Below are 70,946 nucleotides of genomic sequence, written 5' to 3'. Positions count from 1 at the left end.
TGACTACTTAATTATTTAGATTTTTTTTTTTCCTGAAATCTGATTATGTTGCTCAGTTATTTCTGTTGTCATTTTCAGTCTCAATTGGCAGCATCAGCTTTGCAAGAATCCTCGGCCCAACCCTGATATCAAAACACTTTTTACAGATCACACATGCAACCCTACCAATGGAGCCCGTGCTCCACCTCCCAACAACAGCCCCCTTGTGGGAACCATTCCCAAAGCTGGGGCATTTCCTGCCATTGGTATTCATAGTGTAAGAGAATTGGATTCATGCATTAACATAGCTCTCATTTCCTTAGAACATTGATTTACATCAATCTTTTACCATGCAGCCATTTCAACCAGTTGTTTCTCCATCAGCTAGTGCTATTGCGGGATGGATGTCTAGCCCTAACCCTCCTTTACCCCATGCTGCTGTGGCAGCAGGACCCCCTGGTCTTGTGCCGCCTCCTAATGCAGGTGAGCCTCTTCTAAATAGTCTTATTGCAGATGTATTGGGAAGATTTTTTTTCTCCTGTGTCTTGAGAAACAGCTTTAGAAGTCTGTTTAGACTTTAGATTAAAACTGCAGTCTTTGCAATGCCTACAGCTGCATTTTTGAAACACCCGAGGACTCCTACAAGTGCTCCTGGGATGGATTATCAGTCAGTTGATTCTGAGCACTTGATGAGGAGGGTGCGTACAGGACAATCTGATGAGGTATGAAAGAATTAAAAACCATTTTCAGAATTTAGAAATCAATTCTCTGTATTGTTGGATTTTATTCTTTTTGTGGGTGCTAAATGTTTGTTTATTAATCTTCACTTATTCATCGTGCTAAAACATGGCTTGTGTAGGTGTTGTTCTCTGGGGCAACACATCCCCCCAATATCTATTCACAAGATGATCTTCCCAAAACTGTTGTGCGGGCTCTTAACCAGGGCTCAAATGTCATGAGCATGGACTTCCATCCACAGCAGCAGACAATTCTCCTAGGTGATTGCTTGCATGAATTCTTTAGTGATTATGTTCCAAAATGTTAAGTATCATTTCATTTTTGTCACAATGCTTATTGTTTTAAATTGGTGAACCTAATCTTCTTTGTAATATTATCTTGTAGTCGGAACAAATGTTGGTGACATTGGGATATGGGAAGTTGGTTCTCGAGAGAGGCTTGCACATAAAACGTTTAAGGTTTGGGACATCTCATCTTGTTCAATGCCGTTACAGGTACTGTTTTGTTAATTGCATGGCATAACCCCTAGTGATTCCATAATCATGTCATAATGGCTGAATTAAGCCTTCTAGATGACTGCCATGATATCCTTATTAATAGTGGTTCCTGATTAAATTTCCAGACAGCATTGATGAAAGATGTCACAATTTCCGTCAATCGATGTATATGGGGCCCAAATGGATCAATACTTGGTATAGCTGAAATTTTGTCCACTTCTATATGGGTTTTTCATTGTTGAGTCTGCACCTTCTTACTGTCAACCAATTGCATGTTTCACCTAATGAGGTTTGCCTTTCTCATGGTCACATTCTGCTACATTGTTTCTTCTAGGTGTTGCATTTTCCAAGCATATTGTTCAGATATATACTTATGGTCCGACGGGCGAGTTGAGACAACATTTGGAGGTAATTCCCATATATGAGTATGTCATCCTTCAAGTAGAAGAGTAAGATATGGTTTGCTGACTCTTCAATATGGTGTTATAGATTGATGCTCATATTGGTGGAGTTAATGATATTGCTTTCTCTCATCCCAACAAGCAACTCTGCATAATCACATGCGGTGATGACAAGACAATTAAGGTGATGATCTTGAGGCCCAAAATTTGGTTAAGAAAAGGTTTGAGCATTTGTTGACATGGTTCACTATATAAATGCCAGGTTTGGGATGCAGTAGCTGGATGCAAGCAGTATGTATTTGAAGGTCACGAAGCACCTGTATATTCCGTTTGTCCTCATCACAAAGAGGCTATTCAGGTACCTTTTTAGCTGTTGTCTTCTATGTAGGGATGCTGTCCCTTCTTAAAGATTCTATTTTAGTGCAACAATACCAGAATACTAAATTGATGGATATTTAGTGGAAGATTGGACAGAGCTCATTTATCGATTATTGTGGAGTTTGTGGATTCATCTGACTTTAGCTTCATCTGCAGTTTATTTTCTCTACTGCTATTGATGGGAAAATTAAAGCATGGCTCTATGATTTCTTGGGATCAAGAGTTGATTATGATGCTCCTGGACTCTGGTGCACCACTATGGCATATAGTGCAGATGGATCTAGGTGAACCTTATTATACTTAAAATCTGCTTGTTAATATTTCAAATAAGTGGATACTGCAACTGTTGTTTTCATTATCCTTGACTGGTGCATCGATTATTGGAATGAGTCTTATGATCTAGTACAAATTTATAGTTGCCAAAATTTTCCTTGAATTCATGAGTACAATGGACTATACCTTCTTTTTGTATTCTATCTTATAATAATTTTTCTCTCATCTTTTTGTAGGCTCTTCTCTTGTGGAACAAGTAAGGAAGGGGACTCCCACTTAGTTGAGTGGAATGAGAGTGAAGGAGCTATCAAACGGACATACTCTGGTTTTAGGAAGCGCTCCTTAGGCGTTGTCCAGTTTGACACAACAAGGAACCGCTTCTTAGCTGCTGGTGATGAATTTCAGATTAAGTTTTGGGACATGGATAATACCAATATATTAACCACTACAGATGCAGATGGTGGATTGCCGGTTAGTATAAACCACTCAAGTCAAATTGTTTGATGGATCAAAGGTTATTTATTTCTGCTATTGTTATTCTTTGCAGGCAAGTCCTAGGCTGAGATTCAACAAAGAGGGCTCATTGCTAGCAGTAACAACAAGTGACAATGGAATCAAGATCTTGGCAAACACTGATGGGCAACGCCTAATTAGGATACTGGAGAGCAGGACATTTGAGGGGTCTCGAGGCCCTTCTGAGCAAATCAACACAAAAGTTTGTTTTCTCCCTTCTCGTTGAACTTTCTTTCCTTCTTTATTTTATTTTATATGATGATGGTAAAAATGTTGATGATATTCTGGAAGACCCAATAGCAGTTAGGACTATTCTATTTGAACTTGGGTTTTTACAAAGAGATGCATAATGCTGATGACAGCATGGCAAGGTTATCTGGGTTTATTGGAAGGAAATTCCTGGTTAGGATTCCTCCATTTGATTTTGGTTGGATTTTCTATATTGTTAAAGAGCATTCGTTTAGTAATGGGTACATTAAGTTGTTTGGGACCTCCCATTTTATCTTTTGTTTTTGTTTTTGGCAATGCTGAGTAGGATTTTCCAAAATATCAGTAAGAAAAGATTTGTTTAATGGTTGCGCTCCTCTTCCTCAATTTCATTTTTGGGTACAATTGGGTTTCTGTTTGCACAGTGCACTTGCACCCTCTAATTTCAATGTGCATTTGCTACCTGGTTATGCAGCTTCCAATTGTTAATGCACTGGGTTCTGTGACCAATGTTTCTTCCCCGCTTGTTGCCAACCTCGACCGAATCCCTCCACCGGTGTCTATGAGTAGCCTAGTAAGTGTTATCATGCTTTTTGCCTCACTAATATAAGTAAAACTATTCTGCCTTTCTTCTATATTCATGCCTACATAAAATATAAATTGACTTTGCAAGTCTGAGATACGAGGTTGAATGAAATAGCAGGTTACCATGGATAGCAACCGGACAGTGGATGTTAAACCCAGAATTGTGGATGATGTTGATAAGATAAAAAGCTGGAAACTGGCTGATATCGTTGACTCAGCTCAGCTCAAAGCTCTACGGTTGCCTGACCCCTTGACAACTGCAAAGGTATGTAATAGAATTGAACTTTCTCTTAGGAATAATGCTTTCAATTAAATAACGCCAAAAATAAGGATGAATGAAGACAATGGAATGAGATTCCCCTAGAAGCAGATGGTGAAAAGCCTTCCTTTTACTTAGATATCAGTCGTCTCTTCTGACATGGGCTTACAAAATGTTTAGCCTAGATTGAAAACGAGGATTTTTATCAAACACATAGGACAGTTTCAATGGCTAAGTCCTACTCTGTTCTCCAAAACCAATCCTTGCCTCAAGCTAAGGATCCTATATGTCACATTTGGAGTCTGGGGCCTTCTTGGGTGGTGGCCTTGAGGAAAAGGCAAATTATCCTCCCTAATGGATGTATCCTATGCTCGCATGATGAGGAAACGGTAGACCATCTATTCATTCACTGGGAGCTCACTCGGGTAAATTTTGGAGATTCTTTACTCTGGAAAAAATACTGGGTGATGCCCCAAAAGGTTGGGGATCTATTATCCCTGTGGCACTTTGCCCGGTCTGGAATGCCAGGGTTGCATGAATCCTCATGCTTACTGTTGTTTTATGGGTAACCTCACCGGAATTCAACAACAAAACTTCTTATGACAACGGCCGCATCCATATCAGGTCTTCCATCCACTCCAAGCTACTAATGTATTTATGGGGACTCAGATGGAAATCTTTGAAGGTAGCTTGGGGAATCTTTCTTCATTGTATTAGCTGAATGATTCCTCTTCATCCTTTCTGCCTGTATTTTCCCATGTTTTGTATTTAGGCCTGTTTCCATGTTTTTTACTGATCTTTCCAGCACCAAGAAATAACCTGTGTAATCCCTTTTGGCCATGATTGGGTCTGAGAGCTTTGGAGCAAATAACCGTAGCCTCTCTTAAGTCGCAAGGTCAATGCCTCAGCTGTAGTCATGTCTCCCTTTCACCCACGGGCCCAGAGGACGAGAAAGCAATTGAACCATTTTCATCTGTCCACTCCATGACGCTTGCTTGATCCCATGTTGCTAAGAGAAGATCAACCGAAGTTAACTTTTCAGCACCTGAAAGTGGGATGGAGACGTTTTTCAGTTTGGTGGGTTAAATTGTCCACTAGAGCTAAATTGGAAATAAGGTCCAAGGTAGTTAATACCCGAAACCTGCATGCATTTTATAAGATTAATTGTGATTTATTTCTGCCACTTCGATTAAGCATTCTTATTGTCAGAAATCTGACTATTTCTATCACTTCCATACTACTCAACACGAAGCCATCGGAAGCATCTTCAATAGGATCCTATCCTGCTTCATCGAACCACTGCCCTGACTCATAATAGTCTCACCATGCTTGCAATGGAACACACAGGAGATGCCAAACAAACTCAAGAAATAGCCACAAAAGCTTCAGATCTGCTAATGAATGTACGAGTGGGGCACCAGTTCCACTCCCTTGCATCAAATACAAATGGAATTTTTTATTTGGGTGGGGATGAATAGTGAATATTCATCTGCCACCCTCTCCAAAAGAAAGCCTCCAATTTGGGAGGGGTCAAAGTAGACAGCCAAATCACGAGGAGAGCCACCATCTATAGAAATGGCAAGGAGCTTTGAGCACCATGTCAATTTGCAAATAGGCTCATCCTTCTCATGGCTGCAATGAAGACACTTTCAAGCAGCAACAAGAAAATGAAATGTCCACTTCGTCATCCTTGAGATTTCTGCTAAAAGTAATAGCATATGTAATATCTTTTCAATAATGACCATTCTAAGTCAACCCATCATAGAGCCTCAGGGTTCTGGAAAGTGACGTTTGGATTGGAACATTATTTGGGAGGGAGACATACTTTTAATCCAGGGAATGGTTCTCGGAGGATTAGTGGAGCAGTGATAGGCCCATCTCTAGTCTTTACCCCCAACTGTATAGGGGGTCTTGGAAAGGAGGAAGAATTTCTCATTGTTTCTCCCAGGTGGCTAACCAAGTAGGTCTGTACTCCTTATTTCTGCAGATTTTTTTTTTTTTTTGTCAGTGACTATTTTTTGGTCAATGAGATGAAAGAGTTTTTAGTCTTCTGGTCTTGATGGAAGGACGAGGGCCATTGTTTGTGGAGAGGGACGTGGAGCTGAAAGTTGGTGAGATCAGAGTGCTTTTCCCTCAAATCATTTTATTTTGTTATCACTGCTGGCTCTAAACCTAGGGAGTTGGATCTGATCGGACACATTTGAAAATATTTGGGCCTGTCTCGTGTGAGCAATCTTGAATAGCTTGTTGGGAAGAACAAGGTAATAGCGATGGATTTGTTAAGTAAAAGAGAAGGTAATGATGATAGACCACCACCGAAGGAGCAGACAGATGATTATTCCAAATGTGTGCATTCTATGCCTACAAGATATAGAATTGGTGGGCCATTTATTCTTGCAATGCAGTTTCTCATCATCCATTTGTTGGAAATTCCTCGGTCTCTTCAAAATCATTTCGGTGATGCCTCGTTTGCTTGCTGACTTTTTCAAGCTATAGCATGAAAGCTTTAGAGGCCAAGAGAGTTCTGTGGACATCACCTTTGCTTGTTGGGCTTTTGATTTGGCTTGAATGTAATAATAAGATGACTCTTAACATGTTGGGCTCCTCAATTTTTTTTTGAAGGCATATTGAAAAGTGACTGAATGAGTTGTTGGTGTCTTTCAATGTTCTTGCAAGAGCTCCGTCACCCCAAGAATCTCACTTGATCACCTGTTTTCACTTTGAATCTCATTCCCCCCTCCTGAAGGGTCTTTTTCACCTTTTACATCTTTCCTAACTTTTGAACGTTCTTCTACAATTCTATCTCTTCCTTGAAGTTCCATTATGTTCCTAGGTCCACCCCATACTCTTCCCTGACTCTCCACCGCCATTAACCAAGAAGATTCCAATTCCTTTCCATAATTCCCCCTCCCCTCCCACATACATGCACAATACCATCTTCTCTCTCTCCCTCTCTCTCTCCCTCTCTCACGGTAAAGACGTATATTATATTAAAAACTAATAATGCAGAAGCTTACAAGGATGAACTGTACAAAGATCCCCGGATCTGGTTAAAACTCTTATCCTATTGGGAAAAAGCCTCTGTCTCTTCTCCTTTACTCTTTTGCACCTCACTCCACTTAATGAGATGATGGTCATGCTACTTTTTTCCCTCCCAAAGGGAGTTTCTCTGCCACGCCTTGTCTCTTAGCCATGCCTACCAGATTTCATAGTAGAATTGGACATTAGGATTCTGATTGAGCTATGAAATCAGCTAATTACATTGAACTGTTTGGAGCAGAAAATAGCTAGAGATCTTCTTGGTCTTTAAGGCTTGTTTGTTGCAAGGATTAAAATTGGCTTCCCCTATATCACATCATCTGAACCCCAAATATAGATTTTTTCTGATATGAGTTTGCATCAGATGATGATTAGTTCTTTTTGTTTGCATTATCAAACATTTTATCGTACAGATATGAATTCAACATCTTAGCTAGAATGTTGATTCTGAAAAGCCTGAATCCAATTTTGGAAATAAATTCCCCTTTCCGGAGATTTGTTGGTTGCTTAAGAGTGTTTTTTTTCTGATAGCCAATGACCATCTTTTTTGTACTTAATAAATACTTTTCTGCCTTTTGTTATCATCTAGCTCAGCTGGTTCAGCGTAGAGATACTTATGTCATGAGTTGCAGGTTATGCGACTGATATACACAAACTCTGGGCTGGCAGTATTAGCACTTGCTTCCAATGCCGTCCATAGGCTGTGGAAATGGCAGCGAACTGATAGGAATCCATCTGGGAAGGTTAGCTTTCACCATATTTACATTTCTAGAGAGATTTTTTTTCTAGAATATATGATTTATGATTGCTTTTTCCCCTGTTCTTTTCAGTCCACTGCATCCATCATTCCTCAGTTGTGGCAACCTCCCAGTGGAACTCCTATGACTAATGACACAAGTGAAACCAACTCTGGCGAAGATTCAGCTGCATGTATTGCTTTATCTAAGAATGATTCGTATGTCATGTCTGCTTCTGGTGGAAAGGTTTCTTTGTTCAACATGATGACATTTAAGGTACATAATGGTTCCAACCCACTTCTTAGCAATGTGATTATTTTTAATTGAGATTTTGAAACTCATGGAATGAAACATGTAACTTTCAGGTCATGACGACTTTCATGTCACCATCTCCTGCAGCAACCTTTCTGGCATTCCATCCACAAGATAATAATATCATTGCCATAGGGATGGAAGATTCTACCATTCAAATTTACAATGTCCGGATTGATGAGGTATCAACTTTGGTTTTCATATCTTGAATGCCATAATTTTATAAGGAACCCCTTCAAGGAAAAAAAAAATAAAATGTATAAAGCGAGGATATGGTACCTAAAATTTTCTGGTATTTGATGCATGTGCAATTTTTTTCAAGATCTCTTGTGCTTTCCCAAATTGTTCGACCAACATTAAGCAAGAACATTTCTCGCATTTACCAAACAGAAGCCACAAATCGTTTTCCTTTTTATTAGGTTCTGGGATATTTGATTTTCTATATTTTTTTTTTGATCAGTTCAAAGAACTGTATATGAACCGTAGAAAATAAAGGAAAAGAAAAAAGAAAAAAAAAAAAAGGAGGAGGAAAGAAGTTGCTAGTAGTGGCTAACATGAGCTGGTCTTTCCAGATAGCTCTGGAAGATGCATAATACTAATCACTAAAATTCGATAAATCATGACCTGTGGAATTGTAAGGGTGAGGGTCATGGATAGTTGGCCATGGAAAACCAAGGGTAGAAGAGTTGGAACTTAAAACTATTCTTTATGTTTTCTGCATGTGAAGATTTCACATTTATGATTTCCTCTGTTTGTCTCCTTTTTTTTGAAAGATATCTGGTTGTCTATTTGGATTGTCCACCTTAATGTTCGACTTCTTGTTATTCAATGTCGAAAGGTTAAGATCAAGCTTAAGGGTCACCAGAAGAGAATCACAGGCCTTGCATTCTCCCAGTCCTTGAATGTGCTGGTTTCTTCAGGCGCTGATGCACATGTAAGTAAAATGCGATGAATATGTTTTGATTATTTTTACTTGAAGGGAGTCACTATTTACTCACTCTGACTAATAAATGCGCACATCCTTCCTGCTTTTGGATTATACTCATACTCTTGTTTCTGACTTGGACTAAATTTCAGCTATGCGTGTGGAGCATCGATGGGTGGGAGAAGAAGAAATCAAGGTTTATACAAGCACCGGCAGGTCGCTCGTCTCCTCTAGTTGGGGAAACAAAAGTTCAGTTCCATAATGATCTAGTGCACCTGTTAGTGGTCCATGAAAGCCAACTTGCTGTCTACGATAGCAAACTCGAGTGCTTGCGTTTGGTGGGTTTTTACCTTTACAATTTTGAATGAAGTGGCAGTATTTCTTTCATATGGAATCAATTTACTTTTGTGGAAACACTTTCCCTTTCTTATGGATCCCTCTCACACTCTCTCTCTCCCCCTCTGTTTTATTCAGTGGTCTCCGAGAGACGCTCTCTCGGCACCCATCACAAGCGCTATCTATTCATGTGATGGTCTGCTGGTATACACTGGGTTCTGTGATGGTGCAGTTGGAGTCTTTGATGCAGACAGCTTGAGGCTTCGATGTCGGATAGCACCCTCTGCTTATATACCATCTTCTGTTGCTAGGTATGCAAACTGAAATGTTTTCCTTGTTTTATCAGTTAGACAAATGAAATGATGGTTAATGCTCACTGTTCTTTTAGATTTGCCAAAATGCAAAATTTACACTATTTGCTGAAACTTCATTTAAAAAAAAAGTTCAATATTTTGCTGATTGTTTGCATAGGTATTGATTTCTGTATGTTATTATTATTTGGTAATTCATTTGTCAGTTGCCTCTGCTTATATACCATCTTCAGTTGCTAGATATGCAAACTGAAATGTTTTCCTCGTTTTATCAGTTAGACAAATGAAATGATGGTTAATGCTCACTGTTCTTTTAGATTTGCCACAATGCAAAATTTACACTATTTGCTGAAACTTCATTTTTTTAAAAAAAAGTTCAATATTTTGCTGATTGTTTGCATAGGTTTTGATTTCTGTATGTTATTGTTATTTGTTAATTCATTTGTCGGTTGCCTCTGCTTATATACCCTCTGCTTATATACCATCTTCTGTTGCTAGGTATGCAAACTGAAATGTTTTCCTTGTTTTATCAGTTAGACAAATGAAATGATGGTTAATGCTCACTGTTCTTTTAGATTTGCCACAATGCAAAATTTACACTATTTGCTGAAACTTCATTTAAAAAAAAAAGTTCAATATTTTGCTGATTGTTTGCATAGGTATTGATTTCTGTATGTTATTATTATTTGGTAATTCATTTGTGAGTTGCCTAATGGTGCGTGCTTCTCTTGCTGTGAACATACGCTTTTTTCCCCTTACCGTGCCAATTAATTTTTGCATTCTGCTAATTGGAGTCCCATTTCCTTTTTCTTTCTTTCTTTTTCTTTTTGAACAAGCCTTTTCTTCTTCGGGCCTTGTCCTTCATTTATAGAATTTGAATAGTCAGGACAAGGCTGTGATGATGATGAATTCATCAAATCTTTTGGAATGTTGGATTTTGCAGCAACAGCAATGCCCACCCGTTGGTGATTGCAGCTCACCCATCTGAGCCCAACCAGATTGCCCTGGGCATGAGCGATGGTTCAGTATATGTCATCGAACCATCAGACGGAGAACTAAAGTGGGGGGGCCCTCCCCCTCCAGAGATTGGGACACCTCCTTCAAATCCCGCATTGAGTAACCAAGCATCAGAACCCCATCCGAGGTGATTTTGAAGGAACCATGACCTGGAAAGAAGTCAAGTGACCGGCCCTCTCAAGCCTTGCAGAGGCGGTTGCTTTTTTCATCTGACGCCATGCAGTGGAGGGCCATCATATATAATAACAATAATAATGATAATATATGATACATATTCCTGTTGTAAAGTTTTTCTTTTTTTCTCCTTACAGGGCAGGCTGAGATCAAATTTTCTTGTGTATGACATCACCTTCAGATATATAAAATGTTTTGCGTAGAGGGGTAAGAGGCGGTCCTCCCCCTCTTTTCCTTTAATCTCCCCCCTCGTAGGAGTTTCTCTCTCTCTCTCTCTCTCTCTCTCTCTCTACATATATATGTTGTTGGGCTTTGTGCAAGTTCGTTTTCTTATTATTACTTTGTCAGCTGAATGCTTATATTAACATTATGGTGTTTTCATGGCCAGGCATGCAGTTTTTCCCCCCCCACTTTTTCAAATTTTGGAGGGCAAAAATCATCACCATCTAAAGCCTTTTCGCTTTTCCTAATGAAAATCATCATTGTCTTTGTCATCATCATTATCATCATCTAAGCCTTTTTGCCTTTTCCTAACGAAAATCGTCATTGTTATCGTCATCATTATGATCATCATCTAAAGCCTTATACCAACTAATTGGGATTGGCTGCATGAGTCATATTCCACCATTCCACTCTATCAAGGACCATATCCTCGGCTAAACCATAGGTTGTCAAGGTTTTTTCTTACTATCTTTGCCCATGTTGCCTTCACTTTTGTCTGTTTAAAGGCTTTGACTTGAACCCACACACTCCTAACGATTGTGATTCTTGGTCTTAATCTTCCACATGGTCAAACCATCTAAAGCCCCGCTTTTGCTCGGGGTGTTACCTATTGGCACACCTATTGGCACTACCAAATTCATCGAATGAGTTTATTTCAAATTCTACCCTTTCTAATCTTGCAACTGAATCCATTTTAACATGTTCATCTTATAAACATTTTTTTTCCTGGACCTTGTGACATTTTACCTCAAAAGTATTGCTCATCTTATAATTGTTCTATGCTGTCTCTTTCAGTTTGATCAGTAATGCAAAGAAAAACAAAATAGTTTGAATACTAATTCAGCAGTTAGATCAAACTCTAATTCTATGATCAACCACCTTCTCAGTTGCTCTTATGAATTATCAACCTAAGATATTGAAAATGGTTGATGGTCGATTTGAAGGGACAAAATCAGGACATCAGATAATGCTGATATATTGCGTCTGCTTTATCATTATAAACGATGTACGACATGAACCCCACCTAGGTGGAATATTGTCCCAAGCATTGTAGTAACCCTTGCATTAGTGTCATTCCTGTACAAGCTTTGCTCGACTTGAAAGAAAATTGACGGTTGCTCAATGCTTATTGTTAACTAACGCATGGTAGGCCTGTTAACCTAGTGGAATTTTGACAGTCTCCGGTCAGATATTATCAAGTTTTTAAGAAAACTCTAATCTAAAACTAGAATTATCTCTAAATGATGTCACTAAAAACCATCAATGTCGATGTTGATCCCTCAAACCTAAAGGTCTCTCCGTAATTTATCCTAGATGAAGGAGATGAAGGAGAGGCTCGAGAGCTGAGAGCCTCGACACATTCTTCAAAACAGGATTGAGGAGAACACAGAGCCACCCATACAAGGGGATTCCACATGCTCCACATGCTCCACATGCCCACTGAATAACGAGGGGAAGAGAGGGACTCTCTCTCCCTCTCTCTCTCTCTCTCTCTCTCACAGACACTTTTCTTTCTGCAGGTGAAACCCAAGGATGGGGATTTTAAAGGCTAATAGAAACATCAGTTATGATACTCTATACCATAAAATCTTCTATATGCCGTGTTACATTATAGTCTAAGATCTTGCATTATGTTTTCTGTATTTGATCCAATCCTTCTATTGTTATGGCCATTTACCATTGACCTAATGCTTATGCAGATCAAGTGGTGGACCCTACATTTAAACCATCAAATCATCATCATGCACGATCAAAATCTTTTAAGTAGTTAAAAAAAAATAAATTAACGATTAAAAGCATTTGTAAAACTTTTTTAGTAATGGTCCAGTAAAAAAAAATTACTTGATGAATATCTAATTCCAAGATCCAATCTATAAGTTCCTAACAAGCTAGTGGATTCCTTATTAGATATGTGAGCCTCAACTAGACTTTGATGGATGTGCCCAACTATTCCTGCTTTTGTTGGCCACACAAGGATATAATAAATTGAGCCAAAGCACATGTAATCAAGTTCTTGAACTCCCACATATCTTCAATTGAATGATTAATTAAATATGTACATCCTTAACTCATTCATAAATCAAGAATGACGGGCCTTTTGCTCTATTTACTAGAACTCAATTTACTAATGCAAGTGTATAAAAGGTCCAAAACAATGAGCCTACTCCGATGGCTTTATGTGGGGTGGGGCAAAGATGGGGCAAAGACACACCAACTCATTGTTGTGCCTAATCGTGAAGACTTTCCATCATCATTAGTTTCCTAAAAGGATGGCCACATAACGGTAACCACAAGTCTATTTTAAACCTACGAAGTGGTCTTGGCACAATTGGATATTGAGATCTATGATCTACAACTCTTCCTTTAGTCAATGGAAATGTTGTCTATTCTCAGATTTTTAATGACAAGCAGAGAAAACCTTTTAGTCAATGGACATGATGTCTATTCTCAAGTTTTTAAGGACAATAAGAGAAAAACTCTTGCTGGGTAGTTGAACTAATTGCCTTTTTAATGTTTCCTTATCCATCTTTCAAGTGACATTTAGAGGACTAAAATCTGTTGCGTAGACTCAAAACTTAGCCACTGAGCAATGTGCCCCGATTGATACCTGACGTGACTTATTGAGTTTGCTTGAAAACTTGGCCAATTTGACACGATTCAGACTCGACTTGACTGAGTCATGGGCCCCCAGTCAGAAGGTTTGAAAATGCATTTGACCATAATCACATAACAAAAGGCATGACTCGACCTGTCCTTAAATTGTTTGGGTCCAAGTTGAGTCGTGAGTCGCTCAAGTGGGGTGGGGTTGTCAATTCCAGGCCTGTTTATTTGTCAGTACCGTGTCCAACAAGTAGCGGCTTCGGTGGGTCCCCGGATCCACCAAGGTTGGTGGAACCCATGACTGCGGAGCTCACAGTGATGCATGTACCTTAAATCCACACCATCCAACCATTTTGACAACTCATTTTAGGGCATGATCCAGAAAGCAAAGCTGACTCAAATCTTAGGTGGACCACACCCCACAGGAAACAGTCATGAATGAATCCCCACCATTAAAACTTCATAGATTCCACTGGGATGTTTATTTGCCATCCAACCTGTTGATAAGGTCACAAACACAGAGATGAAGAGACCACACAAATATCATCTTGATCCAAAGCTTTTGTGGCCCACAAGAAGTTTTTAATGGTCAATTACCACCTTTTCCTATACGATGGTCCATTTGAGATCATGCCCTAAAATGAGCTTTCAATACAGATGGATGGCATGGATATAATCACATACATCACAAGGGCCCCAAAGTTATGGGTCCCACCTACGAAGCTGTGTCCCCAACTCTAGGGGTGCAACTTCCGTGTGTCAGGTAGGGTTGGGTTGAGGGTCAACCTGAGCACAAACCAACGCCAAGAGGACCCAACAACCTGTAGCCTTACCAGACCTAAATTCCACTAGGCCCCCAACCCAAAATTACTCTATAGTTGACAAAAACCGCCCACAACACAATGCCACCAGAATCAAATAAATGTTTTTTTTTTATTTTTTTGGGTTAGCTTAGTAGTACACACTCCACTGTTAGCCACCCTCACTAGGGAATAGATACCATGACCTCATGTGTTGAAACCTGGTATCTTCTCTTAGTCTACCCCTTGAGATCAGATATGAATCAGGGTGTGAATCAAATAAATGTGATTACTCTCAACCTAACCTAACCTGACTTGAGTTTAATCCAAACCCAACCGTAGTTCAATTGGAAATTTTTAACCCGAATGCAACCCAAAGACATCGACAACCCCAACCCAACTTATAGCACTAGGTGCAAAGGTTAAAACTGAAACCGTAGGTGGGTTCTTATCCCTGCCTCGGTGGTAGACTCCCATGAGTTTAAACGCTAGCATTTTTTTGGGGTTCGAGACCCATAGGTGGTGAAATCCGGACGCGGATTTCCTGCGAAAGCCTTTCGCAGGAAGTTACTGCGCAAGAATGCTGTGTGGGGCCCACCATCATGTTTTTGGGAAATGTACTCCGTTCATCCGTTTGGTGACCTCATTTTAGGACAAGCTACAAAAAACGAGGTGGATCCAAGACTCAAGTGGGCCACACAAGAGGCAACAGTAGGGATTCAGTTAGAACCGTTGAAACATTCTTATGACCATAAAAGCTTTGTTTCAGGCTAATTTTTTTGTATTTTCACTTCATCCTTGTGTTAATAACCTTATAAACGGTTTGGATGGCATATAAACATCAAGGTGGAGCCCAGGAAGCTTTCAACGGTAGGTATTTCTTTCCCTCTCGTGTGGCCCACTTGAGTCTTGGATCCACCTAGTTTTTTTGTAGATTGTCCTAAAATGAGGTCACCAAACGGATGAACGGAGTACATTTCCCAAAAACATGATGGTGGGCCCCACACAGCATTCTTGCGCAGGAACTTCCTGCGAAAGGCTTTCGCAGGAAATCCGCGTCCGTGAAATCCTACCACGGCGTGAGTGCATGGGTGGGTGTGGGGTGGTGAAATCCCAGTTTTAAGAGGAATGATTCCTCAATGGTCTTGTGGTCCTTTTTGTAAGGGCAGAAATAAGTGGCAATCAATTATTCAGGCCGTTGATCTATAGGAGGTCACCACGTGTAAGTGTTGGATTTGCGATTGAATGGTCCTGATCGGGCCAGTAGGGACCAATGGAGGGGTTTAGTTCGATAGTTTGGTGATCCACTTGTAAAATAAGGTGCACCGAATCACTTCACGTCTCCTTCGGAAAGCCTTGTCATTCAAGCATCATGCGGTGGATTTGTGTGTGTGCGTGCTGCTGTCTTTCTTGTCTACTTTATGCAGGAATCGGATTGCGTACTGCGTCTTATCGTACTGAGTAAACTTTGTTGGGCCCATCGTGACTGCATGTAGTTTATCCACGCCCTCCATCCATTTTTTCAGATCATTTTAGTGGTTGATACCAAAATTTAAATATATCAAAAGCTCAAGTGGACCATACCATAGGAAACAGTGGAAGTATTGATTTCCACCATTGAAACATTCCTAAGGCCCACAGTGGTGTTTATTTGTTATCCAACCAGTTCATAAGATCATACAGACATGGATGAAGAGAAAAAGCAAATATAAAATTGATTTAAAACTTCTGTAGCCCCTAAGAACTTTTCAACGGTAGATATTCAATTCGCACTTTTTCATGGGATGTGTTCCACTTGAGTTTTTGATATACTTCATTTTTGGGCTGAACCCCTAAAATTATTTGCTTAAATGGATGGACGGAATAGATAAAATGTATGAATGACATAAGGCCCCACAGGGTTTACTCTATACGCTAAGGGTATTGAGTTACCCGGTACACTCAATCCGCTATCCTTGATGCACATGAAGATCTCTAAAATTACTCCGATCCTTCTTCTTTGAGTTAAAATTACATATTATGTCTACATAAGATCTTAATTTTAAATTTCAATCATCTAAACCCTTTTTAACCTCAAGCTTAGCAGAAATTATCAGAAAATCGGACTAGGAGGTATGAATACCTCCCTTCACTTCACATTTTAAGCATTAAGGAAATATCCACTCTCATTTCAAGCATCCACAATCAAGCCTCCTAACTCCCTTCGCTACCCCACAAGGAGAGTGAGAGTCTAACACTAACACTAGCCTTTTGATATAAGTTCAATCAAGGTCACTCAGTACATTCCTTGTGGCATTACCGTCCAGCCACATATTTTCAATTAAGTTACATTTAGCTATGGCATTTTGTATAGCACAATATTCATCTTATCACGCAACACATTTTGCCCAACACATTTTGCCCATCATGAAGGGTATAGATGGTATATAAACATCACGGCTGTAAAACCAAGGGAGGTTTAAATAGTAGCATTCCCACTTTTTTCATCCTGCGGCCCACATAACTTTTGATCTGCCTCATTGTTTTGTCCATTTCCTAGCCTGATCGGCAAAAACATGCTGCATGTATTTGCCGTAAACATTACCGTGGTCCCTCTTAGCTTGCTGTCTCGGAAAGTTCCAGCCAAAGGCGATGATCGGCATTCTGCATCCACTGGATACAGATGGAATTTTAGCCCAAATGGGGAGTCAGGTTCCACAATGACTCCTCTGCTACCGGCGTAGGTGTTGTTTAATGTACAAGTGTTTTATCCACGCCGTTCATTAATTTTGATATCTCATTGTATATCTTGTGCCCAAAATCGAGATAGATCAAAATCCAAGTGGACTACACCACAAGAAATAATGGTTATTGAATGCTTACAATTGAGAACTTCTTATGGCCTTTTGTAATGTTTAATTTCCATCTAACCTGCTCATTAGGTCACACAGACCTGAATGAAAGGAAAACACCAATACCGTGTCAGAACTTATTTTCTATTTATCACTGTTTGATTGCTATTTTAAAGGGTGAGGGGCATCTAATGTGTAGATATTAATGATCATTAAAAATACGCGATGTCTATATATATAAACATCATACTTTATAAGTAATCATATGATGGGCGTAACGTTTAGTCCAACCAGTTGAACTTAATAGTTTACTGGGAATGTAGCCACACATGTGACTTGTTACGCAATCTGAGTAGGAAATGGATTAGCGTGTAACCCGTGTAACACAGAACTTGGTGCTCCTAGGCCGTGGGGTCCACCCTACCTGTAAAGATATTTGAGTTTTCCCTTGACACAGATCTGTGTTACCTTATCAATAGGTTAGATGACAAATAAACATAACAGTGGGCCTTAGGAACTTTTAATGGTAGGCATTTAACGTCCACTGTTTCCTATAATGTGGTTCACTTGATATTTGGATCTGCTTCATTTTTAGAATCATGCACTAAAATGATATGTGAAAAAATAATGGACGGTATGGATATTCAATATATGCTTTAAGGTGGGTCCCATGGTCAAGGAATCACCCCTGTTAGGAATAACACCAAATACAGTCTCCACCGTTCTTTGTAAGGTAATTAAGAGGCATTAGCATATGGAAGCATTAACTTTCATTAATTAATAGGGATTGCTTTCATTAAATGCATGGCTAGTTGGATGAAAATAAAATGTCCAACCAGTTGTGTGTGAGCATTACTCATATATATATATATATATATATATATATATATATATATATATATATATATATATATATATATATATATATATATATATGCATGGAATTTGGCTCTTAATAGGTTAACACTCGGGTGTGAGCATTACTCATATATATATATATATATAATATATATATATATATATATATATATATATATATATATATATATATATAGTCAGAGTGTGTGCTTAACAGCTTTCTTTTCCATAACTTTGCTCCTTAATCAAAATTTTTGATTTTAGAATAAAAGAATCATCTTAGGATGGAAAATCTTCATATTTACGTCCTAAGTTTTATATAAGGTTTAGTTGGCTGTAGAAACGAAAAAATTAGCTAACGATGACTTTAGTAAAATAAAATCAACCAAATCGCAGTATAAAACACTCCAAAAAGGTAATAAGTAGAGAAAGCGGTTCTCAAGATTATTACAGCCCAAAATCCATCCGTCCACACCCAACAAATTAAAACACGCGGCAGGTACGGGTGCGTATTAGGTAAGGCTGGGTTAACAGCTTAGTGGGTCAGTCCCTAACCATAGGAACTACCTTGATGTATGAGTCGTATACCCATGCCGTTTATCCTTTTTGCCTGCTCATTTTTCGGCATGGCCCAAAAATTAAGCAGATTTATATCTTAAGTGGACCACACCACATGCAACAGTGTTCATTAACCATTAAAAACCTTTTTGTGTGCCACGAAAGTTTTGGATGAAGATGATATTTATTTATTTCCCTTCACACAGGTCTGTATGACCTTATCAACAAGTTGGATGGCCCTAGGAATTTTTTAATGGTGAGCATTCAATGACCACTGTTTCCCATGGTGTGGTCCACCTAAGATTTTTATTTCATCTTTGGGCTAGTGTCCTAAAATGAGCTGGCAAAATGAATGGACGGCATGGATATACGACACATACATCAACTCACCCGCTAAGCTGTTACCCCGGACTGACCTAATCCAAGCCCGCGTCCGCGGGAGCAACGAGAAAGTCGCCGTCTACTGTGCCTGCCGTTTGGACCGTTTTGACGCCATTTAAACGTATGTAATTGATAATCCTCAATTACTATTGCGAGAAACTCTACACCTGCATACGGATACTATATACCTGGATACATTTATCTCAAATTAAACCGTCCAAATCATTGGCCAGATTTTGGATGCAATATTGATCCAAAATTATATAGATGGGATGATCTTATCCTCAGATTAGTGGACATATATTCATTGAATTTTGACCGTTAAATATTTCAACTCTAATCCAAACGGCAATGAAACATACATTTTAAAATCATCTTCTATTGTAAGTTTTGGACCATGCCACATCTATCTTGTGGCTCACTATTCGAATGGTTTAGATTGAAATATGTCTATTTCACGTGTGCAGAACAGGTGGCACATGTGTGGTTCTCTGAACTTCCACCCTATCAGATGATTCTCAAACGGTGGACAATTTGTTTTTTGAAAACCTTTGGTAAATACACTGCAAAATGGTAATAATTATTTTACCGGGTAAGTATAGCATTGTTGTACTTTACGTTCACTTGCTTTAAAACCGAGGATACTGCCATATATCAAATATATATGGGGCTCACCATGATGTTGGTGTCTTATCCAAACTGTTCATCTACTATGTCAGCTCCACGAAAAAATGAGGCTAATAACGAGCTCAAGCAGACCATACCATAAGATTTAGGGAACTGAACATTTACTAATGTACTGGTTCTGCCGTATCCTTTAGTGTGGTCATTTGAGTATTGGATCGAGCTCCATTTTTTTGTCTTATGTCTCAAAATATTAAGCTAAAACTGGACAGAAGTGGAGAGGGGCCATGCACCATTAAAACATTCATAATCATTTTTTGGGCCCACCATGATGTGGATTGCAAATCCAGCCCATCCATTATGTGTGTCCCACTCGGATGAGGGTTCAGACCAAGTTTCAGCAGCATTCAAAACTCAGGTGAGCCCCACCAAGTGCTTTTACATATTTTTGGCATGTTTTCACATGATTTTAGATGGTATGGCCCACCTGAGTTCCTTATACGGTTGATTTTTGGGATATCCCATAATTTAAAGGGGACCCATCAAATGCACGGTATTGATGGTCGACATGCATCATGGTGGGGCCCACACAGCTCGACCTCACAGGAGCTCATGGTGAGGTCGAGCGCATAGTACCTTTTCCCATATATATATATATATATATATATATATATATATATATATATATATATATATATATATATATATATATATATATATATATATATCACGGTGGGGCAAGAAATTTAAACCAATATTTTTTTGCGCGGTTTTCAAAACAGAAATGCACTGCATTTTCAAACAGGCGGAGTAGTAATTGTTTACATGCGATTTGGAAAATCAAACACTGGGATACGGAAGAAACAGAAGAAGAATACGACGGTAGATCCATCCGTCCATGTTACACGATGCAGATTGCCGTATCAATCAGGACCATCCAAATAGTGGGGCACACTATGAATTGAAAGTAATTAAAGATACGTGTAGATTTAATGATCCTGTCCATCTGATCAGTTGCCTTCAAAGCAAACAACTGAAACAAAGATGGATGGCCCAGATGGTCAACATTAGCAACTACGTTTTCTGATTGGTTTTATATTCAAAACATGGGCCATTTATAATCGGGCCCATAACTTTGAAGGTCCCGATTAAGACACTACCCTGCTACTTATGCTGTAGAGAGATGTTTCCACTTTATCTGAAACGGATTGGCTACTCCCCCTGACACCAGCTCCGTGGCTAGTGGTCGGTGCTATGTGGGCCCCACCATGATGCATGTGTTTCATCCATTACGTTCATCCATTTTTAAAGATCATTGTATTGCTTGATACCAAAAATGAGAGGGATATAAATCTCAGGTTGAACACACCACATGAAAACAATAGTGATTGGATATCAACCATTAAAATCCTCCTAAGCCCACTATACTGTTTATGTGACATCCAATCTGTTGATTAGGTCATAAAGGCCCAGATGAATAGAAAAAACAAATATCAGCTTAATCCAAAACTTTTATGGCCCCCAAAATGTTTTTAATGGTTAACCCTCATTCAACACTGTTTCCTGTAATGTGGTACACTTGAGATTTTTATTTACCTCATTTTTAGATTTTATACTTTAAAATGATCTGTAAAAACAGATGGATGGCATGGATGAAACACATACATCATGGCGGGGCCCACATAGCACCGACCACCAGCCATTGGCTGGTGTCAGGGGGAGTAGCCAATCCCCTCAATCCGCTTCTTTGCCGATCATTTTGAATTTAGCACCAGCAATCAAAATTCAAATCCCTCAACGGTCATATTTTTCAACTTACGGCAACGTCTCTTTTTTCTCCATGTATATATATACACGCGTGGGCATTGCTTCTCTCTCCGTGCCACACCGAAAAATCTCCCTGCTCTACAGCACCAAAATCTCTCTCTCCCTCTCTCTAAGAAACAACGATTTTCCAACTCTCCAGCACCATGGATTTCAACAGCCTTCCAAGGAAAGATCTCCAGATCCTCTGCAAGAAGAACAACATCCGGGCAAACATGACCAATGCCGCCATGGCTGACGCGCTCCAAGCTCTCGACACGGTAAGCAATTTTTTTTTCTTTTAATTTTTTGGATCTCTTTTAATCCCATATCCGTTGTTTGGATTTCTTCTTCTTGTTTCTTTAATCTCGTCTTCTTTATTTTCAATTTATCAGATCGAAGGAATTGAAGATATTCAACAGCCGACCATGCCCGAAACTGCGCCTGTTCTTCCCGAATCTCCCAAAAGAACAGCTGTAAGATCGACGGATCCTCCGCGTACCTGTGGCAGAACATCAAATCGGAGAAAACCCATTAAAGATTTGGCCAATCCAATTGAAGATGGACTGAAATATCCGGCAGAGAGCCCGATGCCGTCTGCTCCACGGACTCTCCGAGGAGCGGCTGCGAAGGCTTCGACAGCACGGAGAAGAACAGGGAAAGAAGATCAAGAAAAAGAGGAGCATGTCGATTTGCCGGAGATACTGGCGGAAAATAACAGATCGGAAATGCCCAAAACGCCCACGACAGGCAACGGCCGGAAAAGGGCAACGGCTGCCACTTCGGTTCGGTGGGACAACGAAACCCACATCAAGGAAGAAAAGGAGAATGAAAATCGGACAGCTGTTGGTTTACGAACTTACAGCACGAGACGGTCTTCAAGGTTGTCTGAGAAGAAGATGCAAGAAGAAGCCCCATCGACTCGGAAGAGCAGAGGAAGGAAAGCAGCCGTCAAGATCGCATCGTTATCGGTAGAATCTGATGATTCTGAGAAGGAATCGAAAGAGGGTTTTGAGAAATCTGATGTTCAAGAGGATGAGCAAGGTATGTTATTCATCATTTCTTGTGAATTTCCCTTACCTGACATATCAAACAATGATTTCCTATTGAAAACCTGGTGATGTGCCAGATCTGGACCATTCATCAGGTGGGTCATCCCAGTGCATTTGCAGTGGCCCAAAAACCAGGCCTCCAGTCATCAGTTGTACTAATCCCAGTCTATTTTCAGCAGTCCGAAAAATCATGCCTCTATTAATCTTGACCGTTCATCAGGTGGGCCATCCGACTGTATTTGCCAGTAGCCTGAAAAAATCAGGCCTGTCTGGTCATCTGATGGTGCACACGTGCACATGGATTTGAACGCATGCACATGCGCCACCTGATTTTGGCCATCAATGGTGAGGTCTATCTGATGAACCATTCGTATATCGCGCACATTTTCCATATTGGCTCAACAAAAACCTTTACATATCTCTTCTGATAATGATCATCCAAAGGAGCATTGAAATCTTGACCATTCATCAGGTGGGCCATCCGATTGTATTTGCAGTAGCCCAAGAATCAGGCCTGTCTAGTCACCTGGTAGCGCACACGTGCACATGAATTTTAATGAATATGTGACACCTGATTTTGGCCATTTATGGTGAAGCCCACCTGATGAACTATCCATATCTCTCACGCATTTGCCATGTCGGATCAACAAAAACCTTTGAAATTGTCTGATAATGATCATCGTGCAGGAGCATCAATCAATCATGGCAGCGAGGATCGTGATCAAGATCTGGCTTTGGAAGATGCTGCCACTGTTATTCCTGTGCAAGATGTTTCCGGTGGAAATCGAGTCGGTGTTCTTGATTCTTCTCCTCGGACGGAATCCTCAGAAAGTGAAAAATTCGTCGAAGAAGTTTTAGAACTGAAAAATGAAGAATCTGATGCACATCCAACTGAATCATTTGCTGCGGAGGATGATGCGCCTGCTGTTATTTCGGTGGAAGAAGCTTCCAGTGACAATCACGTTGCTGTTCCGGAATCTTCTCTTCCAACGGAATCCTGCAATCTGGAAAGTGAGAAATTCATTGAAGAAGATGTAGAACTGAGAGAAAAAGCAATTGAAAGTGAAAACTCTGATGAAGATCCAACTGAATCATCCGACACAGAGGATGATGTGGCCGCACCCGATGGCAATCAAGCAGCTGTTCTGGAATTTTCTTCTCCAACTGAATCCTGCAATCTGGAAAGCGAGAAATTCATTGAAGATGTAGAACTGAGAGAAAAAGCAATTGAAAGTGAACATCCAACTGAATCATCCGACGCAGAGGATGATGTGGCCGCACCCGATGGCAATCAAGCAGCTGTTCTGGAATTTTCTTCTCCAACAGAATCCTGCAATCTGGAAAGCGAAAAATGCGATCCAGATCCTTCGATGGATTCATCTGTTGTGGAGAATCAGATGCTGGAGCGTGAAGAAAGCGATGTAGATGCAGATCGAGATTGGTGTCTGAAAGATGCGACCAATGAGGTCCCTGGAGACGCCGATCTGGAATCTTTGGCTTCACATCTCGTGGAGAATCAGGTCGTTCAGTTCCCTGGAGATGTCGATCTGGAATCTTTGGTTTCACTTCTCGTGGAGAATCTAACGCTGGAGTCTGGAAAATGCAATCCAGATTCAGATGCTTCCAGTGAAAATTCCACTGGAAACATCACTGAAAATCAGGTTTCAGAGTCTGAAATTTGTGATGCAGTTGAGGATATGGGTTTGAAATCTTCTTCTGATACAGAGATTTTCGTGGAAGATAATAACGAATCTGGCAATGGTATGACAGATCCCTCATTGCCATCAGAAAATCTGAATCTGGAGTATGAGAATTGCGATCCAGATGCTGATTCAGGTCTTGATCTGGGTGTGGAAAATGCCAAGGACTTCTTTCAGGATGATTTTCCTCCCAAGAATCCGATTGAAGGCAACAATTCCGGCACAGAAACGATGGCTGCTGATCAGATTCTGAACTCTGAAATTTTCAATGGGAACACCGATCAAGATACCAAACTAAAGAGCATTATCATCTCCGCAGTAGAAAATCTAGTGGTTGAAGGTCCGGAAAATCCAAAACACGGTTCTGATGCTATACCATATCCGCATGAGAATCCCAATATGCCGGCTACTGAGATTGACGGAGAGCTTCCGACCAGTGATCATGCTGTGAGTCAGACTCCGATGACTTTGAGGTCTAACAGAGCTGATGCATCAGATTCCGGCAAAATGTCGGGAAATAAGAGCAAGTCTCTGAGGCTGTCGAATAAGAAACGGACGCCGATCACAAGCAAGATTTTGGAGGATGCTGACAAGGAGAATTCTGGGAAATTGTTGGGTAATAAGAGCAATCAGTCTCTGAGGCTGAGCTTGTCGAATAAGAAATGGACGCCGATCAAGGGCAAGGTTTTGGAGAATGCTGACAAGGAGAATAACAATGTGGGCGGGGACAGTGGAAAAAGGAAACCGAAGGAGTTTGGGAGCTTGAGGAAGGTGATGACTGCTGTGGTTGAAGACGTGAATAAGGGCGAGGACAGAAGACAGAGATCATTAGACAAGAAGAGCTTGAGGCGGCTGAAGATTATGTTGAAAGAAAAGATCATTGGAAATGCCAACAATGAGGTATCAGTATTGTTCTATTTTTTTAGTAGTTAAAGGTCATAGTTGGGACTTAGGATGAGATGGGCATGAGAACATCCACAGCGAAGATCTGCTGTCATTGAAATCTTATCAAACGTTCAGTTCCAGCCATTGTTTGATCAGAACAGTTGATAAGCAGATCCACCATCACACAGATGGTATCCTTTGATATTGTTCTGTTGATGGTAGTTAAGCATGATAAGTGGGCCCCACTTTTACCCCACTACCTCCCAACAGAGGTTGGGGAGACTGGGATACAGTTCGGACCCACCCCTGCTTGATCTGAACGGTCAATAAAAATTCACATTGAGTATTCGCTTTGACATTGTTCTGTTGATGATAGCTACAGGTATTCAAGTTTGTGAAAATCTGGGCAGAGCAATGTTAAGGTGGAATTAAATGGTTCACCAACACTGTATGACCAAAACCATAAATAGGATTCACATCATAGATGTGAGGATTACAGAGTTCTTAATGTTTTTATTTTTGTTTTGTTTTTTTTCCGTTGCCTTGTATGCAGTTGTTGCAGAAGAGATCTGCTCTGCAGACGCTGACTGAGAACTGTTTGTTGGGCAATGGAGACAATTGAACGGTGAGGCTGAGGATGATTTCGCAAGAGATATGCTCTGTTTCTTCTCATTGAATTTTGGCATCCTAAGTAGGGGTTGAAACCATGGTTTCACCCAAGTTGCGTACTTAGACCAACTCTCTTCTGTGTTTAGAGGGTTTTCTTGGTTGATGGAACTTGTAGATCAATCAAAGATGGCTGGATGAATGGTTCTTTCTCTATTTCTCTTAGAGAGTGTAAGTCTCTTTCACTCAAGTGTTTTTTTTTTTTTTTTTGAAATATAAATGTGTTTGCGTTGGATTATAAAAGCAAGGCGAACTGTTCTGGTTTTTTTTTTTTTAACCACATTTTGATATCCAATAGCTAAGCTTCTTCGTAACAGTGGAATGATCCCAACCATTCATGTGGGTGGACATGGATGAATGTGAATTCATTCATTCATCCATTCCACTTTTAGATGGATAGGTTTCTTTTCTTGTTCTTTCTTATAGTTGGTCATTTCTTGGTGATTTTTAAATTTTCCAGTGTGGTCCACCGACAATGTTTAAAGACCCTGATTTTCTGCAATCGTTTGATAAGGGTGGTCTTATTATATTTGCTTGGGATTCAAGACCCACAACCACCAATCTTCAGGTCACTAATTGTTCTCCGTTCAGACCGGACTGCCACGCCAAGGGTTCGGGTCCAGCCTTCAGGTCACTAATTGTGCTCTGTTCAGACTGGACTGCAGGCCAAGGGTTCGGTCTTCTTAACCTGTCCATGGATAACCCAGTGCAAGCTGACTTGGGTTGCTTGGGGAAAGCCACATTTTGAAAATGGGACTGAGCTTCATGCAAAAAGAAGAGGTCTCTCTGGTGCCTTTGTCCAATAGCGTGGCTGTAATATGTCCAATAGGACAGGACGCGAATAGCAGCAGGGCATTCAACAAGGAAATTTCATTAATTTTTATTAGGGTGTGTTTGGTTGCACCAAATATCAACCAATATGCTCTTAGTCTAAGCTTCATTCCAATTTCATGATATTTGTTGCAACCAAAATGCAAGGTTGGATTCTGTGGGGACTGGGATCCACTCCATCCACAACCTGTTGTGAGACCTCATGATGGGAGCTTAGGGCCTGTTTGGCCAGTCCAATCCCACAGTATTAGAAGGGACGGGATTGCAATGTCCCAAGATATGCATGACAAGCCAAACAGACCCGGTGAAACTTGTCCCAGGATATAGGCAATCCCATGAATCTTAAAACAATCCACTGACATCACCATCGTTACCTTAAAATTGATCCCATCCCTTGGTTGGACAGATTGGAAGGTAAAATCCCGGGATAAGCCGGGCGTCCCAAACAGACCCAGTGAACTTGTCCCGGGATATAGGCAATCCTATGAATCTTAAACCAATCCACTGACATCACCGTCATTACCTTAAAATCCATCTCATCCCTCCTAATCCCATGGGATTCGCCTGGCCAAACAGGCCCTTAAGGAAGATACCAAAAATAATTCTGTTCCAAAACTAACATAGGTTACATATATACCGCGGGTGAATTTAGGTTTCAGCCATGATTTTTCAACTTTATTCCTGCGGTGCGGCCCACCTAAGTTTTGCAGCAAGCCAATTTCTTTTTCCAAGTCAAGTGAGCATGAATCGGCACAGCTGATGGATGGAGTGCATGTCACACACAAATCACGGCTCGTAGAACTCTTCGTAGATGATTTCAATGTAATCTCATTTCCTCCCTTTCCCGTCACACCCAAGGACTTCAGCGACTCATCCAGGATGATTTGCAGTGTTAACCTGCATTTGGTCCAACCGAGTCTGAGTCGACTCGGACCAGTTGCATCCTTTTACATGTACTGTCAATAAAAAAGCTTGCATGGCATGACCACAAAGAACAACGGTCCAGTTCAAGTGACAAAAGGTCTAATCATTGGTCCCTGATATCTATTTGGAAATTTATTTATTTTCTTTCCAGGACAATCTACAAAAATCGGTTTGTACGGAAGAAATTGCGGGGCCACTTGATATGATTGAAAACAGGTGATGGGCCTCCTCACTGTGGGCTGCCAAGTGGACTTAAATGGCACACGTAACGATATGAAATTTACGTGAGAAATACCCTGACTCATGGACACACGTTTTTTTTTTTTTTTTTGAAGAAGCATTGGATGTTTTTCATTTTAAACCGTAAAATAAATGTCGGAAATACAATAGTTAGATAAAGTTAAATGTAATACTTTGCTCATGATGCATCTAAACTGGTACGTGCATAATTTGGATGGTCTATTTTTAACCGTGAAAATCACACATGCGGCATGCAATTTCTTAGCAATTTCTAAGCTACCTGCGTATCATCCATCACATTCTGCCAGAGTATGAAAGCAACAGGTAAGTCGTCAAGGGTCCGTTTGGGCAGTGGGATTAGAAGGGATTAGGTGGGATGGGATTCAAAAAAACATAATTATTACCCATGGCAGGAATTGTCCCCTAATACCATGGGATGAAATTAATGCCATGCTTTGTTGATAATACGATGGTATATTGAATGAATATACCCACCATCATTTGAAATTATTGAGAATAACACACATGTGTTATATCTAAACCGTTCATTTGTTTTGTAACCTCATTTTATGGCATGGGCCTAAAAATGAGGTAGATCTAAAACTTATGTGGCCCCAAAGAAGTTTTCAACAGTAAGTATTCAATCCCTGTTGCTTTCTATGGTGGGGTCCACTTGAGCTTTGGATTTACCTGATTTTTTGGCTCATGCTTTAAAGTAATCTCGATAAATGGGTGGACGGTGTGGATATAGCCCACACATCATGGTGGGACCTACACAACTTGCTAAACATTGAGTGAAATTGGCACAGAACCCAATGCAATTCCATTTAATGTAATTCCAAGCTTTCCCATTCTTCCCAAACATGGAGTGGAATTGGCACAGGATCAGGTGAATCCCATCCCACCTAATCCCTTCTAATCCCACTGCCCAAACAGACCCCAAAGGACTTTCACAAATACCTTCGGCTCTCCTCTTTGCAAGGAAATGTGAATGGATTTTGATTGTAAGATGAGGGTATTTAAGTAAATTAGTCCGTGCATGTGGCTCTTGACAACGAATGATTGCGATGTACCCGCAAAATACTCCCTCTACTCTACGGCTTGGATTTTACCGTTTCAAGAGCATTTCCGTTATTTTGTAGATTCGCACAAGCTCTCTTGACCTCTCTGTTCCCCGCGTGCTAGTTACGCGCTATCGCTTTCCGGGAGTTTTATTGATATTCAATTCTCGGTAGTGCTTGTATAAAGAAAATTGGACCGTTCGAGAATGTTATCAGTCCAGTGGCAGAGTACACGTGTGGCGTTACCCGCCTTGTACCTGAATTTCGTTGAGAGAATCAGTATTGCAATCCGTACATGATGAACGCACCAGAGTTCTTACACGCATTTCTTATTGCCACGTGTTGAACTCAACCATTAACAATGGCTATGTGAAGCCCACCGACCATCTGATTTGCCAGCTCATTTTAGAGCATGAGCCCAAACATGAGGCAGATCTAAAGCTAAAGTGGACTACAACACATAAACAGACAGGATCACCTCATGAACGAGTTGAATGGAATGTAAACATAATGATGGCCCTCGAGAAGTTTTTAACGGTGGGTTTCTTTATCCCCTGCTGTTTACTGAAGTTTGGTCCACTGGAAACACATCTGCTTCATGATTGGGATTCTGCCCACAAATGAATTTTGTGGAGCGGAGGAATGGCTTGGACATAACACACATTACAGCAAGCTCCATAGAGCTTAGGGTTGCAGAAAATCTAGTAGAGCCAGGAGATGCAGGCCACGTCCCAGTTTTTCACATACGTGGTCCCCTTGTCAACATAGAGTTCCTATATGCATAAGTTAAGTGGGGCCCACTGTGATGTCCTTAAGAAATTCACTCTGTAAGTTTCTCAACTTTATTATTGGAGTAAATTTTGTGTTTTGTAGGTGGAATTATATTTTTTCGTTGGGATGCATTATCTGATGCAGAATAATGGAAACTTTCGTATGATGCAAGATGTGAGATTAATTATACATTAATTTTAGTAATCAACATAGAAAATAAGTATATTCTTATAATAATTTCATAAATTCAGATTTATAATATGAAAATCTATGCATGAAAATATAAAATAGGTGGCCCACTTGTAGGTAAGTACTTCCAATCTAGCATGGGTAGTGCAACAATCACATGGATAGCTAATGATGCAAGCAAATTTTTGATTTTAAAAAGTTTTACAAAATTTAAAATAAAAAAATTCAGATTTTGATTAGGGTTTTAGATTCATGGATGAAAATTTTAAAAACGAGGTTTTTAAGAATTCGAAGGATATAGGTTTTTGAAAGTTGTAATGAAAATGAAAAGAAAAAGACGAGAGAAGAAGAAAAAAAATACATTTCGAATAAGAGATAGGAAAGATGTATGAAGAAGAATATGTTTCGAAGAAGAGTAAGATGAAAGATGTATATTAGGGAATCCACCATCAAGTAAGCTTCTTCTCTTCCACATTTCAATTAGAATGGAGGATTTCTCACAAAACTTAAAACACTAGAAGGAAAATTCATTCACATAAGAGAGTTTTTTTTTTTGTTCCTTTTTCTTCTCAATAACACCGCAAAGAGGGATTGTTGATAAACTGAAGTATACTAAAAACTCTCTGATACCAAATTTGATGTAGGGTGATGGAAACTATCATAGAATGTAAGATGGGAGGTCGATTATACATTAATTTCAGTAATCAACATAGAAAATCAAGCATATCTTCATAATAGATTCAGAAATTCATATTTATAACATAAAGATCCTAGGTTTTCACATACAAAGTACATGAAAATATAAAATAGTTTAAAAGTGGCCCACTTGAAAGTAAGAACTTTCAATCTAGTGTGTATAGTGCAACAACCATGTGGATAGATAATGATGCAAGCAAGATTCTAATTTTGAAAAAGTTTCACAAAAATAAAATAAAAAAAATTCAGATTTTAATTAGAGTTTTAGATTCATGGATGAAAATTTAAAAACGGAATTTTTAGGGATTCAAAGAATATAGGGTTTAGAATGTTGTAATGGAAATTAAAGAGGAAGACAAAAGAAGAATAAATAATAGCTTTCGAAGAGGATATATAAAAGATATAAGAAGAAAATTACATTTCAAAGAAGATACAGATGAAGGATGTACCTTAGGGAATCTACTATCAAACAAGCTTATACCATTCCATAATTCAATTGGAATGGAGGGTTTCTTATGAACCCTAAAACATAGGGAGGAAAATTCTTTCACACGAGATAGTTTCTTACTTTATTCGTCTTTCATCTTCATAAGATTTGAAGATACTTCCATGTGATTTGGAAGGGAGATTGGTGTGAGGCTAATCTTCATCAACGGAGGTGCGAGGTCCCCATTTATCTCCACATTATCATTTCTTTTTCCATCCATTAGGGTATTTTTTTTCAAGTTATTTGATTCTCCCATCCTAAGCCTTCATCTTCTTTTAAACCCATCTTTTCTTTATTTATCTACTATCCAAATCCTAACCAATGTAAACTCATCCATCAAAAGCCACACATGTGAATCATTCGGGTTGGTCGTACGGCCACACCTTATCCCTTTTGATTTTCTATCATCCTTATATCAAAACCCATTTATTTTATTCTGAAAACCCTAATATTAAATCTAAAATCCCTAACTTTCATACTTTTCCAGATTACCCAAGCCCTAATTTTTATCTTGTATTGTATTAGGTCTTATACTTTGAAATAAATTATACCATCTACTAATTGGATGTTCCTACATTAATTAGAATGCAGTTTCCTTTTACTTAATGATCTTATGTGATGATGTTGGTAACTTAGGTTATGATTATGCATGAAGTTCTTCTGGTTTTCATGGGATTCATGATTATTATGACGATGTTTGTATTTTTTTTTATTTATTAATTGTCTTAATTTTGTTACTTGATCTCACATATTATTTGGTTCATGCATCGATCCTGTATCAGCATCTCATATAGTTATGATTAGTATCATGAGTTGATCATGAGATGCAGTGACATCAAATGAACAATTAGCCAGGTGAATAAGAGGGGTGATTGATGATAGAGATCCTAACTGTATTGAGGGAGCATTGCTATCTCTAAGTGGTTATTGAGTGTTTCTATCATGAATGTATATATTTGCATGCTATACACTCAAAGAAAGTTTGGTTGAATAGATTTAATTGATGTGTGGGTCATTTTACATTATAGGTAAAACAAGAGTTGAACATTTTGTGTCATGCCCATAAATATTCTTGAGTCCTTTAGTTTTTCATTTTCAAACTTTTTAGAATCAAGAAGATCATGATAACCTCAACATATAAGAATAATTGTCTCAACAATATTGTTAAGGCTCGCATGTTGAGGATAGATGGGAGATGGTTCTCTAGCTCTCACCATGGATGATGAGATACTATATGTGTTGGCGCCAGCCTTAATGAGAAAGTATACACCTTATTTGGAGCATGATTGTATGAGAGGCATGTCGGGGGCTATCTGTGCCTGTAGTTGTCTTGTTGGCTAAAGGAGAATTCTACACCTATGCACAAATATTGTTAGTGGGGTTTATGCGCAAAGAGCTTGATTCGATAGCACGTGGCACTTGGTGGCGTCAAGGCTTACCTCTATAAGGCTCAAGCACATAGTGCAAGGCCTCTCTCCCTTGGGTCCTTAGTACGTGTATGGTTTTCTCAATGAAGGGAGCATAGGGTTCTTCAAAATATGGTTCCTACCAAGTCCTCATTTTGTATATTTTCTCTTATGCTCTTTCTCCTCTCTTTGTTGATCGATAGGCCACCCTTTTCCGAATGAGTGTTTGGAATCTATCTCTCTCTAAGTGTTTGGAGTTCCTCCTTTTTTTGAAAGAGCATTTGAATTATTTATAAGCGTGTCGATCTAATATTCTTAGCGCTTGCTTTTTGCGCTTCCCTTGGCTAGAGCTGTACATGAGCAGAGTTAGCTCGGTAACTCGCTCAAATCGACTCGGTTCGAAATGAGTTTGAGCCGAACACGAGCTGATTTTTGATGCTCGAAATGAGTTCGAGCCAAGCACAAGCTTGACCCTGCTCGACTCAAATAGTACTCGAAATCGACTCAACTCGGACTTGACTCGGTACAGGGATCAGGGTATATATACCCTTCTAATTTCCAAAACAAAAAACTAACCCCATCGCCCATCCCAACACCCGTTCAAAAAAAAAAAACCCTGACCCCATCGCCCATCCCAGCGCCAAACCCTAACCCTTCAATGGGCATGCGTCTTTGGTGAAATTACAGGAAATGACAGAGATGTTGATGATGATGATGGCTGCTGGGGTTTTATAAGGGGCCTAAGGTAGATGGAGTGGAGGCGACAGAACCCACCAAGGGCGAGAACAACGGAACCCACCACTGGGGTCCAGATGCGCGAATCTCTTCTCCTCTGCCATTTCTTCTTCCTCCTTTCTCTTCTTCTTCTTCAGATCCTCCATAGCCAATGGATTTCATCGAGCGGTCGCTTCATCTCCTCGATTGGAAACAGATAGGGATATCTGAATGAGGTTTTTCCTTTTCCCTCTTCCTCTTCCTTTTTCTCCCCAAATCTGCCATTTGGTCTCCGAAACAGGCTCGAAAACTCAGCTCGAACTCGGTTCAAAATCTGCTCGAACTCAGACGAGCCGAGCACGAGCTGTTGTTCCGAGCTCGAAGGCCGAGCCAAGCCGAGTAAGAGCTAGGACTCGAGCAGTCCGAGCCAAGCACAAGCTGGGCAATACTCGGCTCGGCTCGGCTCGTGTACACCTCTACCCTTGGCAGCTTGGCACAATAGTCTCTATGTGGGTGACTGTGCCATTGGATATGTGGGGGCCATTTTGGCTAAATATCAAGATTCATGTGCGAATATTTCTAATGAAAATTAAAAAACGATGCATATCCGAAACTAGGTAGCCATGAAAACAATGAATATGATGCACCCACCATGGAAACCTTTCCCTAGCTCATCAAGATGGTTATATATCATCTGAAAACACAAATAATAATATGGTCCAGAACTTTTGGGCCCGACCAACGTTTCAACTGTAGGTGTTTACATTATTTCCTTTTGCCTTGTTTTTTTGAGTTTTGTGTCTTGTTGTGAGCTCGCGGATCTGATAAATGGATTGGACTTCTCATGTACGTCAAGGCCACATGGGGTGAGGCCCTCCCCATCCTTCACACCGTGGTGTGAAGACTCTATAGGGCCCATTGTGATGTATGTGTTTTATCACAACGTCCATTTGATTTTCCAGCTTGTTATAAGTTACGAGCCCAAGCATACCTAAAGCTCAACTAGACCACACGAGAAAGGGAAAAAAAAAACGTAAGATAATGACGTCCTTATTGAAACCTTAAAAGGGGCGTCTGGCGCATGGGATTAGGTGGGATGGGATTGCATTTGTCCCGTGCTAATTCCATTCGATGTTTGGGAAGAATGAAAAAGCTTGGTATTAGATTAGAGTGTAAAGGAAAATATTAACAACTAGGGTCCACGGTGAGGTTTATTTTATCATTCAACCTATTAATAAGGTCGACGACCTTGTTAAAAGGAAAATACAAATATCAGCTTCATCCAAAACTTCGGTGGCCTCACTTTTCAACGTTGGCTTTCAATTCCCACTATTTCCCGTGGTGTGCCCCACTCGATATATGGATGTACTTCACTTTTGTTCGAACGCGCTGAAATGAGCTGAAAAAACGGATGGACGGCGTGGATAAAACACATATGTTACGGTGGGCGCCATGGGGTCTTCACAACACGGTGAAGGGGCGGTGAGCGTCTCGCCTCCGTACACAATCCGCGTCCCATATAGGTTTCGCCTGCAGTAACTTCCTGTTGGCGGGGGCACAGGCAATTTGCGTCCGTTTTCACTTCTCCTGCTTCTTGTCTCCCAAAACTCGAGCTAATAAGCTGAAATCAAGAAAGAAAGAAAAATAAATCCATTTTCTAAAAACCGATTTTTTCAGAGTTCAATGGAAGAAGAGAAACAGAGATCGATCCTCCTCGAATCCGCTTCTCGTTTCCCGCCCCCTCAAGGTCCGTACGATACGTTCTCTTACGATCTCTATACCCGAAGAAAAGGGGGGAAATCATTTCCCAAAGAATAAAGAAATCTTTTTTTTTTGGTTTCTTTCCGTTTTTGTCTTCGAGTTCACCTCGTTAGATACCTATTTCATTTTCTTCAGGGGTAAAGCTGTCGTATGGAACGTCCGGGTTTAGGGCAGATGCTTCGATCCTAGCGTCGACGGTTTTCCGTGTCGGGATTCTCGCCGCGCTGCGATCGCTGAAGACCCGATCGGTCATCGGATTGATGATCACGGCCTCTCACAATAGGGTCTCTGATAACGGTATCAAAATCGCGGATCCGCACGGAGGCATGATGACGCAGGAATGGGAGCCATTTGCTGATGCGATCGCGAATGCCAGCGATGCCGAGGATCTGGTTCAGGTCGGTGTTTTGCCTTCCACTTCATGGGATTCATGATTTTGAGAAATGCTTGGACCTTTTTGGGTGCCACCTCATTTTCATTTTCATTCAAATAGTGTTACTCTAGTGGATAGTAAAGAACTCTTTCTTTCCTATACAACGCAAACGAGCTCTAGTTTGCGGTTTTCGGAAATTCTACTGAGAGTAGGTAGTCCAAAATAATTTAAAAAATTTGTTTTTCTCCACTCCTTAAATGGCCATGGTCCAAACACCACCTTCGTTAATTGAATATAATTTTCCAAATGTGTTGAAGAAAGGAGCTTGGAGACTTGATTTCTCATATCTGAGAGATTGAGTTTTTAGCTGATTTTTTTGGAGCTCAGTTCTCCATCTTGCTAAGCACGATTACATTAGGATTCTTGCCTCTAGATTTAACTTAGTCTATTACATAGGTTGATTAAAATCTGGGCTTGGACTGGCAAGAAATTAGGACTCTTGCCTCTAGATTAGACATTTTGTTTAATTTCTCCTCACATGAGTAAACATAATCGTTAATTTAGAGGTGTTCTAATGAGTAAACAAAATGTTTAATTTAGAGGCAAGAGTCATAATTTCATTCAAGATGGAACTACGACCCCACGAGTCACCCCCCAAATTTGCCCAGTCAATGATGTTAGCAGCGTGGCCTTCAATAATTATCTCCTTGGAAGGATACATAATTAAGATGCAAAGGGCTTCTGTTAAGGATATGGCTTCCACCAGTGAGATGAGCAAGCATGAATTGGGCTTAGAATATGCTAGTAACGTGTAGCCAGCAGAATCCCCAAGAATGCCCCCAACACCTGTCGGATTTGGGGACCCAACTGAAGCCCCACCAAAGTTAATCTTCCATACAATGACCAGGGTACTTGAGGACCACATGACACCAACAGGTTCTATTCTATGCGGATATAAAATGGCAACCGGTCCTTGAATTTGTTAGAATAAAAATCCCACTTAATTAAGGAGCCTTTAATTTTATCATGAAGCAATCCAAGAATCACCTGCTGATTTTTTTTAAAAAAATCTTATTGTTTCTCTCTCCAAATCTCCCAGTATGTAGCAAATGGAAGGAGACTTTATAGAACTCTGCCCTTCTTCCTGAATGGGCTGCTTCCCTAGTTTCATAGACAGCTTCCTGCATTTGCCCAAAGACGAGAAATTGAGCATTGAACTTTCGCATGTTTCAAATTTTCTTGAACAGTGGTTATCAGCTTATTGCCACTCTGATATAACTAAAACCAGATGAATAGGCACTAAAAATGTTTTGAATTTGTCACAAATGGTTGGTTCTCAAACTGATTTTTTATGCCAAATTTCATGAAAGAAAGGGAAGAATTTGAGACACAAAGGATCAGGTGAGTTTTGCTGAGCCTAGGGTAATATTTGTGCAAGTGTTGTGAGCTCAATTGGGACCTTGGAATTTTCAGCTAATACGTATGCTTTTCTGAAACAATACTTTTACTGAATGACTTGTATGATATATGCTTTCATATAAGGGAATGCTAATGTTCCCACCTTTGCCATTTCTTCCCACTTTTATTGAACGTTTCAAATTTGTATTGAAAGGTAGGGATGGTAGCATCATCTATAAAGTTTTTAAACGACATTTTGGTCTGCCCAATCATCTAGCTGGAACAGAATATCCATTCTTTGACCACTGCTGGCTAGCCATGTCATAAAAATCATATTAATTGGATGATGCTAACCACCCAAGCAATAGCATGAACAATGGATGGTCAAGATTTATCAATTAACAGTGTCATTTCAAGTCATCTATTCAACAGGCCCCACCGTTGATTTCTTATGATTCCAAGGAAGCACTTTAGTCAGATGATGCTAAGTGTTCAACCTATGGCTCAGAAATGGAAGCTTATGACTAAATGACCCACACTTGGGTCATGTCCAGCCGCAAATGTTATGGAACGAGTGATCCGTTTGGATCAATGATTGGCCATCCCGCTTGCGATTTAAAGCTTTGGGGGCATTGCCAACATCCCCAATTTGGTTGCTACCATGCACACCTTCACTAGGATCTTGCGATGTCCCCAAATATTTTAAATGACACATGTGACAGCCAATTATTGGTTCGGACTGTCCGATAATTCATACTATAAGGCCAAACTATGGCACGAAATTGTGTTAGTTGGATGATTCTATCATCCAATTAATAGCATGAAAAATGGACGTTCAAAATTGGGTAGAAAAACAAAATAGATTCAATCGTCATCTTGAAACATCCATTTAGTAGGCCCCACCATTGATTGCTTATGATTTGAAAGAAGCACTTTGGTCTAACGATGCTAACCATCCGACCCATGGCTCATAAAAAAACATATTGTGGCAACAAATTGGCCAACCTTCAAAGTTTAGGATCATCTGGTCACGCTGTGTTGTGTGTTCCGCCATAGCTTGGGCCTAGTGATATGAATAAATGGACCTCAGGATCTGTTGGTCATCAATGTAAATTAAAAGCTCTGGGACAATACTCACTAGTGTTTGAAATATCGGTATTGCGTTACGTATCACACCCTTGGAATACAGATACGTATTAGTTATCGCACCGGATATATCATTTATATCGGGTAATTTATCACGCTTTTTGGGAAACATGGGGAAACATTGTGAAAATGGTTGAAATTTTCAATGAAACTTCATGGATTGTTTAAAAAGACCTTAATACACACTTTTAAATCATCATATCTCAAAAAAGAAGTGTACATAATAGTTTTCCTTCGTATAGGGTCCCAAGCTATGCGCTATCTAACTGAACTAATGTAACTATATTCAAATTGAATGCATAACATTTAGAGTGTATGTGATGATCATTTTAATAAACACTCTTAAATACTTTGAAATTGGTCTCAATTGACAACTAATTAAAGGGAAATTTCGAAAATAATAATAATATTTTAATAACTTTTTTTTAATTTTTAATTAAAAATTGATTTTTATTTTCCGAAAATTGACAAGGACTTGAAAAATTAGTAGATCAGCCCTCATACATGCTTGATTTCATGTTTAAAGTCATGTTTAGAGTGCGCAACATTGCAAGCAATTTAGGAAAAATTGGAGGGAGAAATTAGGGAAATCTCGATTTTTTCCCAATTTTCCCCAAATCGGACCACCAATAGTCAAATTTTGAAATTAGATTGTATGTGTTGATCATTTCATCAAATACTCCTAAATACTTCGAAATTAGTCTCAATTCACAGCTGTTTGAAGGAAAATTTTGAAAAAAAAAATGGAGAATATGAAGAACCAAGGGATATCGAAAACAAAGCTCCAACTCCATGATTTTTCATGCAAAACATAAAGAACCAATGGATTTATAATCATTTGACACTGATTTAACATAATTTCAACCAAAAAAGGGATTGGACATTGAAAATGCTCACCGGATCGAACACGTGGGATATATTGTCACTACATGTGCGTTTTGTATCACACAATTGGGATACAAGATATATCGTGGGATATATCGGCCGATATCGTTGATATTTAAAACATTGCTACTCACATCCCCATGGAGGTGGGGACGCTAGCATTTCCCTATTTGCATGTGTGTGCGCGTGTTATCACCTTGATAAATCATGCAAATGTTGTGAACTCTGTTTGTACCTATGAAATATTGGTTGATATTTATGCTTTTCTGAATATTACTTGAATAAATGGTTTGTATGATAAGACATCATACACATTATTTTTGTTTTGTTTTTTTTGTTTTTTTTTTTTCCAGTTGATATCTCAGTTTGTGAAGAAGGAGAATATACCATTTGGAGGAGTCCAGTCTGCAGAAATTTTGTTGGCTAGAGACACAAGGCCTAGCGGAGAAGCTCTCCTTGAAGCTGCAAAACAAGTATGGATTATTCTAGATTTGCCAAGCAATTGCCATTTTGTTATATATTCAACCTGCAATTACTTGACCCAACCTGTTGGATAAAAGGGAATCAGTGCTATAATTGGCGCAATTGCTGTCAACATGGGGATTTTAACAACCCCACAACTTCATTGGATGGTTCGTTGTAGAAATAAGGGCATGAAGGCATCCGAATGTGATTACTACACACAACTCTCCAGCTCTTTCGGGTCAGTTTGTAAGAAACCTAGCTAGTTACATCATATTCACCAATAAAACATCATATGTTTATTGAATTCCTCATTGATTGGTCAGTATTTCAATAATGGATGCAGGTGCCTAATGGATTTAGTCCCCACAGAAATGATGAGTGATGCTGTGGATGTAAAATTAACGGTAGATGGAGCAAATGGTGTAGGAGGAGAAAAGCTTGAAGAGTTGAAGAAACAGTTGAAGGGTTTGGTAATCGAGGTCAAGAATTCAGGTAAAGAAGGAGAAGGAATTCTTAACGAAGGAGTTGGCGCTGATTTTGTGCAGAAGGAGAAGGTTGTTCCATGTGGGTTTGGCTCAAATGATGACGGGATAAGGTTAGCTGTCTGCTTCTTGTCTTGGATTATCAGTGTTGTGTACATTGGATATTGACTTCAATCCTAATTAAATGCTTACTGTATAGGTGGTTTAGTGTTTCAGGTGTGCTAGTTTGGATGGAGATGCTGATAGACTCGTATATTTTCGGGTTTTATCCAGAAATAGCAGTAGCATTGATCTTGTTGATGGAGACAAGATATTATCTCTTTTTGCATTATTTATCAAGGAGCAGTTGTTTATTCTGTGCAAAGAGGAAAAAGAAGAGAATGCTTATCTGGTCAAGCTTGGCGTCGTGCAGACTGCATATGCAAATGGAGCATCAACGGACTACCTCAAACAGCTGGGTCTAGAAGTTGTATTGACACCCACCGGAGTGAAATACTTGCATGAGAAAGCTGCCGAGTATGATATTGGGATATACTTCGAGGCAAATGGGCATGGAACTATTCTGTTTTCGGAACACTTCTGCTGCTGGTTGGAGGGTAGAAATAATGATCTTGCTTCTACAGATGAAGGTCAGCACATTGTCCTCAGATGTCACTGTATTAGAAATTTAGAACCGCTTTACATTTAATATATTATCCACATATTAATATTAATTTACTGTTATAAATTATCTTATTATTGTTTACCTTAGGTTCTGAGTGTCAAAAGGCTGCTTTGAGACTGTTGGCAGTCAGTAAGCTAATCAATCAGGCTGTGGGAGATGCTCTAAGTGGACTGCTTTTGGTGGAGGCCATTTTGCAATATATGGGGTGGTCAATCCAAAGATGGAGTGAGCTTTATAAGGATCTTCCCAGCAGGCAGTTGAAGGTCAGTTATTTGATTGACCAGGAAAACTCTTGTATGTGTACAACCTTTATTGTCAAACTGTTTTAATTCTGCTAATCCTAAAAGAAAAAAAATAATAATAATCTTTCAATACTGCTATCATGTTTTATTGGCCTTTGCATTTATTTGTTCTTGTTCGTAGCACACGATTTTTCATCTTCCCGTAGGGGTTTTGTTTTAGTTGGTGAACTTGGGACTGTTTAAAATGTGGATATGGAAACCCCCCTGGAAAAATGACATGGAAAATAGTGAAAAGGAAACTAGAGTCCACTGTTTGGAGTGCAATGTTGTTTTCTATGGAAATGTTAAGAAGGTAAATAGTCAAATAGTGAGAACTATCTTTCATGATCGTGGAAATCCCAAGGATTAGCTTTTTGGGGAGACATCGGGGGATTTCCTTGAAAAACTTTAATCATTAATTTTAGGGAATTTTACAAAAAATTACATACTTATATAGAATTTACATTCTGGTACCTTTTTTTAAAATGTTTTCAATAAGCTACCCCATTCATTTAAGCAATTATCGTTGGAATAGCTTCCATTAGATTTCTAAACGGAAGTTGGGATCGATATTGCTAGCAAAGGGGTTGGCAGCTTGGTTGGGCCCCACCGTAATGTTTTTTTGTGAAATCCACCCCAACCCATGTTAGGCATAGGGCCCAAAAATCAGCCCCATCCGTGATTTAGGTGGGTCACACGATTGGAAATAGTATATAGGGCAACCCTCACCCTCCAAACCGTTTCCCTTCGTGTGGCCCACCTAAAGCACAGATGGGCCTGATATTTGTGCCCGAAGCCTAAATATTGGTGTGATATCTAATGGTTGGTTGGAGTGGATTTCATATAATCATTCCTGTGGGCCCTGTAAAAATCAAGAGTGATTCATTTGGTGTGGCCCACCGGAATCATAGGTCAACCTAATTTTTTTTGCCCTGGGCCTAACTCGGGATTGCACATCTAATGATCAAAGTGGATCTCACAGACACACATGGTGGACCTGTCAAAAACCAAGGGTGGGCGTACTGTAAAATTCCCTTTATATCTTTGTTTTTTGGGAATAGTTGCGAGAGGGAAACCACCCTTGATTTTATTTTTTTCCCACCGTGATGTGCATGTGAAATCCACTCCGACCATTAGTTGCGTCATCCAAATTTAGGCCCAGGGCCAAAAAATCAGGTTGACCCGTGATTCAAGTGGGTCACATGAAAGGAAACAATTGGGAGAGAGACGTCCACCCTTGATTTTTCCAGGGCCCACCCCGATGATTATATGAAATCCACTTCAACCATTAGAAGCCACATCAAAATTTATGCTTGGGGTCCAAACATCAGGCCTATTCATGATCCAGGTGGACAACACCAAGGGAAACAGTTTGGATGGTATTGCTTGTAAATCTTGTGAGCTCTTACTGATGAAAATAGCATTTTTATTATTATTTGGAGTGTAATGTTCCCATTATTTTTACTCCCAGGTAAAAGTTGCAGATAGAACTGCTGTTATTACAGCAAATGAAGAAACAGTGGTTGTAAAGCCATTGGGTCTTCAGGAGGCAATCAACACTGAAATAGGTGAGCACACATATCATTCAAACAAATTGCAATGCCTTGGTATTGAATAGAGAAGAACTTATCATCCTTTGCCAATTTTGCTGATGTCTGTATCCACCCTCTGTGTTCCAAACGGTACAGAGGAGACTGTACCAATTGGCCCCATTTGGGTCCATTCAAGGTGAGGGGAATCCCACTTCTAATCTGCATTGAGATTCTCTCCGACCAAGGGTAGAGTGGATGGACAAGCAGGGCCCATAGATATAGAATCTCCTTCATAACAAGGTTCAAAACGGTGTTGTTAGACATGACCTGTAATGGTCAACTGGCGTTACTGACTTATTTTTGTATAACACTAAGTCACTGTAAAGCAGGAAAATTGAAAAGATCCAACCTATAGGAAATCTTTGGGCTTTTTTCTTTTAATACTGAAAAGCAGTGTTATTATCCGTAACATAATGCCGTTGTTGTTAACAAAACATCTTTCTTGCATGATAGCTATAGTTCCATCCTGTAACAGCCATCATTTTCAAAATAACGACCATTCTTTAACAGCCATTCATTACATAAAACCACCGGAGTTACCGTTTTCTCTTATAACTTCTATCTCACCAGGACGTAATGATGTTTTTTTCTAAACCTTGTTTCGTTCCAACCAGAGCACACAATTGTTTCTCTTTCTTTCTTTCTTACTTGGCCTTCTTTCTTCTTCTTCTTCTTCCTTTTTTTTTTTTCCTATTTTGATTTCACATCTTGAGAAGCTTATTATGCTTTGATTGGTTAATAATGATAGTTTCTACCTCTAAATTAAATAGTCGCACGTGTTTGGCTAATTCTAACATTATTTATATCTAAATACATGTGCAGCCAAGTATCCCCAAGCTCGTTCTTTCATACGGCCCTCCGGCACAGAGGATGTCATACGCGTATATGCAGAGGCATCCACACAGGAAGCAGCTGACAGCTTGGCTCAATCTGTGGCAAGACATGTTGATCACTTTCTGGGGTTTGGCAGCTCCCACAAATAATCTTAGTAAAAAAAATGAGATGACGACCATTATTTCCTAGAGTATCATCTGCCAGAAGAGTTACAGGCTAACTGATGCACTTAAATTATTTCTCTTTGGTCCTGTTTCAATAGTTACTCCACACATGTATTGTCCTCTGTTGAATTCAACTGTTTCGGCTAACCATATCATTTGCACCTCATTTTTATCAATCTTGAGATTACTATCGTCAAAAGGTTACCTTGGAAAACAAAGTACAAACAAAAAAATACAACTCTAAACATGATAGGCAAGGAAAACAAAGTACGAACAAAAAACATACAACTCTAAACATGATAGGCAAGGGAAATGATATTTAGATTCCTGAAATGATAGTTCCACCTTACGAGGGTAATTTGGTCATCGCAACGGTTGTTGAATGCACTGGCAGAAATAAAACATTTATTAAAACCATTACCCCTTTTAAGCTCAGAATTAATTATGCGGGGGTTGCACTAGGGAAATGATAGTTGCATTCCTGAAAATGATAGTTCTGAGGGAGGGAAGGAAGGCTTGAAGTCTAATATCATGGTTTCTTTCATCAACCGGTCCCAAGAGAAGTACGTTGATGATGAGTATGACATGCAATGCCAGAAAGCTTCTGTAAATTTGTGTTGTTATTGTTCCAAAAATCAATGTCAGATATGCTTGTGAAGTCATTTCCACCGATCAAAAGTTTTGCAGAGTATCTCATTCAAAGTATCTGGGTCTTCCTAGTCCTGCAAGGCACTAGTAGTTGCAGTCCTGAAACGATCTGCTGGGAATCTTTTTATTGCCGGGAAATGGACGGTAACTTTCTTCATCATGGTTTTTCATCCCTTTGTTGTGATGTTGAGGTAGGAAATGGGCCACCTCATTTCTCCTATCATGGATTCAAGGATGCTTCATCTGAGGGTAAGGCACATTATAGGAAGCAAGAAAGCAGCATAAAAGTCTAAACCAAAAGCTGTTTTCTTAGAATTATGCATCAAATCCAATATTAGAATGAATCAAAGAAGCATTTGAAAATTTCTCCAATAAATTAGATGGAAAAAAAGAAAAATCAGACCTTGGATTCTTTCACCTTTTCAGCTTCCGTGGCAGTCTGGTAATTCAGATTGGTCCCACCTGCTGCGAACACAAGTGACAAGCTGTTGATGAACACACAAGACGGCCATAATTATCAACAACCCAATTCCAGTCAATTACATGGCAAGAAATCAGATATTTATATAAAGCATCTCTCGAACTTCGATTCTGCTGTGATGACATTTTCCATAGTTTCTGAGGCAGGCGGATGTGGTCTTCATGGAATGGTGAAACTGGAGGAATGCATGTTAAGGGAGGCAAGGATTTGGAGGGATTAAAAAACAGTGGCAGCGAGTTTTTGGCATTGAATGCAATGAAAAAGAGAGCAAGGATGGAGGATGCAAAGAGAGCTGGGGTCGATGATCATATGAGCTGAGAGAGGGGTCCGTGATTGCATGAACTGAGGGGCCGGTGCCATCTGCCCAGGGTGTTGCCATTGCTGCAGACTGGTTCTGGTGTCCCCAGAATATTTGGATTGGAAGTGACTGTAATTTTTTTTATTTTTTATTTTACTGGTTTCCTGATTGCTATGGATAAACCTGCTGCTAGTGCCCCCTTTTCGTTGTTAGTACAGATAAGATGGCATGCAGCATGAGGTCCTTTTGCTGGATTATGGGCAGACTGTAAGCAGCTTGAGGGTGGATTTCTTGGCAGCCTATCTTTCGTTCTTTCCTTTTTCTTTTTTTTCCCTCGAGCGATTGTTGCAACTCTTCAGGCAAGGAATGATGGGAGTGCCGAGTATGCTGGAATCTCTATTTGTGAGCAAAGGTCGATCCCCAGATAGCCAATGTATGCTGGAAATCCTGATTTGGATTTATTCTATTTCTGCAATGATGATGATGTGGGAGCGGAGCGTGGTGGTTCAAAGTCATATGGGGTATATGATAGTGATCTCAGCTGAATGCCTGGCTGCTGGAAGAATTCCTGCTTGTGTCTCTGGGTCAATAGAATCAGATTGGGCAAGCTTGGCTACTCCTCAATGCGATGGCCAGCTTCAACAGGGCTGATTGGTGCGCATCATTGGAGTGTGGAGTCCGCATGGCCTCAAAGCTTTGGATCGATGGCTATCTTTGTCATTGCCTGGGCTGCTTACTTAATATGATATTTGTGATAGGTTTTTTTGAGCGATCACTCGGCTTCAAGTTCCTCTCGTCCTCTCCAAAATATCTAGGAGCTGTCATGGTGTTGACTGCAATAGTAAATTTTCTTTGAAGTGGTATAGTTTGGAAACTCAAAAACTTAAAAGACTCAATGGCCGGATGGGTTGTTCCGCTCAACTCTGACTACATAATAATTACAATCAAAGTATTTGGCACTGTAATAAGTATTTAAGATAGTGTAAGCAATAAAATAGCTAAAACAGATGGGTGCTTCTCGCTTTGATTTCCCAGCAGTGAATTCAAAACAACAGTGTTCTCTTTTAAATTGGGTCGAGTCACGTCATCAAGCCAACCGAGTCGGATTTATATGGGACCGAGTCACTTTCTTGAGTGGGTTTCCCAGTGACTAGACTCGTTTTGAGTCGAGTCAGCATGTTTTAGAACTATAACTCAATAGTTGTTGGAGGGGAATATTTCAGTTTGACAAGGTTGGGTGATCTAGATCATTCAACTAGTAGGCCTTACCATGGATGGTCCACATGTTGAGCTTTGCTAAGCCCACATGTATGTACAAGGTAGAATAATATATTAGTAAGGCATATTTGCTGCTCTTGAGATTCGAAGGACCTTAGGACCTTTCGCTCTGATACTGTGTCAAACAACCATTAACTCCAAAAGCTGAAGCGTCATGTATGTGTGGTGTATCAATGTATATCAAGAGACCTTATCACTTCAACAGCGTTATCCAAATTCCAAACCATCCATCAGGTGGATTTCACCGAGTAAATGTTCTTGCATGAAATAATTCCAGTCCATTAAGCAGGTGGGCTGCCTAATAAATTTTTTTTTTTTTTTAAAAAACAAAACTTCAGCCAAGTTTTTACAGATGTAAATTTCTTTCGGAAACTGTGGCCTGCCAGACGAGTGGACGGACCTGATTCTTGGACAAGAGCATCTACATAGTGGTAACTGTAACGAATGGATTGGATCTCATGCAAATATGCTAAGCTGTGCACCACAACATACAGAACAATCGACAGCCATCCCAAAACTTTCAAATTAATTTCGGGCTGACCTGATGGTTGGATCCGCCTAATTTTTGGGGACATCCCTTTTCATGGTGTGATGACACTTTTGGACGGATTGGATTCCATATACAAACCATAGTGGGCTCCACTAGCGGAGTTGTAGAATAAGTTTACGGTAAAAACGTTGTAAAGGATCCAGCGTCCAATGTCCAACCCCAAGCCCAATCAGAATTTAGATAGGTGTTTTTGTTTTTGTAAAGGATTCCATCTTCACATGAATTGCACTTCATTAATAGAGAGGTTATTTCTGGAAATAAGAAGGCTTCAATTAATGCAAATTGTATAGTAATAGTAACTATTCTGAATTAGAACTTCCAAAGATGCCCCTAGTGCCAGCCATGAGACGGGCCCACTATCTCTATAGCAGCGATGCAGTATGGCACGCGTGTGGTGATCATGGACCATTAATTTGGCGAGCTGCTACGTGGAATGTCATAGCCCAAAACCCAAAAAAAGAAAAAAAAGAGAGGAAGGATCAGACAATCTCAACTGTCCAAGCAGTGGGCCTCTAAATAGATGGCTGGCAGAATAACAAAAGATCAACAGCGTCCCACAATCAACATGCGAACGTATCAGAACAACTGTGTAAGTAGGATACTTTAATCGGCTAAATTTTGGTGTTGCGGCCAATCATCATGCTGGCTCACAGAAACAAGCGTCCAGATCACGGCACGTGTGCCGCACATAGACATGTGTGTCACATATGTGCATAGTTACTTGCACCCAAATGAGGTAGCATTTCCTTTGTAAGATATATGATAAATATCTTAACATCTCTTGTTAGGGTAATCTGCAAATTTCACCTCCTAAAACCACCATTTCATGATGTAGCCGATGTACGTTGCGAGAACAGCCCGAACCTGGATTTGGGCCCACCGAAGTCTCCTGTCTTACTGCTGTTGTCCGTGTTCGGTGTGGTCACACGCTCACAGGACGGGCACATTGTAAGAGTCGTTGCAGGCACGTGCATCTGGAATGGGCTGTGGGAAGATTTCAATGCCTTTAGATCTTGGAGTTCTTTATGTAGCCTTCGGTTCTCCTCTGTTAATGACTCGCAGCACCGTTTCAAGTACTCGCAGTCGACTTCGGTCTGCTTCAGCTTAGTCCTAGACAAAACCAAGAAATCTTCATTAACAAGTATGGAAAAATCAAATAAATGCTGCATGTTCTAGGGATGAGCAATGCAAGGCCTATTCTCTCTCCCTTTCCTTATTGGGCCTGAATTCTGTCTTACGCCCATCATATTTATTTAATTCTTAGGTGGACCACACGACCATGAGAAACATAAACGGGCCTGAATCGGGCACTGGGTCAGTCCTTGATAACATGGGTTTAAGATTGTCCGAGTCCATTCTGACTCAGTTAGACCTGACTAGTTTGATACCCTGAGTCAGCCCTGACTCGGACAGGTAAGGACAATTCATTTCAACTAGGGCGAGTGGCAACTCAGCTCGAGACTGAACGAGTCGATCCGAGCCATTAAACCATGTTTGATAGTTGGTAGATAATGGGCCTGAATATGGCCCACTTCCCAATCTCAATAGAAAATTTACACCTGGGCCCCACATAATTATCTTGCAGGCTTATGGTATCAGTACCTTGCTCGCCGGTTTTGAAACCACACTTCTACTTGTCGCGGCCGGAGGTTCAATTGCTTAGCGAGCGCCAACTTCTGTTTCTGCAGTCATCAAAAGCGAAAAATCACGTAAAGATGATTTTTTTACTGCCCCTTAAAAATCATAAATGGATGGTCCTGATTTGCCGTGGGCCCATTAGATGGAACTGGTACACATTTCCTCCACACCATGTTGAATGGGGCCAATGGGCCAAACGACTCTTGGGCCTTTTGGTGGGTGGGCCTTTCAATGTTCTCATGGGGCCCATTGGATTGAAGTACATCTATTTCGAATGTGTTGTGTCCATTCATCTCGTGACCCACATTGTTGATGGATCATCGAAGATAATCGGAACCGATAGGATGAGTGGACCACACAAGCCATCCGCACCGTTCACTTTTTTTCCCCCTCATTGAATAGATAAAATACTGTAATTCAAGGCGGGCCAGTATTTAACGAACCGGATTGAGAGTAGGATGCTCTTTGAAGCTTTCCTCTAGATAACAAGATTGCTCTTTGGAGAGCCTTAGCTTCTTTCTAGTTGATCCACCTTCTTCTTCATCGCTGCATCTCGAAGAAGCTCTCTCCATCTCAGCCTCGCAATCACGTTTCCCGGCGACGGTGGGCCGGGAATCGGAAGAGGATGGGCCCATCTCATTGTCGGGGTCATCATCGATCGGTATTTGATTTACGTCCAAGTGTCCATGTGTCGGAGCTGTTTGATCAGACGATCTTCCGGCCTCGTAATTATTTCCTGTTTTAATGGCAAAGATAATATAATTGGGATTGGATTACCACATGAAATATGGGATCATGTTTATGAGAAGGAATCCAATCTTTGTACATATTGTATACATCTGCAAGATCTGGACCGTTCTTTTTATCCATCCTACCATGGATAGGCCAAAAAAAAACAAAGAAAAGAAGCTCAAATGATCTTAGCCATTGATTGTAGTTTTTTTTTTTCCATCGTGCCAAGCTCAAATGGCTAGGATCACCCAATCCCATTTTAGGGCCCACTAGATGGAAGATTCGGACCTACTACAAAGATTTACTATTGTGTCATCAAAAGTTTAAAAAAAAGGGTGTATCTATCAAAAAAAAAGTGGGTGCAAATATCGATTTCCATGAAATTTGTGTATGAAGTTCCAATGGGCCCAGAAAATGATAGTGGTTTTAGGTAAAATCAGTTCATTAAAGGCAATAGAATCCAATGATGGTTAATGTGTGATCATGATCATAAGGAAGGTGGACCCTTTCCTACCAAGCAATTAAAGCTATCTGAAACCGTCCTTTTTTGTTGGTTGGTGAGGTTGGATGGGATGGGACCCACGGCCTAAACATTGTAGCACTCGCCTCATTACCATGGTTTCTAGAAACCCTTCTTCCGACGTTGCAGCTGCCCATCTGCCGTTACCGTTACATACCGCAATCGTAACGGTAACGGCCGTTACCAGGTGGAAAATGAGGAATGTTGAAAAATGGAAAACAATAGCTGTTTTCCCATAAAAAGGCATTATTCCACACATGTGCCGAGATCCAATCCATCCATCATAATGGCCACCGCTATATTGATGCCCTAGCCCAAGAATCAGATCCATCCATTGGTGAGATGGGGCCATAGTTAGAAAACCAAATGTACGGCTCTGGAAAACGTGGGTGAAGTTTTCAAACCCATATGCCTGTTTCCAAACCGGGGCCTACGTGCTGAATGGACCAGATTTAGTTTTGGGAAATCATGTACAATGTCGATGGATGAATTGGATCCCGCACCTATATGCCATGCTGGCGCATGTGCGGCATGTTCATGAGCTTTATTGCACACGTGTGTCCGCATAGCAAGACCACGTATCGGCTACTTGTAAAAAAAACCGGTATGTATCGGCAACCATTTTATCTTGTGACTTGTCGGTGGCACATCCAAAACAAAGTACACTAGAATCCGTACACATGAATTTACAATCTATCTCAGCTGATTTACCAGAAAATAAAAATAAAAATCTTTCAGTCGTACAATCAAACGGTCACGATTCGCATGCGTAAATGAGACCGACAAACCTACCTGTATCGGTCGACCAGGAAAGCTTCAAATCAAGCTGAACCGGTGCGCAATTCCTCCGTCTGCTTCTCTCTATGTCATCCAAACCATTAACGATGAACCCTTGTCGGACCCGATCGCCAAAAAGCCCACATATCCGCCGTTTCCTGCTCGGCTCGCCGCCGTCGCTGTTGCCGCCGACCGACAACGCAAGCTCCATTGGCCTAGGAACTCACATTCTAGAGCAGGGAAAAGCAAGAAAAAGGTGTAGAGAAGCTAAGGAAAGATAGATGGATTTATAGAGAGAAATGGAGGTTAGAAGAGGTAAGGATTTTGAATGAGAGGTTGGGTTTGAAATGGGAAATGCATGAATGTATGTAAAAAGAAGAATGTGAGTAGGAAAGTGCTGAGAAAATCCCTACCCTTTGTTCTCATTATATAAGAGCCAATCTCAGGCATTGATTGTTTTTCAAGGCCTTCTCTAATTATTTGCCACGCCACCAACCTCTCCCTCTTTGTCTTTAATCCTCCTTTATAAAGAAAAAGGAAATATTATCACCAACTAACGGACGCGGATTGCGTCCTCCCCCGCCCGGACGGTAATCCGTCCGGCCAGGACTCTGTGGGGCTCAAATTGATGTAAATGGTTTATCTACGCCGTTCATAATTTTTCTCAGACCATTTTAATTTATGAGACAAAATATGAGGCAGGTCAAGGGCTTAAGTGGACCACAAAGTGGGGATTTAACTTACACCATTAAAAACTTCTTGGGAGCTGGAGAAGTTTCGGATCAAGCCGATATTTGTGTTTTCACTTCATCCACGTCTGCATGACATTATTAATAGGTTGGATTGTATAAAAAACATAATGATGGCCCTTAGAAAGGTTTCAACGGTTAGAGTCATTATCACTGCAGTTTCCTTTGATGTGGTCCACTGGAGGTTTGGATTTGCTTAGGTTTTTATATTACATATTAAAATGATCTGAGAAAAGTGATGAACGGTGTGGATAAAACACTTACATCACTTTGGGCCCCACAGAGGTAGGACGCACTCCGCGTCCCCAACTAACGAGTAAAAACCATATCCACGTTCGTTTCAGGTGAGGTCCACCATATCTAGCGAGCCTTAGACTCGACGTGGGCGTGTGCTATTGGTTCCAATTTGGGAGGCTCGCATTTTCAGGAAATCCGGATTAGAGAGATGCGGAGGGCCACTTGCGTTTCATCAGGAGGGTGTGCGTGTAGTGTCTTGGTATTTGGGTCGTTCATCAGGTTGGGCCCAGCGTTTATTGTCCATGTGTCAGAAATTAGGGTGGTCCACACATGTGAAGAAAAATGGACAGCTGAAATGAACTGATCCATTATCCAATTCGACGGTCAGGTGTGGTTCACCAGATGAATGGTCAGGAATTATTTCAAGCATGACGGATAAATGGTGGGATCTACTTTGCCGAGTGGGTTAAGTAGGTAGGCTTGTAATGGCTCACAAACCATGCAATATTCACCTGACGTATTTGCCCTCGGAGGATCTTGATAGATTTCGTTGGTCATTTGCCATTGGCGTGGCGTGTTTTCATGGCATTTTGGTAATTATCTCGACACAGATTGGATGAAAGAAGATCCGTTGAAGAACCGTAGTCTATAGCATTAGGTGGGGCAATCTGTCCACAGGACACGTGGCAAAATAATGTGTACATTAGGTATGCCCTTATGCATGACGCTAGCACGAATGGTTAATGTCGCAGAAATCACTCCATCTGATCTGGGGACATTAAAGTGACGGGGGAAAAGAAAAACTGTTAAACGGTCAAAATTCAATGGTATAAACTGTATAAAAACCAATGGATAAGATTGTGTCGTAGGTTTTATTTTTAAAAAGTAAGACATCCGCCCTGGTGCCAGGATATGGGTGGACTTGATCGATACAACACCATGCCACGTGTCCGGTGAAGATATTGCTTTATCATATTACAGTACTTCTATGACCTACCGTATCATTTCTCAAACAGGAGATTACTTCTAGAGAAATTTAGGACTGTGGACTCCACCTTTTATCCAGCAGGTTATATGAAGCATACAAACTTCGGTTGGGAACTTAGACCTGCGCGTACGGACAGCGAATTTGATGACGAAAATACCCCTCCTCTCACGGAACCGGATTGGGTCCTCCCCTGCCAGCAGCCAATGGCGGATGGTCAGTGGTCTGTGGGCCCTACCATGATGTATGTTTTTCATCCATGCCTTCTATATATTTTTCCACATCATTTTATGATATGAGACCAAAAAAAAGGTATATGCAAATCTCAAGTGTACCACATTCCAGGAAATAGTGTTGAATGAGCGTCGACCATTAAAAACTTTTTGGGGGCCATAAAACTTTTTGGGGGCCCACTGTGATGTTTGTGAGAAATCCTCCCTGTCTAAGTTCATTCATAGGGTCAAAAAGACCTGGATGAAGAGGAAAAACAAATTTCATAATGATCCAAAACTTCTATAACCCCTAAAAGGGTTTCAATGGTAGACGTTCAATTCCTCATTGCCTTTTACAGTGTGGTCCACTTGATAGTTAGATCTATCTTATTTTTCATCTCAAGCCTTAATATGAGCTCGCCGAATAGATGGACGGTTTGGATATAATACAGACCTTATGATGGACCCATAAAAGTAATACAACAAAAAAAAAAAACCAGACTGCCGTACGGTAGTGCCGCGACAGTCTTTTTTTTTTAATTATTATTACAAGGAGAACTTTTATTCCTTACATTTTTCTCTAACACATAATTATGTAAATATGTATATATTAAGTATATAAAAATATTTTTCTATCTTTTAATTCATTTCTTTGCCTATTTATTTAACAAGCATATCTCCTAAACTAAAATGATTTACTTAACGTACCACATATCACTTTGGCTCACTCCTTGAATCGCCTCATATTTACTCAACCGTGTTATGCATTGGTTGGACCGAAGTCGAGTTCGAATCATGACAGGATTCTATTTCGGCAGTTCCCCGATTTCGATCACACTGAGCTTGGGTTCGTTCGGACCGAATTAATTCTCGGTCGAATCGAATGAACTCTGAAATTCATCATTCGTCATTGGAGCTTTTTGTACACTTTCAGTCGGAAAATTGAGCGGGCATTTCCACCGAAATTGAATCTGCAGTAAGCCTGAATTAAGACCGCACATTTCCATCGAAATTGAGCGAGATAAACTAGAAATTGAGCGGGCCAAACTGAAAATTGAGTGAGACAAACTGAAAATACAGTGGAACAAAGTATAAAGTTTATTTCATCATCCACTAAAATTATAAAGTATGTTATACATCCACCCATGCACTTCTGGCAAATATATAAAAAATTTCCAAGTATGTGCATTTCATTCCGAGTTCTTTCTCTAATCATGATAGCCTTGAGAGGGTTGATCCGAGGGATGGGCTGATAACCCAATATAGTTTTAATCGACCCTTTTGCAGTCAACCCATCCCTTGAATCAACCCTCCCAAAGCCATCATGATTAGAGAAAGAACTCGGATTGAAATGCACAAACATGAAAATTTTCTGCACTTCAAGATTACTGTAAACCTCAATAATGTATATCCAACGCTTGCTTGTCCTACTCAATTTCCAGTTTTCCAGTTTAGTCCGCTCAATTTCAAGTTTCTCCCCGCGCAATTTCCAGTTTGGCCCGCTCAATTTCCAGTTTGTCCCACTCAATTTTTAGTTTGGCCCACTCAATTTTCAATTTGTCCCGCTCAATTTCCAGTTTGGCCCACTCAATTTCCAGTTTGTCCAGCTAAATTTTCAGTTTTCCAGTCCAGTTTATCCCGCTCAATTTCCAGTTTGTCCCGCTCAATTTTCAATTTTTCCCGCTCAAATTCCAGTTTGGCCTGCTCAATTTCCAGTTTGTCCTGCTAAATTTCCAGTTTTCCAGTCCAGTTTGTCCCACTCAATTTCTAGTTTGGCCCGTTCAATTTCCAGTTTGTCCCACTCAATTTTTAGTCTGGCCAACTCAATTTTCAATTTGTCCCGCTCAATTTCCAGTTCGGCCCACTCAATTCCCAGTTTGATCGTGAAGTGATTGAAATTGACCAGGAAGTGAATGAAATGGATTTTTCACCATCGACTCGATGAAATTTTGGAAAATAACCAGATTGGTTGGCTAAATTAGCTTCTCCTACCCCAAAATCATATGTGGTACGTTAAGTAAATCATTCTAGTTTAGGAGATATGCTGGTAAAATAAATAGGTAAATATATACGCTCAGATCCATAGCTCAAATGGCAGGCCGAGGAGATACCTAGTTTCAACACTTGAGGTCTTGGTATCGATCCCTAGTGGGGGTGGCTAACATGGAGTGTGTGTACTAACATGGGTGTGTACTAACAAGCTAACCCAAAAAAAAAAGGGCAAATAAATGAATTAAAAGATGGATATATATATATATATATATGTTAGAGAAAAATGCAAGGGATTAAAAGTTCTCCTTGTAAAAAAAAAATCTCCCACATTATCATCCGGCAGTTTGGTTTTTTTTTTTTTTGCTATGTTACTTTTATAGGTCTCATCATAAAGTTTGTGTTATATCCAAACCGTCCATCTATTAGGCGAGCTCATATTAAGGCTTGATACAAAAAATAAGATAGACCTAACTATTAAGTTGACCACACAGTAAAAGGCAGTGGGGAATTGAATGTCTACCATTGAAACCTTTTAGGGGCTACAGAAGTTTTGGATCATTATGAAAATTGTTTTTCCTCCTCATCCAGGCCTTTGTGACCTTATGAATAGATTGGATGGAAAATAAATGTTATGGTGGGCCCTACAAAATTTTTAACGGTGAAAATCAGTTTTCCCACTGCTCTTCGCGGTGTGATCCATTTGATCTTTGTATATGAATTTTTTTTTTTTTTTTGGATAATGCTCTGAAATGATCTCGAAATATGGATGAACGTTGTGGATATAATAAATACATAGCTGTGGGGCCATGCAACTTTGATCTCTTCCGAGCCGTTCGTACAACTCTCGGCTGGAGGAGCGTCAGCGCTCGACTTCGGAAGGAAGGGAGGGGTATTTTCGTCATCAAAGTCGCTGTCCGTACGATCAGGTCTAAATTCAAAAACTAAGTTTGTATTGTTTCGTAAAAACAGCTGGATAAAAGGTGGGGTCTACAGTCCTAAATTTCTCTTACTTGACCACAAATGAATATGATTTAAAGAATGACTGGTATACTTGCACGTCATTATTTACAAATGCAGCATATTTCTCAATGATCCAGACCGTTGATGTGATGTTCCGCAGGTTCGATAGACTATTTAAAATATCCGAGATTGAAGGATCGTATCCATCAAATAATTAGCCTTTTCAGTTGAAATGTGTACCGTCCAATAATAGCCATTCGCCCATCGAATCTTAGTAAATCTGGTATCAATCCAAGGAAATCCGATTGCTTACTGAGTAAACTCTGTTGGGCCCAAACCAAATGTATGTGGCTTATACACACCGTCCATCCGCTTTTTGAACTCATTTTAGGGGTTGATCCCAAAATTGAAGCTTATCGAAAGCTCAAGTGGACAATACCACAGGAAACAGTGGAAATAATGATTTCCACCGTTGAAACCTTGCTAGGCCCCACAGTGATGTTTATTTGTCATCCAACCTTCTAATAAGATCACACAAACATGAATGAATGGAAAATGCAAAGATAAGCTTGATCCAAAACTTCTATGGCCCCCAACAAATTTTCAACGGTAGACATTCAATTCACACTGTTTCCTGTGGTGTGGTCCATTTTAGATTTTCATATGCTTCATTTTTGGGATAAGGCCTAAAATCATCTGGTAAAATGTATGGGCGGATTGGATAAAATTCATAAATTAGTAGGGCACGCTACCGAATGAATGGCGAGATTTATGATACGTGTGCGCATCATCCGACAGTGGAAAGTAGACAGTCAGAAAAGAAATTCGACAACTGACCAAATTCAATAAAGAAACAAGGCAAAAAAAATGAACGGCTTGGTTCTTCTAATTTCAAGAGAATCACCGGGCATTGGCAGCATAATCCATCCTCAGAGGATCCATCAGATCAACTGTCTTATATGACCAAAATGTGGGACCCACTTGTTCGAGGACCATATCACGGGGAAAACATGGTGATGAGCTGTCCACATGAAATAAGTGTACCTCAAAGAGAAAAACTTTGATACTCCAGCAGAGTATGTAGGTGGCAAAATATTTAATGAAAATTGCGCTATCCAAATGATGGGTCCCACTTAGATGTACCATAAAAATAAAAATTACTGCTTATTTGATTATTTACTGGATTGATGGACATCTATTGGAGGGTTAAAAATGAAAAAATAAAAATAAAAAATCAATGGCCGTATCTTAACGAACATATCCACTAATCAGAGGTCAGGATCGCTTAAATAATCTGATGTTGAGAATGTTACTTAAGAGACAGTTTCTTCCACAGCTTTAGACGGTTAACTTTTAGATAACGTATGCCACGTGTTCTGTTTCAGCGTGGCTGTGTATCAGGTATCGTACGCTGCCAGAGCATCAAATTACTCCCCTTAACCCAATTCAAAAGATCCAGATTGCGGGGCCCACTTTAGATGGACTCAACTGAATGATCTTACCTTCGAAAATGGAGATTCTTTTGTTGAAGTGTGGTCATAAACTACTTTTCATGTTGACCATCCACTAGATGCCACGAACCAAACACTAGGATCATTATCTAATTAGTGTAATTTCGTATTATCTCCTATCCATGAAAGGGCCTAGGATTTAGACGGCTCAGATTGAGGTTCACGTGTGCCACGTGCACAGACCACGAGAACAAGCATACTGGTAGTCATCCTCTGCCAGAGTAGCAAATAAGACCTGTGGACATGGAGGATCATCCGATTCTCCCGATGTTAGATGGGGGGTGTAAAGATGGTCAAAGAGAGGGAGAGAGACATCCGAGGACGAAAAGGACATGACCGCTGAAAACCTAACTTTTTTCTCGAAATGTTCATATACAACATTGTACGTGAAATTTCCTATACAACGCTTCCTTTCCAGAAAAATTATCATCTTTGAAACCATCCAAACCGTGGAAAAGGTGGCCCACATTATTAGTAAAATTTATGATGGACATAAGAACCAAACGGTCCATTCAAATGAAATAAATCTACAGACGATGGTCTAAGTCTATGCACTTTCGTGACCCATCTAATGAGTTGATTGGTTTTATTTTTTACCTACAATGACGACTATGTCATGGCCACTATATCTAGGGCTCAGATTTTCTTCCTAGAGGATACATTGCATGGAAAGAAAGGATTGTACGTGAGATTGTATGTGAACATATACCCTCCTGTGAGAGATGGGGTTCGAATCATGGCAATTATTGAAGTCATATGGTAGCTTTAATGATAAGGTTGCCCGTAGTCCGATAGTTCTATTGAACGTACATCGTCACATGATAAATGGAGGGTCGTGATTCAATGATGGCCCCTCGTGTGAGTAACAGAACACGTGTCAGTATCTGAGCGATTCATCATATGTAAAAAAAAAAAAAAAAACCAAGCAGGTATAACCCTCATCACGTCAACCACCCTTGTAAGGCTGAATGGACAGATGAGTTTTTTTCTTAGCTGCTTATATTTTTTTTGTGGCACGTTCGCAGTATACCCCACCAGATGAACGACCCAGGTACCTTACTCATGTGATGTACGCTCGGATCTTTGACACTTGTTCTGGCCCCTCACATGAACGGCCTCTTGCTAAGCCTATCATAAATTTGCTACTATATACCGACTCTTTTTTATGGCATGTATCTATTTTGAGGTTGAAATTCTACAACTTTTGTATGATTTAGACGTAAAGTGAGGACAGTCAAATGGATCAGATCTGGGGCCACGTTGTGATGGAGAATGGACCAATGTCCCAATGGCCGGATGGTTGGCCCACCAACTGATGGACGATCAGGATGTGCCCAATTTAATTGCCATTCATTTGCTGAATACTGAAATGGTACAAAGTGATACTTTCATTTCCCAAAATGTAAAATATGCGTATGCAATCTAACAAATGTGGGTGCAGATATCAATTCTCTCTATATGATCTCTCACTGATTTTGGAATATTTATCTTATTTTGTGAGTTTCCGTAAGCATGGCGTGTGGTAGCGGAATAATTGTGTTGGTAATGGTATTGATAGATTCTGAACGACACTGGGCCCCACTAAGGATTTTTTTTTTTTCGTTGGTTTTATGAAATTAAGACACTCGAGTGTAGGAAGAACGGAAATATGGTGGAACAATCACTCTGCCGTATACGTGGCATTGTGATATATCGATCAGGCCGTCCATTTGAAGGCCATCGATTAGATGGCCAGATTATCCAATTAAAATTAATTTTAAGAGATTTTCCATCCACTGTGGGAGGCAATCAGATGGATGGTCACAATTATGCCACGTGTACGGTGGAGAGATAACTCTACCGTGTACGACTATTAGGCGACTATTGCATATCATAACATACTTCGACATAAGAAATGATCACGTATGTGTGTACTTTCACGTACTGCCACTTGTTTCCTTCCAACGTGTCAACTGTCAAGAATTTTAGATCCGTTAAAAAGATAGGAAATGGCATTATGATTTCCTAGGATAAAAATAAGGCCGATCCACTCCACGAAAAGGACACAATGTAAAAATCGATGGTACAACTCAGTGAACTGGTGCGGCCCACTCAACGTGTATATCTGCTTTATTTTCATATCAGCTTATCATCATGGTGTGATCCACCTTTTGAACGAATTCGATTTATTCTGCACGTTGACACATTTCGGAAACGAAATGGATGCATGTAGAAGTTCGCGTACAGCCGGTGTGTGCGATAATTTCTCATATCGCATTAGATTTTGGTTGGGCTGCGCATGATGGCCAACGAACCATAACTGCACGGAGTAAGTGTGATGATACGGTAGAGCGGGAAGTACTGGAATCCGGTGGAGGCATCTTTATAAAGTACATTTGGTAGGGTCATGTGCCAATCAGAACCGTTCATATATAGTATCCCTCTTTATTTACGGGATATGTTCAGACACTCAAACTTTGGAGACAACTGTAGCCATCACTTCTCTTCCTTATCTAGCATTTACTGTCGACCATTAACAGTTTTTCTTTTTCTTACCGCAGCTTTGAAGGCCACTTTTTGGGTGGCTGAGATTAACTGGTGTATGCAAATATTGAACCATTTTCTATCCATAGTAGGCCCCACTATATGTACGGTCTCGATTGACAAATCACCCTGCCATGTGTTCTGCAATGAGATGGCTCGGCCTCCCCCACATCTCCCACGGAGGATTTATGTATGGTCTGCATTCTTTCTCATCATCAGATGGGTAATTCGATGACCCGTTAGATTTCATGCATGTGAGGCGCATGGTTGCATGATCTAAACCATTTATACTTTGGGCCTCACTATCGATGAAATGCACTGGAGATTTCCCATTCTTGAAGATCCTGACGTTTGATATTGTGACTAACAAATACAATGCTAAAAGAAAAGCAACGATCTAGATTCAACGGGAAAAAGCCCCAAATATTACAGGACTGAAGTGATGGCCCAGGTCATTCAACGGTTTGGATGATGTAACCATGCCCCGTATGTATGAAATCCAGCACTTCAGGGACTTCGCTGGTCGATACAACGCGAACCCGGTTCCCGTCGACCTCGGCGAGTTTTGCCAGCTGTCAAGGGCAACAGAGTAATGCCAAGTGGAGTCGTTCCAGCTGTTCGCACGTACAAGCAAAAGCTCTATGTAAGCAATCCACTCCGTCCATCAGTTACGCTAGCTCATTTTTATTTTATTTTTTTTAATTGTAAACTCAAAATTCAGGTCGTTAAAACATACACGTGGTCAACATCAAAGGGAACAGTGGGAAAGAGGACATCTGCCCTTGAAACTTTCCAAGAGCCCACCGAGATGTTTATATATCATCTAAACCGTTTATAAAGTACAACAAGGATTAATGAAAGGTTTCAACGGTGTGCGTCTCCTCTTTACCATTCTCTTCTGTGTATGCTTTAGCATGATTTGTCGATGATATATGGAGTAGAGGTCACACAAGCACCAGGCTAACTGGCAGAGTTTTTCACTGAGGAGTTACATAATATTCGGCAGCCTGTAATGCTTTGTACATAAGCACTCAAAAATGGCACCCATCCCATACAATAACTAAAATGAAATTAATTATTTGTGCAGCATATCATCTTTTATTACATCTACAGTTGTTTAAAATAACGTCAAATAGTAACGATAGCTTATTTTTACATTATGTTTTTATTGAAATTGGTTATATGAACAGGTCCTTGATGTCCATCAATCCAATAGTCAGGTAATCGAATAACAGCCCATTTATTTCTCCAATTACTCTAATAATATAAATTATCTGGTTCGTCCTCCTGGATCCTTGTATGCCTGCACAGAAAAAGGACAAAGGAGACCCTGGCTAGCGCAGGGGACCCTCCGATGCCAAAGTCAGGCCTGGACTCGGGGTCTTAAAGTATTGAAAAGTCTTTTGGAGGAATTTGTTTTTCGTACCTCTCAAGGTGAGGGCCCCCCCTTCTTTTATAGCTGCTGGGGCATTTAATCGTACGAGGATTCTCTTCCTGGTATTGTGCGCGAGATCTTCTCCTGGGATCACGGAATCTTCTCCTGGGATCACGGAAACAGGATCGTGCCCGTCTCATGCCTTCATCCGATCCCGTGAGCTTCGGGATCGGGAATCTTATCCCAAGACATCCGGAGTGCGGCTTCATCTTGTGACGGTCGATCCGATAAAGAGGTCCGCCCGAAGCATGCCCGAGACACTGACGACCCTACCCGTCGGGGCCGACTCAACCTTTGCCTCGGTCTAGCGAATAACTCCTCGGATTTGACACATCCTTTGGTGGCCCGAGGCATTTAGTCCGAGTCTGCGGACTTGTATGTTTTGTCCCCAACAGTAAGCCCCCTTACTCCGAGTGTTTTCATATGACACTGAGGAGTAGCGAGTGCTGAGTCGGTTCATAACTTAGTCCGAGACGAGAAGTAGTCGTTAAGCGCATTCATTGAGACCTTTGATGGGGACGGTTCAGCTTCTGACATCGTATGCGCCGTCAGCTATCAAATCGCAGGTCCCGCCAATGAGGATTGGACACGTAGTAAAGCTATTATTGTTGCTAGTCGGCGTGCTCCACGTGTCGAGTGGGGGAATCGATGCAGGCGTCGAATCATTTCCCCATTAATGTCTCCGCCGTAGGGCGACCTTATAAAACGTCAGGGGTCCCGCACTTCGAACTTTTACTGCTCTTGCCATTCTCGCTCTGCGTTTTCTCTGGGATTTGCGTAGCCTTTCATCTCCTTCCTTTCTTCTCTCTTTATCGTCGGCACTTCTTTCCGCCACTGTTCCTTTCTCTCCGGTGAGTTTCTCCTTCCTCTTTATTACATAATAATAATGGCGGATAGGAGTTCTCAAAGCCCCCAGGTGGGAGTTTCCGGAGACGAAGGCGAAGCGCAACGTTTTTGGAACGTTGCGGAATCGCCCTCTTTACTAACGGAGATAGCAGTGGATGCCAACGCTGCTTGTATGCCTGAGAGAGTCACCGACGATCAGGCGGAGCGCCCTGCGTCCGTCGTTCCTTCCCGTGGCGGGTCATCCTTATTAACCCGCCCGGGGAGGCCCAACTTACCAAGGGACATGGAGGAAGATGAAGAGGAAGAAGATGAAATTTTAATCGCCGGAGGAACCCCTGACCCAGTTCCTGCTGATGAATCGGCGCAGGCCGAGTCTGAAGGGGAAGAATCGGGGGAAGATTTAAGCGGTCCGGTTCCTTCAGTCTTGACTGAGGCGGACTTGGACAGAATCCGAGTCGGGTATCATATCCCCGAGTCGGTCATCACGTATCTTCCTCGCCCGAATGACCTGCCAGATCACCCTCCTGCTGGGGCAGTCGCAATTTACCAAGTATCGATGCAGTGCGGCTTGCGTCTGCCCCTTCAGACCATCGTCCGGGGAGTTTTATCTCGCATACAGATTGCGCAGATAGTCCCGAATGGGTGGAGGAACTTACTCGGATGTGCGGTGTTGTGGGCTGAGATGGAACAGCCACCACTTACAGTCGACGAATTTCTCCACCTGTATCAAGTGCGGGTAAATCCGAACTACCCCGGCTTCTACGTCTTCTCTGCTTGGCGAGGCGGAGGCGGTTCCCTGATAACCGACCCTCCCACTTCCAACAAACATTGGAAAGAACGTTGGTTCTGGGCATGTGGTCGATGGGAGACGGACGAGTCCGGGTCTTGCGAGGCTCGTGTCCCTCGGACATTTCAGAGAGCAGGTGACTTGGGTCTTCTCTCCCTCGCCCTTTTTCATTTTTTTTTTTTTTTGTTTTTGTCTGACGGACTTGTGTTTGGCAGATATTCCGAAGAAGAAGCCGAAGCTCGGCAGCACTGCCTCGGCTCGGATCAAAGAGTTGAAGTCGTTGGATCCGAGGGACAGGTCTTGGAAGGTGCTTCTTCAGCCGGAGCGCCTTCACCTTGCAGGTCTGGACTCGGAAGTTACAGGTAATTAAGAACGAATCTTCTGAATTTTTCAAATTTCCGCCGACTTACTTCGCCTTGCTCTCCCCCTCCTTTTTTTTGTTTTTGCAGATCTGCCCGAAGCTCGTCCCAACCTAAGGATTGTCCCCGAACCGGAGATGACTGGAGCTCGTCCTGCCCTTAGACCAGTCACGAAGTTGAAGGCTCCTCCACGGTCAGTTCTTCTAGAGCCTCGGCCACCGAAGAGGCAAAGGGTGCCGCGAAGGAGAAAGAGCGGCGAGCTCTTCGCCCTCCTGCGTCGTGATTCCCGACCGGACGAAAGGGCGACGAGACGGCGATTGCCGCCGGATCCTCGCGGCACTCGACTGCAAGACGCGCTTGAGACGACGGTCGAGTCGGGAAGGAGAGACCGGGGCCACGACCTCAGGGGGAGGGAGAGACGAGGATCGCGTCCTCCCGAGGGGAAGAGACGAACCAGGAGGGGCCGTCAATCCTGCAACAAGTGGTGTCGGGGATGGTTCCTTGGGCCTTGGCCCATGGGTGTGAAAGAGAGTTCGTGAAACTCTACAACGCCCCGTCATCGCACACCGTCAGCCACCGGATGCTTTTTGAACTCGCTCCTTGCTTAATCAAGGCCCGCAAGGAGCTATCCTCAACTCATCGGCTACTGGCTCTTCTGTCTGAGGCCGAGATCCGGGTCGGCGTCCTGACAGGCGAGGCGTCTCTTGCTCGAAAAGCTGCCGAAGACGCGAGGGCAGAGGCGGCTTCTTCCAGAAGGGCCCTGGACGAAGCGAAGGCAGAGGTCGCTCAGGCACTGGTTCGACTCTCCAAAGCCGAAGAGGAGAATCAGCGAGTTCTAGCAGTCCATGCTTCGTGCGCGGATGACTTAGCTCGGGCTAAGCTTGAGGCGGCGGAGCGTATTCAGCAGGCCGAGGAGAAGACTCGGGAGGCCGAGACGGCTAGGGACCAGGCCGTCCAAGCATTCCTTGAGTCGGCCGAGTTTGAGGACGAGAGGGATCGCCTGTTCCAGAGCGGATATCTGGAATGCGTCAAGGATATAAAGAAGTCTTTTCCTGACCTTGACCTTTCAGAAATCGAAGGCGGGGCAGCCTCAGAATCCGAGAATCCGGACGCCGCCGCTGAAGACACAACTGCCGGGGACGGGGCCGACGCATGAAGACTTTGGTTTTTTTTTTTATATGTAAATATTTTTTTGCTCCGATGTATTCGGTTGCTTTTGTACTTACACGTATTCGGACGAATGAAAAAGCATGTCTTTAAACATCAAATAGTAAGCTAAGGATAGTAGACCTTGAGGTGTTCAGCGTTCCATGGATGAGGCAATGACTGTCCGTTTAGGTCTTCCAGCCGATATGTTCCTGGTCTAATGGTGCCCGAGACGATATAGGGTCCTTCCCAATTGGGTCCCAGTGTACCCGACCCAAACTCCTTAGTGTTGGAAAACACTTTCCGAAGAACCATATCTCCCCTTCGGAATCTTCTAATCTTAACTCGGGTATTGTAGAACCGAGTCACTTGTCGTTGTCGAGCCTCCGTGCGCAGCCTCGCCATTTCCCTTTGTTCGTCCAGAAGGTCGAGTCCGAGTGCAAGGAGTTCTTCATTCTCTTCTGCATTGAATAAGGTGATTCGAGCCGAAGGTAATCCGATTTCGACGGGAGTGACTGCTTCCGAGCCGTAAGCGAGTGAAAACGGGGTTTCTCCTGTGGCCGTTCGGGTTGTAGTTCGGTAAGCCCAAAGAATTTTCGGGAGCTCTTCGGCCCATGCTCCTTTGGCCCGGCCAAGCTTGGTCCGAAGATGTTGCTTGATAATCTTGTTAACTGCCTCGACTTGTCCGTTAGTTTGAGGGTGATGCGGTGATGAATAAATATTCCTGATCCCGAGGTTCTTGCACATCTCACGAAAGCTCCTATTATCAAATTGCCTTCCATTGTCTGTTACATTGGTACTGGGTTCTCCGAATCGGCAGATAATGTTTTTCCATACAAACTCGGTGATCTTCTGCTCGGTTATTCTGGCTAATGGTTCTGCCTCGGCCCACTTCGTAAAATAGTCCACTGCTACCACAGCAAACTTGGTCTGCCCTTTTCCCATAGGGAGCGGTCCTATGAGGTCGATGCCCCATTGTGCGAAAGGCCAGGGACCAGTCATCGGCGTCAGTGCCTCGGGTGCTTGCCTCGGAATTGCCGCAAACCGTTGGCATCTGTCGCATTTTTGAACGAGCTCACGAGCGTCGTGTTGGATAGTGGGCCAGTAGTATCCCTGTCGTAAGACCTTGTAGGCGAGGGATCGCCCTCCAGAGTGGTTTCCGCAGATTCCTTCATGAATTTCCCGTAACACATAGTTTGCCTCGCTGGGTTTGAGGCACCGCAGCAACGGGGCGTAGTATCCTTTCTTATAAAGGGTCCCGTTGAGTATGGTGTAACGGGAAGCTCGGATCCTAATTCGTCGGGCCTCGGTGCGATCTTCTGGCAACTTTCCTTCGTCAAGGAATTGGCGGATTGGATCAATCCAGGATGGTTCCGAGTCGATTGTATTGACGGCCTCGCTAATTGGCTCGTCTATACTTGGTTTATCAACGTATTCGACAGGGACGGACCTGGGTATATCGTCTTCTTCGGCCGAGGCGAGCTTTGCTAGCAAATCGGCTTTGCTGTTTTCCGTGCGAGGGATCCGAGTCACACGACAGAATTGAAATTCGTTGATAAGTTCTTTCGCTTTCTCCATGTAAGCCCTTAGCCGGTCTTTCCGTGTCTGGTATACACCGGTAACTTGGTTAACAACCAACTGAGAGTCGCTGAAAACGCTTAGGTGCGTGACCTCCATGCTAGCGGCGAGTCGGAGGCCGAGTAGCAACGCTTCATATTCCGCCGTATTGTTCGACGCTTGAAATCCAAGTCGTAAGGCATATTGTATATAGGTGTGATCGGGGGTCTCCAGCACTACCCCAGCCCCACTGGCCTTCGAGTTGGAAGAACCGTCGACATACAGATTCCATGGAATAGGGCAAGGGGAAGCGGTCGAGGCGGGCACTGCATCGACCTTCGGCGTATCGTTCACTGAGAGTTCGGTTGAAGGTGTTCCTTCGGCGATAAAATCAGCTACGGCTTGCCCTTTGATTGCTGCCTTTGGTCGGTATTGAATATCAAACTCACTCAGCTCGATAGCCCATTTGGTGAGTCGGCAGGAAGCTTCTGGTTTTTGCAGTACCTGGCGAAGCGGAAGGTCGGTCATTACAATGATGGTGTGGGCATGGAAATACGGCCTAAGCCGCCGAGATGAAGTTATTAAAGCCAAGGCAACTTTCTCCAAGCTTGGGTATCTTGTTTCTGCCGGTAGTAATGCTTTGCTGACATAGTAAACCGGCAGTTGCTTTCCTTCAGATTCTCGTATCAAAGCCGAGCTAACAGCTGCCTCGGACACGGCTAGGTAGAGGAGCAACGACTCCCCTGGTTCGGGTTTTGATAAGAGAGGTGCAGAACCGAGATATGATTTTAATTGCTGGAATGCTGCTTCACACTCTTCCGTCCAACCCATCGCTTGTCTCCCTTTCAATTGTTTGAAGAAAGGGAGACATTTATCCGTAGCTCTGGACAGGAATCGATTAAGTGCTGCGACTCGTCCGGTCAATCTTTGGACGTCCTTAATGGTTTTGGGGGATTCCATATCAATCAGAGCCTTTATCTTCTCAGGGTTTGCCTCTATTCCTCGCTGACTGACTAAGAAACCGAGGAATTTTCCGGAGCCTACTCCAAAAGCACATTTACTTGGATTCAGCTTCATCCGAAACTTTCGTAGGATTAGAAACATTTCTTCCAAATCATTCACATGATCCGCCGCGTGTATGCTCTTGACAAGCATGTCGTCGATGTATACCTCCATGGTTCGGCCTATAAGTCGAGCAAAGATTTTGTTAACTAACCTTTGATAAGTTGCACCGGCATTCTTCAGACCAAATGGCATCACTCGGTAACAATAAAGGCTGGTAGTTTTTGATTTATCTGTTTGATGCATTACAATTTGATTATATCCCGAATAAGCATCCATGAAGCTAAGGAGCTCATGTCCGGCTGTACTATCTACTAGCTGGTCTATCCTCGGAAGCGGAAAGCTATCTTTGGGGCAGGCTTTATTCAAGTCGATATAATCAATACAGACTCGCCATTTCCCGTTGGACTTCTTCACAAGCACGACATTCGCGACCCACTCTGGATAGTGTATTTCTTCTATGAAATTAGCCTGGAGTAGTTTGTTGACTTCTTTCTCGATGATGGCGTATCGTTCAGGGCCAAGCGGTCGTCGCTTCTGTCGGATCGGTCGATATGACGGATCGACGTTAAGCCGGTGAGTCACCACGGAGGGGTCGATCCCTTGCATATCTTCATGATTCCAAGCGAATACGTCGGCGTACTCTCGGAGCAAGGCGATCAGCTTTTCTCTCAAAGGGGACTGCAGAGATGAACCATTCGCACCGTCTTGGATCCATCTGTTTCGACTAAGGCGATTGAGACAAGATCTTCGACCGTGTCCTCGTTCATAATTCTCGCCCCGAGGGTCCAACGATTCGATTGTTAATATGTTGGTCGGAATCTTGTCGGCGGCTCCTTTTACAGCTATCATGTAACATCGCCTTGCGTCTTGCTGGTCTCCCTTAACAAGTCCGACTCCTGACTCGGTCGGGAATTTCATTGTAAGATGGTATGTGGATACCACTGCCTGGAGGAGACTCAATGAAGGTCGGCCGAGTATCGCATTGTATACCGAGGGTCGATCGACGACCAGGAAGTCAATCATCATCGTCGTCTGATGTGGAGCATTGCCAGCAGTGAGTGGTAATGAGACAGTTCCTTCAGGCAGCACCTGTCCTCCGGAAAAACCGATCAATGGGGTCCGAACTGGGCGCAGTGTGGATCGTTCGATCCCCATTTTGTCGAACGCCTGGGTAAATAACACGTCTGCAGATGACCCCGTATCGATTAATATACGAAACACCTTTCGGTTAGCGATAGTCAGGGTGACAATCAATGCGTCATCGTGGGGGTGATAGATGCCTCGGGCATCTTCTTCTGTGAACGAGATGCAATATCTTTCTCTTTTCTTCTCCTTTGATGGCCGATCTATAATCATGAGCTCGGACTGAGGCTGACTAAGTTTTCGTGCGTGATTCCTTCGCGCGTTGTTTGAGTCGCCCCCACATTGTGGACCGCCGATAATCGTCCGGATTTCTTCCATAGGCTGACTCTCGGTCGGGCGCGCCTCAGATGCCCCAGCTTTGACCATATGTTCTCTGAGTCGGCCGTCTTTTATGAGTCTTTCGATCTCTTCTTTTAAGTGACGGCAATCACTTGTGTTATGCCCGTGATCGCGATGATAATGACAGTACTTATCCTTATCCCGCCGATTAGGATTACTCCTGAGCTTACTGGGCCAGCTGACAAAGCCTTCGTTTTTTATTTCCATCAGTACCTCTTCCCGAGTCTTATTCAGGGGAGTATATGTGGAAAATTTTCGATCCGGCCGTTTTCCTGACCTTCGCTCGTCACGTGCTTGATCCTCTTTGCGTTTCCTTCCCCCCGCCGAGTCGGCTTCTTTTGGCCGACTCTTTGGCCGAGGTTTTGGTTTCACGCAGGCTTCGCGCTTGCGCGGCGTTGGCATAGTTATCGGACCGTGCCCTAAATGCTGCGAGTATCGGGCGGAGTTTTGTCTAGAGATGCCAGGAATGGCTTATCCTAACTCCTTGCATGAGTGCATTGAGGGCCGTTTCTTACGATGTTTTCGAACTTGAAGGGATTCGAAATTAAAACGCTTGATGTAATCTTTCAATAGCTCTCCCTGATTCTGAAGGTTATTCAGATGTGCAGGGGGCTTTAATTTTTTCTTTCCGCCGATGAAGTTGGTGAGGAAGGCGTTGCTTAGCTCAACGAATGAACTGATGGATTTTGGCTTCAGCTGTTTGAACCACAGTCGAGCTACATCAGTCAATGTAAGAGAAAAGGCCCGACACATTACTGCATCCGAGGCATCATGGAGTTCCATATAGGTTCTGAAGCACTCAATATGCTCGGGTCGGTCTTGCCGGTGAAAGGAGTGATTTGAGGTAATCGAAACCTCTCGGGCAATCGGGCTTTCATTACCGAGTCCACAAAGGGGGACGCTTTCGCGTCGGACCCGGTTGAATATACATTCCGGCCGTGCTTTATGTCTGCCATCTCTTTTGCCATCTCTTCCCGCACTTCTTTTTTGAAATTTTGAATGTCGGCTTTCCAAGGTTCGCTGCTTTCTGCCGTGCCTTCCATGGAAGGGCGATTGCGCCTTCTTCGTTCTATTTCGTGCCGAAGATCAGTCGGGGGGAGGCGTTGGCTGACTGCGCTGGAGATGGTTCCGACCCGCCTTGGGGTTGGCTCGGCCGGAAGGACTGGGCGCCGAAGGTTGAGGATCAACCGCCGCGGTCGTATGCGCGCCGTCTCCCCTTGAGGATGCGGGAGTGGTTGCATTTGCTGCTGATACGTTCCAAATCTGTTTCATCGTATTCATATCGAACGGATTTCTTGAACCTCCTTGTCCAACCGCCCATCGTCGCGACCCGTCTGATTGTTGCTTGTTCCGGTCGCCTCGTCGGCGGTTGTTAGGTGCGTTCTGGGCTGGGGGAACGGCGATTGGACCGGGTGGCCCTGTAATCGCGTTCTCATTCAAATCTTCTTCTGGGACCGTCCTTCTAGTCATCACCATTGGACTCAATATAGAGGTACGGGATGGCTTTTTGCACGTTCCCACAGACGGCGCCAAACTGTTGATGCAATTATCTGGTTCGTCCTCCTGGATCCTTGTATGCCTGCACAGAAAAAGGACAAAGGAGACCCTGGCTAGCGCAGGGGACCCTCCGATGCCAAAGTCAGGCCTGGACTCGGGGTCTTAAAGTATTGAAAAGTCTTTTGGAGGAATTTGTTTTTCGTACCTCTCAAGGTGAGGGCCCCCCCTTCTTTTATAGCTGCTGGGGCATTTAATCGTACGAGGATTCTCTTCCTGGTATTGTGCGCGAGATCTTCTCCTGGGATCACGGAATCTTCTCCTGGGATCACGGAAACAGGATCGTGCCCGTCTCATGCCTTCATCCGATCCCGTGAGCTTCGGGATCGGGAATCTTATCCCAAGACATCCGGAGTGCGGCTTCATCTTGTGACGGTCGATCCGATAAAGAGGTCCGCCCGAAGCATGCCCGAGACACTGACGACCCTACCGACCCGTCGGGGCCGACTCAACCTTTGCCTCGGTCTAGCGAATAACTCCTCGGATTTGACACATCCTTTGGTGGCCCGAGGCATTTAGTCCGAGTCTGCGGACTTGTATGTTTTATTTCTCCAATTACTCTAATAATATAAATTAAATATAAGAATTGTCGATCATATATATGTATTCGGTAGATTGGTAAAAGAATTTGCAATTAATGCAATTTTTCATAATTATTATAAAAATAATAAATTAAAACATCAATGATATTATATATTGGTAATGATTTGCCATTAATGAAATATAAAAACCCATCATTAATCAACTAAACATGAAAATAGGTAGGGAAATGTCCATGTTGCCCGGCATTAAGTAATTTATAATCATTATAATATTATAATAATTGGTAAAACAATCATATCATAGGCTTAATTTTCTTTTTATTGATGATACTTCTAGGGCCTATGTGGTAATCAAGATTAGATATGGAATTGCATTAGATGGAATTAACACAATTAATGTGCAATGATGGTGTGTTTGGAAATATCTTATATTTTGATTGTGTTTCGGATAAAAGAAAAAATATGGTATTAAGTAAAGTCTGTATTTGGTGGATCATGAAATTGCAATTAATAGATTAGATTTCACAACCTGCATATATATACAACTCAAATATCACATGTAAAGAATGTATATAGATGGATAGCATGGATAAAACCCGGGCATTAATATAGGGCCTACAAATAGAGTGGATGCGAAAATCTTACAATATCAACAGTTAGAAATGATGTTATAATTCCTGAATTAATCTAATTATTTCTCATTTTCAAGCGCCAGATGTAATTTACACATACCAAAGGTAATTCCATCCCACCTACTGTGCACTTGTTAATTCTGCTTCATGATGCCTCTGGACTTGGTAATTCGGTAGCCTTGATGTCACTATTCATAGGAATAGTAAGCAAATTAATACTGAGTTACTGCTTATGATCCACCCGTCTACCCAAACGAGCGAATCGTCGTCGCATTACTGGGGATAAATTGGTAAATTTGAATAGCGACATCCCACTTGAGAAGAAATCTCTCTTGCGCCAAAAATAAAAAATAAAAAAAATCATGGGAAGAGACATGTATGCTGTTGTGACATCATCCTTCCATCACCAAAAATCATATAAGGT

General features: G+C 41.5%; 4 protein-coding genes and 1 long non-coding RNA gene across 9 annotated transcripts in view; 4 read left to right on the top strand and 1 right to left on the bottom strand.

The window, feature by feature from the left end:
• LOC131232985 (protein TOPLESS-RELATED PROTEIN 2-like) overlaps nucleotides 1-10,921 on the top strand; it is a 13,406-nt gene extending 2,485 nt beyond the window's left edge. For 2 of the 5 annotated variants that reach the window (XM_058229525.1, XM_058229526.1), the window contains exons 6-26: nucleotides 79-256; nucleotides 336-462; nucleotides 592-701; nucleotides 839-977; nucleotides 1,102-1,211; nucleotides 1,340-1,409; nucleotides 1,549-1,622; nucleotides 1,704-1,799; nucleotides 1,878-1,973; nucleotides 2,150-2,277; nucleotides 2,503-2,737; nucleotides 2,814-2,981; nucleotides 3,462-3,560; nucleotides 3,687-3,836; nucleotides 7,502-7,612; nucleotides 7,700-7,882; nucleotides 7,972-8,100; nucleotides 8,757-8,852; nucleotides 8,996-9,181; nucleotides 9,318-9,490; nucleotides 10,434-10,921. In XM_058229525.1, coding sequence (XP_058085508.1) covers nucleotides 79-256; nucleotides 336-462; nucleotides 592-701; nucleotides 839-977; nucleotides 1,102-1,211; nucleotides 1,340-1,409; nucleotides 1,549-1,622; nucleotides 1,704-1,799; nucleotides 1,878-1,973; nucleotides 2,150-2,277; nucleotides 2,503-2,737; nucleotides 2,814-2,981; nucleotides 3,462-3,560; nucleotides 3,687-3,836; nucleotides 7,502-7,612; nucleotides 7,700-7,882; nucleotides 7,972-8,100; nucleotides 8,757-8,852; nucleotides 8,996-9,181; nucleotides 9,318-9,490; nucleotides 10,434-10,638 — 2,863 coding nt within the window. In that variant the 3' untranslated portion in view covers nucleotides 10,639-10,921. The remainder of the gene's footprint in view (nucleotides 1-78; nucleotides 257-335; nucleotides 463-591; nucleotides 702-838; nucleotides 978-1,101; nucleotides 1,212-1,339; nucleotides 1,410-1,548; nucleotides 1,623-1,703; nucleotides 1,800-1,877; nucleotides 1,974-2,149; nucleotides 2,278-2,502; nucleotides 2,738-2,813; nucleotides 2,982-3,461; nucleotides 3,561-3,686; nucleotides 3,837-7,501; nucleotides 7,613-7,699; nucleotides 7,883-7,971; nucleotides 8,101-8,756; nucleotides 8,853-8,995; nucleotides 9,182-9,317; nucleotides 9,491-10,433) is intronic. The other 3 variants (XM_058229528.1, XM_058229527.1, XM_058229530.1) reach the window with 3 other exon arrangements.
• LOC131232986 (uncharacterized) lies at nucleotides 3,843-6,468 on the top strand. The gene is made up of 2 exons (XR_009165014.1): nucleotides 3,843-4,953; nucleotides 5,083-6,468. It is a non-coding gene; the product is annotated as an uncharacterized LOC131232986 (long non-coding RNA).
• A 10,398-nt stretch (nucleotides 10,922-21,319) lies between the features above and the next one.
• Nucleotides 21,320-25,978, top strand: LOC131233333 (uncharacterized). Its single transcript, XM_058230008.1, has 4 exons — nucleotides 21,320-21,640; nucleotides 21,755-22,403; nucleotides 23,099-25,011; nucleotides 25,550-25,978. Exons 1-4 carry the CDS (start codon nucleotides 21,527-21,529, stop codon nucleotides 25,616-25,618), a joined length of 2,745 nt encoding a protein of 914 aa, XP_058085991.1. The 5' UTR covers nucleotides 21,320-21,526; the 3' UTR covers nucleotides 25,619-25,978.
• Nucleotides 25,979-34,448: 8,470 nt separating this feature from the next.
• Nucleotides 34,449-43,202, top strand: LOC131232647 (phosphoacetylglucosamine mutase). Its single transcript, XM_058229033.1, has 9 exons — nucleotides 34,449-34,728; nucleotides 34,878-35,140; nucleotides 38,898-39,017; nucleotides 39,105-39,247; nucleotides 39,353-39,604; nucleotides 39,708-40,120; nucleotides 40,243-40,418; nucleotides 41,908-42,004; nucleotides 42,851-43,202. Exons 1-9 carry the CDS (start codon nucleotides 34,665-34,667, stop codon nucleotides 43,009-43,011), a joined length of 1,689 nt encoding a protein of 562 aa, XP_058085016.1. The 5' UTR covers nucleotides 34,449-34,664; the 3' UTR covers nucleotides 43,012-43,202.
• A 3,558-nt stretch (nucleotides 43,203-46,760) lies between these two features.
• Nucleotides 46,761-50,429, bottom strand: LOC131233374 (homeobox-leucine zipper protein HOX11-like). The gene is made up of 4 exons (XM_058230062.1): nucleotides 49,964-50,429; nucleotides 48,363-48,655; nucleotides 47,884-47,963; nucleotides 46,761-47,391 (listed from the first exon to the last, which is right to left on the bottom strand). Exons 1-4 carry the CDS (start codon nucleotides 50,157-50,159, stop codon nucleotides 47,106-47,108), a joined length of 855 nt encoding a protein of 284 aa, XP_058086045.1. The 5' UTR covers nucleotides 50,160-50,429; the 3' UTR covers nucleotides 46,761-47,105.
• Between the last annotated feature and the right edge of the window lie 20,517 nt (nucleotides 50,430-70,946).

Source organism: Magnolia sinica, chromosome 18 (genome assembly GCF_029962835.1).
Source record: "Magnolia sinica isolate HGM2019 chromosome 18, MsV1, whole genome shotgun sequence".
Taxonomy (NCBI): Eukaryota; Viridiplantae; Streptophyta; class Magnoliopsida; order Magnoliales; family Magnoliaceae; genus Magnolia; species Magnolia sinica.
Note: the sequence above shows the minus strand (reverse complement) of the source record. Positions and strands in the feature narration are given on the sequence as shown.

Excerpts from the sequence above, each read along its gene's own strand:
- LOC131233333 (XM_058230008.1), top strand. The coding sequence starts at position 21,527 with ATGGATTTCAACAGCCTTCCAAGGAAAGATCTCCAGATCCTCTGCAAG. Across the intron at positions 21,641-21,754 it reads CGCTCCAAGCTCTCGACACG|ATCGAAGGAATTGAAGATAT; the intron begins GTAAGCAATTTT and ends TCAATTTATCAG. Across the intron at positions 22,404-23,098 it reads TGTTCAAGAGGATGAGCAAG|GAGCATCAATCAATCATGGC; the intron begins GTATGTTATTCA and ends ATCATCGTGCAG.
- LOC131232647 (XM_058229033.1), top strand. The coding sequence starts at position 34,665 with ATGGAAGAAGAGAAACAGAGATCGATCCTCCTCGAATCCGCTTCTCGT. Across the intron at positions 34,729-34,877 it reads TCGTTTCCCGCCCCCTCAAG|GGGTAAAGCTGTCGTATGGA; the intron begins GTCCGTACGATA and ends CATTTTCTTCAG. Across the intron at positions 40,121-40,242 it reads TCTTGCTTCTACAGATGAAG|GTTCTGAGTGTCAAAAGGCT; the intron begins GTCAGCACATTG and ends TGTTTACCTTAG.
- LOC131233374 (XM_058230062.1), bottom strand. The coding sequence starts at position 50,159 with ATGGAGCTTGCGTTGTCGGTCGGCGGCAACAGCGACGGCGGCGAGCCG. Across the intron at positions 48,656-49,963 it reads TTCCTGGTCGACCGATACAG|GAAATAATTACGAGGCCGGA; the intron begins GTAGGTTTGTCG and ends CCATTAAAACAG. Across the intron at positions 47,392-47,883 it reads TTTCAAAACCGGCGAGCAAG|GACTAAGCTGAAGCAGACCG; the intron begins GTACTGATACCA and ends GGTTTTGTCTAG.